The sequence below is a fragment of the Crassostrea angulata genome, chromosome 2 (assembly GCF_025612915.1).
Source record: "Crassostrea angulata isolate pt1a10 chromosome 2, ASM2561291v2, whole genome shotgun sequence".
NCBI classification, from domain to species: Eukaryota; Metazoa; Mollusca; class Bivalvia; order Ostreida; family Ostreidae; genus Magallana; species Magallana angulata.
Window position 1 is genome coordinate 22,476,919 of NC_069112.1, and position 72,089 is coordinate 22,549,007.

Consider the following 72,089-nt stretch of genomic DNA (forward strand, 5'->3'; position numbering starts at 1 on the left):
TGAGCAAATTTCGACGCTGCCATTTTGTTCTGCTCCAGACAAAACAACGTGACGTCAATATTCTAAGGGCAACTACTCTAATTTTAAAAAATTTCAAAGGGCAACAACTCCAAATACTTTAAGAACTTACAGCATGCAGTTTATGTATAAAATACTATGAAATGTCGAAATGAGTAAGCGAAGCGTCGACCAATGACGGCCATATTGCCTAATATTATTTCTCACAGAACAAATAAAGAGATATATGAGGCAATCACGTGCTATGTTTAAACCAATGAAAATGTGACATTTCAGTCCAAGGGAAAACAAATAAATATATCGGGTTGATCGATCTCATAGATGGCGCGGCAAAACCAAGTCGTCTATGAGATTGATCAACCCGATGTTTTTCTGTAGTCAGTAAGTAACAAACCTATTAAGTGTTTGTTTTCCCGATCGCGAGTACTATCAAGAGAAAAAGCGATGATCTACACTGACCCATGTACAAGTTGCCTAACAGTTCGTCCAATTTGACTCTTTTAAACTCTTCAAAAAATCATCTATTTCAACTTGCAAATACTCTTAGAAAAAATTTTCGCTTCACTAATCTATACTTACAATATTTTGTTGCTATTCAGTTGTTAACGTATTCTCCCTTTCTTCTGCAGAAATTTGAGGTTTTCCGGCAATTTTGTTCTGCTTTACACAGAACAATGTGACGTCAACTTTCAAGAGCAACTACTCTAATTGAAAAAAAAGAAATTCAATGAGTAACTACTCTGAATATTTAAGGAACTTACGGCAATCGGTGTCAGTGATAAATAGTATAAAATGTCGAATCGACTAGGCAAAGGGTAGGCCAATGACGGCCATATTTCCGTATTAATTTCACTGAACACACATAATGAGGCAGTCACGTGGTATGTTTAAACTAATGAAAGTGTAAGCTTTCAGCTCGAGGGAAAACAATGAGGTATGATACTCTGAATATTGTTAGATATTATTTCGTAACAGACGTTATGATAACATCCATGACTTTATCTGATTTTGAAGTCAATGAAATGAGAATTTAAACAATTGATTGCTGTCAATGTTGGCAAATGCAACATGGTACATTTTTCACGATAACTGTATATATGTAAGCTTAAAATGTTGTTTTACATTTTATTAAGATGTTCTTGAAAGTGGTGAACTGTACTTTTTGTATAAAATTGTTGGGACATATATTGAGTTTTTGGTTGGATGGCTACATTTCAGATTTTTTTACTCGCTGTGGACACCTCCAAAACATCGAAATTGGATATCCAGAACAACCGGAATTGTTCATCGTACTTTGTAGGAGCAACCACAGCAGCAATATGAATATCTTGCTTGCATTTAACCATTAATTAGGCTTTTAAGAAAATGTCCTACACATCATGTCCAAATTGTTCACATTGGGTACCCGTTGTTGGAACTTGGTAAATTTCGACCGGGGTAAGCTGGCCAGTCGGGGAATCTTGCAGCACTTCTTTGCGCCAAGAGGCAAGTGCTTTTTTTGTCTTTTACCCCAGTCCTACCGTCAAGGCCCTGGGCTAACTCTGCTTTAATACCGTTGGGTTTGCTGATTTAAAAAAAAAAATTTGTGTTAATACATTAGAAAGAGAAAACCATGCTTTTGCTTGATAAATCAAACGAAAAAATGAGTTTATTCCAGGGGTATTCAGTTATACAAATTCAATAAAATCGTTTCTTTTTTAAGGCGAAGATACATGGTTCATAATTCCCAGCTTCTTCGCATATTAATTACTACCCAAATCACCCAACGCTGTGCTTTTAAAATATATTCTTTGATATGATATGAAGTTTGATAAAAGTAGGTAGCTAAACATCTAATATGACAAATGACACATTTAGATAAGAAAAGAGATTTTTGTACTCGTTTGCAATACCTTACAATTGAATACCGACACTAAATTCTTATATCACCAAGCACAGGCAGATACATGTACTATAGTGTCTTTGTTATCAGCAGAGTGTCAAACACACTTAACTCTGAACACTTACCTTGTCTCATATTAGCTAGAATAAATACAGGCACCGATAAAAAAAATGCGACATGAGATAAGATATTGGACCGGTTCAGTCAAAGTCAGATGATACATAACACAGGTAACAATAAAAAGGGACATTTTGACCAACAAAATGTAAGTAAATTTTTAACAAATAATCTTTTCCGTCATATATTTGATGACAATCAATGAAATTATAAACGCCATGTTGTAATTAAAAGGTTGAATTGAGTTTTAAAATGACTGAATCAAACTTAATAATTGATTGAACTAAGACTTGGTAGATACTGTACATATTTATAATCATTTACATTCTATATATTCATTTATGTTCATGACGTGAAATATAAATATAACTAACTTATTATTAAATTTTGAAAACAAAATACATGCAATCAATTTTAAAGGTTATTCTGTCTTGTTTTCACATGAACTTTTTGGAGCACCGTCAATAAACTGACAATCAATTTTATGTTCATTTCTATTATTAATATGTGAAACACTCCATAAAAGTAATCGATGAACAAGGAATCAAGTACCATTAGTCTGTCGGTAAGAACAAGTTGAGAAAAAGAACAGTTCTAAAAAAAAACGTCTTTACAATATCTTAAAAACAATATTCATATTTCGTTTTAAAATTATTCCTTACAGCAAACTACAGATTATTACAAAAGCCAGGAAGGCAAATTGAAAAGGAGAAATTTAGATTTTAGATTTTAATATCTGAATTTACAGATCAACTCATAGATCTGAAAACCTGTACACGTATCCTAGCGACATCATACTGGCCTAATGATGGCAAATATAAACTAGTAAACTAACTGTTCCCGAACAATTAGAGGTCTTTCCACCCTATTTGTTTTCTGTTTACGGTGAGATACAAAATACCGAATAACTTGCTAGATTGCTTAATAGGGTAAACAATTTGGTCAGCAAGGCATTCAATTCGGAATTATGTCATGTGATTACCGTACTGAGGTATGGAAACAATAAAGAAAGCTATATCTAGTAAACATTTACACTTTCAAGATCTACTTTACACCATATTTTATCCAACATTGGTACTCTAGTTTGAACTAACTAACAGTTTCAGCTTAAAAAAAATATTAACACTGTGCTACATGTTGCACTAAAAATTGAGAAATCTGCAAAACCATTAGTGATTTTAAAGGATTTTCTTTTTTAAATTTCAAGTCATTGCTTTAAGAATTCCACGTTGTTTCATGTTTCCACTTATTCTTAACAAAACTCATGAGCTCGCCAGGTAAATATTATTTACAAAAGATTATATTTAGAAAACCTAAAAATAGAAGCGAATGTTCTAGAGGCTAGCTGTCTTTTTTTCACAATATGAACAGGTTGAATGTAAAAGCAATTTACACTTAAGTAACTACATGACATTGATGTGATAACCAGCTAACAAAATTGTATAGCTTATTGCGCAATCTAGCAAACTATTGAAAACTCTGCTATAAATCTGTATTTCAAATTATGTGAATTTTCATTAATTACCATATTTTAGAATGACCTTGACCTTTGACCCTTATGTCGTTTAGTTTGTCCAAGGTAAACGCTCCCGTCAAAAGTGGTCTGAAGTCTCTCTGATCGATAGTTAAATAGTTGGAAGTGATTTTATTGAAATTACAATAAATCTTTCAAGGGCAATATCTTCTAAAGTCCTTAATTCCTAATGGTATACATAGATTAAAGAATCCTCTAAATGTACTGAAGACATTGGTTAAGCTTCAAGTTTTTATCTCGTGATTTCAGAGGAGTAGTGATAACAAGCATTTTTTACAATAGGGACAATGACTGTAACTATTTCAAGTAGAAACCAAGGGGCAATATTTTAAAATGTCTGAAGATGTCCTACAAGATCCACGAAAAAAGTTTTTGTACCACCCAGAACAAAAGATTTATGAAAACTCTTTAATTAAGAGATTTCCAAATGACCTTGACCTTTGAGCATTATGTCATTTTGTTCGGCCACGTTAGACAATTCCATCTTAAGTAGTCCAAAATAAAAAAGTTGGAAGTGATTTTCAGGAAATTCAAATACTCTCAGGGGCAATGACTGCTAGAAAAGGGGTATCAAATCGTTTCGGTATGCATGGATCGAAGAACCATCTTAGTGTACTGAATGCATTGGTAAAATTTCTTAGTCTCTATCTCTTATGGTTTCAAAGGAGTAACGATAACAAGCATTTCCTACTCAAATTGCAATAACTTTGTATGTTCTGGGAGTTTTAGGCACAGGGTCATTTGGTACTTTTAATGACCAACTACATAAAGTTAAAATTGTTTTGATAACCCTAGTAACAAAAAAAATGTCCAAATGACAAAAAAATATCCTTGCCAATCAAGAACTTTGGGGGATATTCCTGATGTATTAAATAGATACATGAAAAAATTGTCCGCTAAAAAGTAGGAGGCATACGTTAATGTCCCTCTTATATGTTTACACCAAATATGATGATTTGTGTGAAAGGGAGGGGGGTCGACATATAAACATGATCAATTTGATTATCGTTTAAGAATATGCATATTGTAAATTATCATAATTATGAATTACATTTACAAGATCAGTTAATGTTATTATAAAAAAAATACTGATGTGAGATGAAAGTTGGTTCCAATACACTGTAACAGTAATTATATTTATGCATTGCGATGGTTTAAGACAATTCTTAAAGCATGTACATGAACAATAAGTGACTAATACATGTACGTTTGACGTTTGGAATTTAAAACTACGATGACCATGCATATATTTTCACATTAAAACTGCTATGTGAATTACATGATACTTTTTTTCATCAAGGTATCAGCAGGATAGGAAACTAGTATCACTTGTTACCAATCCTGCAGATAACTCGATTTGGTTGTAGTCTGTGAAGTTATGTGTTTGCAAATTGTGTGTGTGTGTGTGTGTGTGTGTGTGTGTGTGTGTGTGAGAGAGAGAGAGAGAGAGAGAGAGAGAGAGAGAGAGAGAGAGAGAGAGAGAGAGAGAGAGAGAGGGGGAGAGAGAGAGGAATGCCTGCCCATCCATTGCATGATTTATTGTAGAAAGACCAAAAAAATATATTTAGACCCCCCTAAATTCGACGCCCTTTCACCTACCTTATCAGTATAAACAAACCACATGTTCGGCTTATCAAATGACTAAGAAATGTTAGACCTGGGACAACCACTGAACAAACAAAATTTAAAAGACCTAAGGTTGACTGCATGTCTTTACACCTTTTGAATAAGTTAAGTTTGTCATTTATCTAATCGGAGGCGACACATCATTTTGACTTAATCTACCACGATACCATATATGACATTGTTAGTTGTGCCTAAGTTATTTTTTTCATTTTTAATGGCACTCAAACTGTTTTACAGAGGAATGAAAAATATCAAGATCTACAGCTTATCGCATTTGGGGATTTAACAAAGAAAAAAGATCATCTAAGATATGAGACATACCCGAGTCATTGAAATTTTTTCTCGTTACCGATTGAAGAGCTGTACTAAATTATTCGAAAATTTGACAGCTACTACTCGCTTTCTCAGGGAGACATTTTTCATAATAGTTTTGACCTTCACAAGTTACCCGTAGCAAATAGTTATCTGATTGATGAATAGGTATGATACGAGAGGCATTTTCAATGTGTCTTTGCCATTTAATATTCCCGCCAAAACTGTTAAACTAAATCGACCACATTATCTATAAAATCATACCGAACAGCTGTATTTCTCTTGGTATATTGGAATTCACCATATTGTATATTATGACAGTATATAATGTCTGGGTGATCTAATGTTGATTTATGGTTTTAAGGTACACCTGGTGGAGGGGCAGAGAATAGTTAAAACCATGAGTAAAACCATTTATCAAGTGCGAAGTTAGCCTGATCATTTTCATAACCAAGTAAACATTTACCCATACTTTTGGATTGACCGAAGAGGATAGTTGATAAGATGATTGTTGAGGGCTTTGCGATGGTATATGCATATGTTTTCGTTAGTTTTTGCTTATGAAATCTACAATTAGCTATTGCATATGAATCTGGGCATGATTGACATATGTGGGCAAACGGGCAGGAGTAATGAGTGTGTTGTTAAAAACATAGCATGAAGTCGCATTGATTCTTTAGTTTTTCAACTGGCTTTTCTCAAGGTAATTCAAGACACTCTTTTAACATACACAAATTCTCAGCATATATCCTCCACGACTTATCCTATTATATATTATTCAATTTCCTGATAAAATAGCAGCTTGTTTAAGATATAGCCAATCTGCGTATGCCTCAACTTAGAAAAAAAGTTTCTATCAGAATATCAACCTTAAATTCTAACCGCTCTTGTAATAAGAAGAAAGCTTAGACCTTTGTAGATGTATTTTAATTCATTCGTCAGTTACAGATACATAAAAGCATATGATGGCTGACTTAGATACATTGTACAACTGATCTGCTCATTCCATTCCTCAACTTAGAAAAAGGTTTAAAAAAAATTGAAATTCTGACCACTCTTGCTATAACATTTATAACCTAGAACTTCTTACCAATCCTGTAGTATACTGAAAGAAGATTATGGTACACACACTGTACCTTTTGAATTGAAATTTCTAAAATAAAGTTTCTTAATTAGATATATTTAAATTCAATTCTTTATTTTTATGAAACCAGACAATTTATGATGTTATCGTGCATAGAAATTACTTAAATTATACTTGTGACAAGAAATCGTATTTTTATTATTTTTCATTTCCTTTGACAATCTAAGATTTAAATTACTGGCCTTGAGTTATAGTACTGTATTATACACGGCACATTTTATGTTCCTCATGTGTTCGGCATAAGGTGCTGGGTAACACCCATCTGACTCTACCCTTAAGTGAACTCCATCGCGACTAAGATGGATGTATGCCAAATTACTGCTAAACATTTTTTGTTTTCCAAATGGAGCATGCGTCACACTCCTTGCCAAGAGTCCAAATGTTTGTTAATATAAATAACCTCGTCATTATAACCAAATGGTGATTTTCCGAGGGTCCTGGTCCATCAGCTGACCAAGGATCCAGGATTAATGCTACATGTACGTATTAAATAGTTCGCATATGAAACAATAAGCTGGGCGAGTCGTCGCATTGTTACCCTCTATCTCCAGGCCCCGAGGCCATAACACTTGGATGAGCTCACTTTTGATCTCAGTCTTACTTTTCTACAAGGGATATATAGTAGAAAAGTGAGACTTAGATCAAAAGTGAGCTCGTCTAAGTTTTATGGCCCCGGGGCCAGAACACAAAAAGTAGAAGCAAGCGACAACGCGCACATCCGAAAAGAAACATTAGTACGTATATAGCAGCCATTAAATCCCTATGTAATGAAAATGGAAAATCAGATTGGGGATCAATATTTCGGGGCATAATTTTTCCAAAGAGAATTGCTAACCAGAGATAAGGTTTGATATATCGAAGCCACAAATCTTTGAACACCTTCTTCAAAAGAAAAACAAAGTCAAAGGGGGTTTAATATGTAGCAGCCATAATATCTTAAGGTAGAATACACACACCTGGAAAAAGTCACTCAAATTAACAGGAATTTTTGTTATAATGAAAGATATTAATATTGATTAACTGTACAAATGTCAAATAAACGAAAAATTTGTAGTTAGGGGATGCAAAATGAATATCTAAAATAACTATTCGAGTAAGTAACAACAAAAGCCCCTGCGGGATTTGAACTCGGGATGTACGCATGTCCGACACTTTATCCACTAAGCTATGGAGTAAGTTACATGTTTTAGTCCATAAAATCCTTCTAATAAAACGAAATGTCGTTTCAAACAGTGGTCAGCCATTTTGTGATGATGTGTTATTCCACCTAAAACCAAATATGCAATTGCAAAATAAAATAGAATTGGGGTGCATTAGGGGATTAGTCATTTTGCGGCCATAATAATTTAAACTATCCCACGGGGTTTTATCATTTCTTAGACATAATATTTTGAACACACTCATATTGGGAATTGACAAAAACAATTCGTTCAGTATAACGTAGCTATTCAACAATATCTGCTATAATGAAGTAAAAATCTAAATGAAGTTCAGTTTTTCGCAGCCATGCTATTTTAAACTCCGCCGCGATTTACTGAACCCGGATTAAGATTATCTCATATTATTTGAACCCCGGGTCCAAATTTTCGTGGTATCAATATATTATAGAACAATATTTCAAGATTTCTGTCAATTGTTATAAACTGCGGAATGACAGAAAAAGAAAGAGTGTAAATAGGCTACTTACAATATTTATAGTATAATATGTTTTACGGTGCTACCGTTGTGGCGAGCGCAGGTAGCAAGTATTACACAAACCTTGCATCATGGTCATGTTATTTAGTTATCAACTATAAAAAGAATGAGGGAGAAACAGACAGACTGACAGGCAAAGACAAACATACTGAGGGAGAAAGAAATAAAGACAGACAGACAGAATAGAGAGAGAAAAGAAAATTATAAGATTTTTTTAAGTTTTAAAAAATTTCTGACAAATTCAAAGATTTGCTTCCACCTTAAACCGTTCTTTACATTTGGAGAGAATTGATCAGTCTGCCAAAACGTAATTTGTGTTTTTTTTGGTGAAATCTACTAACGACAAATACGGTAATATTTTGTTGGTACCTTGTTGTATCCGAATTTTATTTTTTTTCTTCCTGGTTCATAATATGTTTTTATTTGTTATTTTTGCATTCTAATTACAAACGTTGTATCCTTGCCCCTGTCCCTGTTTGTAGGTGTGCAATTCTTTTGGTTTTTTTTATCTAGTTCAAAATGACCGTTTTTTATCTTCCCAATTTATATTTACTGAACATGCATGCAAAATTAGCTTTAAATTGGATCTATATGACAACTAAACGCTCGTTGCGAACAACAACAGATCCTCCGTTTGAATACACATTAAATAGGGTATCAGGACAGTTTCTTTCATTTATCAACACCTTCTCAAATTCCAGTAAGCCTCTCTAAGGATTTCAACAGACATGTCTTAAGATTAGGAAAGAGCGCTGTTACTGTGATTTTTGATAACATTTAAACAAAACTTATTAAAATTCATTATTCCAGAAACATTTTGAATCGAAATACAATTTTAAAAAAAAGTCGGCACTTGGGGGTTAAACCCAGGTCGCCTGGACAATAAAAGTCTACCACTCCAACGTGGATCAATTTTAGAACAAAAATACATATTATATAACTTATAGCAATAACAATAAGGTTGGAAACGGAGGACATTAATAATAAATATCTCACCGGAAGTAGAACATGTTTGCGTCAATAAAATTGTATAGTTAACATAGATACGATTATATACTGATATATTCATTCAATGTAAAAAAGATAAAATAAGGGAACAATTTTTGGAGCGCTTTCAGTGGCGACAAGAAGTCGCGACAAATCAAACAAAAAATTGTAAACACAGATACATACATAGGGCTATCATCCAACTAGTTTAGTTGTTCAAGTCGTCATCGTTATTGAAATCTCGTAGAGTCAATGTTTTTTGTCCATGGACGGGAAACGGACAGTGTACGGAAGTGCTCAGTGAAAACAGAGACATAAATAACAGAGATTGGCAGCTGATCGAAATCTTGTGAAATCCCGCGGTCCATATTGTAAAGTGTTACAAGTTTAAATCATTATATCTTTCTAATAAACAGCTATATCGAAATATAAACAGCTAAAGCCTATTACCAAATCATTCAAAATATCATATTTTCATGAGTTTATGTCATATAAACAATATTAAAAGAGGAGTTTTAGGATACAGTTTGATTGCTACCCGTCTTCCGAGATTTCGCCGATGTTTTTTAGCAAGCCAATATATTTTCTATATATAAATCTTATTTTTCTATTTTTTGTTCCAAAAATAAGTAGTATCTATGCACACTTTTCATTAAAACAATATACTTTTGATTTAAGATTATTATATCAGTTCACTAAAATGTAAATCTCAAAGTAAGGTCGGTCCCGTTTCATTTTTCAACAACAACAAAACACGCTAATGGCAGAGTAGCCAATCTCTGTTATTTATGTCGCTGGTGAAAATAAAAGTCACTATTTCTTAAACACTGGATAACTGCACTTGTTTATCAATTTTACTAATATTATCAGACAAAAACAGCTAAACATTTGAAACGACTTGATCTGTTTAAAACTTTCCAGTAAAAAGAGGAAGTAACGGTTAACAACATGAAAGCAGTTAAATGCATTTTCTATCAAATGTATATCATCACTGTAAGTTTGGTGTCTTAATCACTTGTACTTTCTAAGATCTCGTGGGTAAAACATTTGTTTGAATAAGGCTATCTGAGATATTTGAGATATCTCACCAGAAGTAGAATATCTTTGTTCATTTAAGATCGGATATATGACATGTGTAATGATTTATACTTCTATTTCATTTCTATATGAAAATAAACTGAATGCGTAAAAAAATATTTTTGTAAGTGCTTTCCGGTTATGACCGGAAGTTATGACGAACAAAACAAAAAAGTTTAAAGATATCTACAACTATTGGTCTATAACCCTACAAATCCTGAATGTTCAAGTCTTGACCATTATTGAGATCTTGACGTCACAAGCTTTTTGTCTGGGGACAGGAAACGGATAACAGGAAACGAAGTTTGAAAAAAAAAACTGAAAATAAAACTTTGAGCAATAATCATTTTATATCATCCCTGCAAATTTCAAGAAAATCTATGTAGCCATCTCTGGGAAATCTTTCGGAAAAATAGAGAGGTGAGGGAGGTTTAAAAATTCTTAGCCAATTTTCATTCCCGGGCGAACTCCACAGGCGTAAAACAACATACTAGTGCACAACGTCAAACTATAGTCTACCTCTCCTGAAAATTTCGTATTCATATTACTGACAGTTTCTGAGATCAGCTCTGCACAAAATAGGTCGTACAAAAAAGTGACGATTTCAAAATTCAATAAACGTCTAGAATTATGACCTCTGGCAATCATCTGTGAAAAAATGGTCGAAATCGGCCGAATAGTTTCTGTTAAATCGCGTGCACAAAATGTGTGGAAGAAAATAACAAGTGGAAACAGTACGAAAACAATAAGGTCTTCCGTTGGAAACGGAAGACCTTAATAAAGTATGTCTCCTGTTAGTATATATTTAATCTCTTTATCAGAACAAAAAAAAAATAAAATAAAAACGTCATCTGAGGCAGGTATCGCAGTCTATTCTAAATTGCTAGTACACACATTACCAATGTTTGATCAACCTCTAGTTTATTGCGGGAAATATAGCGCAAGAGCACTGTTTGTGACGTCATCCATGACCTTTTTTGTGCGTGTTTACGTATCTCAACTTAATACGAAGGCATGGAATAATGTAACAAATCTCTTGGCTCTCGCCAAAGCGTGTGCAGTACTCGGAAAGTCTTCAAACCTCGAGACACCATAAATTACGAGTTAAATGTCGGTCATTTTTGGCATAGCACAACGTGTGAAAACATAAGAGAGCATTATGCTACGTAGACAAAAAATTTGTTTGATGAATCTATAGAATAGCTTGTTCTTTTTCCCATGCCACTATTACCTTAACTAAAGACACTTCCCTCCCGATTTGTCAGGATTAAAGCACCGCAATTGATATCATAACCATTATATAGTACACTCGAGTGTTGCCAATTTGAAGGAGGTCTTGGAAATACATGTATTCACCCAATAGAAATGTCAATAATATCAATTTAAATGTATATATGATACTTGTTCATATATAGTCATTGTTGTTGAAAGAACAGATTGGTACATGTTTTTTTAGAGTCCTTCTTAAGGAATTGCATCACATCCGGGGGCAGTAACAGGTACACGAATCTGACAAAACCTAAATATAAATTTATTTTAAAATGAATTTGTTTTTAATTAGTTATGTCTTGTGCCAAGTTTGGTTGAAATTATCCCATTATTTCTAGAGAAAAGATCAACAATGTTAAAAGTTTAAAGTGATGGACAAACGCCTGACAAAAATGTAAAACACAACAAAATACTGTTCATTAGATATAAAACTATTCCTTATAGATTTACACCGCATAGTTAACAAAGCAGTGGGGAGCGTAATTGTGCGCAAACAGCGAAGTTTGCTGCGTGCTTCATATGAACACAACTGTGACATGCCAAATAGATCACCAAAAAAAACCAATAAAGACTATCACTCCAATTGTATTGATACGGAATAAATCAATTTAACATGGCAATTGATTGAGCAAACAGTTTATTTTTGATATTTATCTTAGAAACCATCTCATGAAATACAGAACACAAATGATGAGACCAGAAGAAAATGAAACGACCAATTTTTCGGAGGCACAGAGTGCTAGCCCGGACGTCGTGGGCATTCAGAATAAAAATGTAAGTCTAAAGCAATATTTAGCTGAAAACATGCCTTATTATTAATTTGGAGGGGGGATACAAAAAAGTAGTTCTTCGTTGCAATAAATGTTCAGCAATAATGTCTTTTGTTATTCAGAATCACTCTAAGATAAATCATATTATCTTTGCTGGTTACATTTAAGCAAAATGCAATTTAAACAAAATCGGTGATTACTAGTATATTTGTTAAGTAGTGTTCAGTATTTGGTGCATCTTACTTTTTTATACGTTAATGAGGTTAATGCTTAAACATGATGACTATGCGTTATAATAAACTTTTTTACAGAGTGTGTCAAAATTGAAGAATCAGTACATGCACATGTGTTTAATATGACCATATTTACTAGTATAAGCCCACTCTTTAATGGGAATTGACAAAAGGAAAAGGCTATTATTAAGTATATCGCAGCCATATGTTTAACATCCTCTCTATTAACGAAATAAAACTTTAGATGTTTTTCAGTTCGAGGGTTCAATGTTTCGCAGCGGTAATAATTTAGACTCCACTGCAAACTATGAAAGAGGTTTGCTCCTAAGCTTTTCTGTATCACATATTACTTTACATATTTCGTTTACTTATACATGCATTTTACAATGCCAAATAAACTTTTGAGATGTGACCTAAACTTTTTATACTTTTAAATGAAATATTAAATGTATGTCTATTTTTATGCAAACTTTTGGCAAGATTACATTACTATTTTTTTTTTCGCGTTATAATTTGATTAGTCAAACAAATTACAACATCTGTTGTTGTGTTCATAATGTATTGGCAATTGAGGCCACCAAATAAAGCAATTTTTTTTTTTTTTAATTTTGAGTTTGATATTACTTTTATAGTCACTGCATGTGTTCAATCTTATACTGTATTAAATTTATAATTAAATAATAGTTCAAACTCTAAATTGTTTATTGATTTCCTTAAATAATCAATTTCCAAGCCAAATTTGAACAACAATTTCAGGAAAATTATCATTTCTGTTTAAGACTGTATCTTTCCAAACAAATGGCATGTGACATGAGTCACAAATTAAACAAATGAACATTTTAGGTCCCAATTTTTATATCCAAGTGGTTTTCGAATGATTGACATTACTTGTATTTCAGGTGCCAACATACTTAAACCCAGGTTTAGAATATCGCATAATATTGTGAAGCCATGTCCAATATTTCGCAATATCAAACTAGTATAGGAGATCTTATCGATTTTCAGATTTTTTTTAATATCATTAACCGCGAAAAGAAAAATTAAATAGTATGAATTTCAATTTCAACAAAGGACTAATTCCATTTTTGTTTACCTTGACAAAAAGACACTTCCCTCCCGATTCGCCAGTATTACTGCATCGTAATTAATATCATAACAATTTTTTACTACAGTCAATTTTTACCAACTTGGCAGAGGTCGGATATATTATAGAAATGACCATGATTTAAGTTATACAAGATATCCCGCGCACACACGGGAATAAAAACTTTACAAATTAATAAGGTACAATTTCTAATACATTAAACCAATGTAAAAACTTTTGTTGATATTTTTAGATATTGTGTCCGAATTTTACTTAACCTATTCCTCAAAATTGAAATAAAAACAACAGCATTGCTGCATTTAAAGGTGCGGGCAAATATGAAAACTCCAAACTTAATTGATAATTCATACTTGTACATGGCCTTTTTTATTTGTTGCAACTGACTGAAAAAAGAATATTGCAAACGTAAGAATGGTTATTTGATGCGTGGTATCTGTAAATTTTTGTCCTTAAATTGGTCAATATTTGCTATGATTTTATCACTGTCCCAAATATAAATTTGAGATAAATGACTCTTAAAATAAAAAAAAATTGAGGAAGCCCCCCCCCCCTCTTCTTCGTTAACTTTACCCTTATTGCATACATTCATACATCATTTAATCATATCTTCATTGTTTACAAATTAATGTATTTTGTTTAATATCATTGTATAAAGATGTATGAAATTAAACAAAAAACCGCTAGGATATGTATTTTATTTTGCATATTTTACATTACGTTCGTGGGCACCTCGTTCTGGAATGTTATTTATACGTCACTTGTTCTTAAGCGTGTTCACCACCTTAATTACGTTTTTGCTTTTTAAGTGCGAGTTTTTCGAAAATCAAAATAGGTTTTTAATTAATTTACTTATATTAATTATCAGGCATTTCTATAGCTTACGGACATCATATAACACATGTTGGATTACCAAACGTGTAATCATTTACTCTGGCAAAGGCATTTTTTTAGTTTATTGGCAAATTGTCATTGTTGTTACAAAAACATATTACTTTATATCGTGATTTTATTTTGCTTGCAAAATAGAGTTCTTCTGAAGGAAGAGCAACACCACTTCAGGAAGTAGAGACGGAAACTAACAGGTACACAAATCAGCCTAACATCTAACTATAAATTTATTATATTCTGGATTTGATTTTTTTCTTTTGTGTCTTTTCAAGTCAAAAAAATATATATATTCGTTTTAATGCATATAACATTTTTATATCTTATAACATGTATATGTCTAATTCTAACAGATATTCAAACGCCGAAGAGAAAAAAAGCCCAACTCAAACTGCAATAGCTATTTACCAAGAAATCGAAAGGTTGCTCGAAAGCGATAAATGCAACGATGGTCTCAGAACTGAGCTGGAGTTATCTTTTCCAGAATACCGTTCAACATTTATCAAATGGCGAAGGGATTTGGAAAAAACTGATCATGGAATAGTAATTGCAGGTTAAAAGATTATGCATTTACTAACATTTGTAAACAAAAATTCATTAACCAAAATTTAATCATATAAACGATTTTAAATGTTGAGCATATATGCGTCTTAATAACAGTTTTTGTTTATATCAAAGGGGTATAGCAATTTGATATATAAAGATTTAATTATGAAACATGAAAGAGTTGGATCAAAACATTAAGCAAAGTTTATCATAGAGCAAATATCAAACAAACGGTGTCAACACACAGTTGAAAGTTAATTTGATTGGCATAATGTTGACAGTCCAAGTTTTCTCTGCTCCTGTTAAGTATCTTTTCTTTGGACTTTTGAATTTGTTCACTGTTTGACATGTGTCTTAAATTGCCTTAAATCAGTAATCATATGTTTCGTCCTGGCAGTTTTCCATTTAAAATCATAGCGCAATATAATTATGTGCAGAGTTTACAATCTTCTTCGTTGCAGCTAACTGTGCAGGCTTTCGCTATTATCAGAATATTCTGATGGTTTTATGGTTTTTTCTATCCATGAACAGATTATGTGTGTGTGTGTGTGGGGGGGGGGGTGTCAGAAAAATATGTGTAACTCATACTAGTTGTGTTAGCGGGGGAAGGGAGATCTGGGGTCCGAGGTTGTTTTTTTTTTGTAATTTTACTTTTAATAAAATTAAGTTTTTATGAGGGAAGGAGTGCAAATCGGTGCACACGATGTTGTCGGCAAACAGAAGCAAATCTATTGCTGGAATTAAATTTTGTTGGTTATAATCATATGGACCATACTGTTTAAGACGTTAAATGTTAACATTATTGATTAACCTTAAATTCACATGCAAACAGATCACCCTAAACTGTACATTTGTATCCTTGGGTGGGATCTCATTCTTTACGAAAGTTATTGTTTTAATAAATTACCAGAAATTTGATGTGGCCCTCATTACTAATAAAACGGACACAGAATAGTGCTATATAAGGGCAAACACTTGCTCCGTATATTAATGTATAATGACATCAGCCAGTTTGTTTTATGATTGAATGATAATTACACTTACAAAGATTATCATGCCCCCTTCGAAGAAGGGAGGGCACATTGCTTTGCTGTCTGTCTGTCGTTCGGTCGAAATTTGGTATACATGTTTATCATAATAATATCTAGGTCACATTAGATTTTGGTTACTATCGAGCAATTTTCGACAGAGTTATGCCCCTTGGACATAGATTCCAACTTTTTGCAGTTTTTGTTCATTTTCTTCGCAGAGGATGTACATATTATAATGCAATTTTGAATACACTTTTATTATAATAGTATCTAGATCAAATTTTATTTTGGACACGATCGACGATTTTTCGACAGAGTTATACCCCTTGGAGGTAAAAATTCAAATTATTTGCAGTTTCCGTTCATTTTCTTCGCAGATGTTTCCAAGTGAGGGTGCCATAAGTGTATTTAAAACATCTCTTGTTTTTTTTTTCAGAATCGAATTTTATTTCATTATCACATATTACTTCTTTGTTTATGAAAATCAAAACAAATCAATAAAATGTCAAATAAAAAAAGGTAATAAAATGGGTTGAGTTGGATGTAACAAAACGTTTATGTAAGGTTATCTGCATATGAAACTCATGTCAATAATCTGATTTATCAATTCCTTTTCACAAACGGTAAATATTTGGAATCTTAAAGAACCTCGTTCTGCAATGTGGTTATATTAAGATCTTATACAGAAATGTAACAATAAAGCAAATTGACAAAACAAGTTAAAATAAAAATACAAAGAAAAGCATGGTCAGTGTTTATCCCCTGGAGTTAGGGCACATTTAATTTGACATTTTGCACTAAAATGCAGTTTTATTGACAGTATTTACAACTAAGCATAAAAATAAAATTCTTTAATATTCATAATTTGTTTTAAAAACACGGTGTTGATATTTTTTCTACAAAACGTTTTTTTTCGAAATTATTATTCCCAACAGAACTTACCTGCGAATTATTTTTGAATATTTTATCTTGCGTTGAAATCTTAATAATTATATTCTTATCTTTTTTTAAGATACTGAACATATGCGCAGTGAACTTGAAACGTGCCGAGTGAGATATGTAGAACCATTTGTTTTGTTAATTTTGGTATATACTGAATCCATTTTTTACTTAATTACTTTCTTAACATATTCTTTAAAATTAATGCATAAATAAACTGAAATGGATGATATATACATGCACGTGACCTTAGTTATTTTGGATGCTGCTGTCTGAGAAAAAAAAAACATATATTGTTATCTTATTTCAAACCAGTGAGTGGGTATTTAGTGCGTTGTATCTCTGTTCTTATAGTCAAATTTCACTGTAATTTTTATCAGTGTTCCACTTTCGAATTTCAGATCAGAAAACTTGAAAAATAATTGGGATCCCTACACTAATTCAGTTTCTCCGTTTTTATGCATACATATCATTTATTAGTCCACTTCCGGTGATCACCGGAGGGGACTATAGCTTTCCTTTGTGTCCGTCTGTCCGTCTGTCTGTCTTTCTGTCCGTCCGTCTGTCTGTCCCTCTTCATTTTTCCACACTTGTTTTCTTTATGCGTTTGAGGAATGATAGGAAATTTGCTGAACAACTTCAAAATGTCAAACTACAGATCAAGTTTACACTTTTGTAGTGTCTGGTTGACGTATTTTCGACAAAATTAATTTTCTATATTCCAATGTTCAGGTTCGTAATCGGGTTCGGTATGTATTGAATAAACGAGAAAAGTAATAAAATTGTGCATTTCTTGGACCGTTCCGGATCTTTTATTGTTTCTAACAAACAAATAAGTTCCGTAAAATAGTGTCAAGCATTGTGTTGTTAATTTAATCGACGGGGTTTTTGTATTATTACAATCGGGTTCGTTATCGGATTGGTCTATTGAAATGATATTCTGCATAACAGTGCATTGTTTTCACTTTTCACAAATTTCTATAAACCGGTAGGGGACGTGTATTGCTTATGCAATACTCTCAGAATGCTTGTTAATATAAAAGGCGTTAATTGTTTACTATTCAATGTATAAGGGTTATATTCTCTGTAATGTTACAAATAATTTGCCTACTTCACAGAACATCACGCATGCAATTTTATTTTATTTATTTAACGTACGTTAAAACTTGTTGGATAGATGAAGAACTATATTAAATTGAACTTTTCCTGATTAATTGTTTGTATCGGTATTATAAAACAGTTAAAGTAAAGGCTTTCCCTCGAGAAATAGACTTGCTCTTGAGGAACTGGAATCTTGCTGACTTCCTCAATGGTATACCTTAATTGTTTAGTATTCAGGTGTGCATAGTTATTTGTATTCAGTGTAGATAAAAAAAAATACAACGGTTCAAATTAATCGCGCTCATTAGAAACACAAAATATACACCTGTCTTTTGAAATCCACTAAACAGACTATAAATGAAAATTATACCAAGTCTTACAATATCAAGATGTATTTCAAACAGAAATTATTTTCAGGAGAAACGAGTTCTGGAAAATCAACATTGATCAACAAGATCCTGGGTATAAAACTGTTTCAAGGAAAGGTTCTTGAATCAACCTCAACTATTTGTAAAATACGGAACTCTAACCAAATTAGAATGTTTACAACTGACAAGACAGGACACACTGAGCTGAAATATTTTTCAAACAAAGGAAGACTTGAGTACAAAGAAGGCATAAAAGAATTAAGGGAGTACTTAAAGAAACGCACGAGTGTGTCACCAGATGATTCAGTTGACATTCAAATTGTAGATATACGACTTCCTGCTCCGTTCCTAAAGGTAAATCGAACAATGCATCTAAGTGTGTGTTTCGTTCCTTCAATTCAATTTAGCTATGTCAAGCAATCGAATTAAAATTACATTACGATACGCTATACAATATCTAACAACATACCGTACGGGGTCATCTCAGAGTGTCCTTTGTCGAAAATACAATAGCCGATAAGAGATAACCAATGACCTTACGTATTGACCAATAATAAAGAATTTGTTCTGTGCATATGTCTACTGTGTTTAAAAATGGCTGCGCCGATTTAAAAAGTTACGAATTCGCTTGATATAAAATCAAAGCCACAAGAGCTCGAAATATTGCAGAGTTTTCTTGATGGGAAAGATTGCATGGCCGTTTACCGACTGGCTTCGGAAAATTGTAACCTTATCAACTGTTTCCGTTAAAACAGAGGGGAGAGGACGCATGGGAATTCTTCTTGTGTGTCGTCCCCTTGTTTCCTATATGAAAGATCATGTCGTAAGGGCAATCGCAATTTAAGGTAAAACGTCAGCATATAAAGTTATATAAGATTAAAAATACGACACCAACCGAGATATCCCTTTACCATGTCTATTACTTCATCACAAATATATCCTCGCTGTAGCTGGTGCTTGAACTCCCCTCTCGTTATCATTATACAACATAATTTGAATGTTAATACACTTTAATATGTTTAAATTGAAGTAATTGGCAGATGTTAATGCATACAGTTTGGATATTGCAACATATCTCTGTACATGGTTTTCGCCAAAACAGACTTCTTTGTTCCAGAAAGAGTAACCTGTGTAATGTTAAAAGTATTATGTTAGCATAGTGGAATTTTCAAATTCTATATATGCATGTAAAACTAATAACTTGACACCAGCAAGGATATTAAGACACTGTGCCAACTGCATAACTTATCATAGAAATTATAGACACTTTTGTGAAAATGAAATTAATTTCAACAAAAATCAAAGTACTAAGAGTACTCAAAGACGGGGTCTTGAAAGTTTGAATTTGTAATTATCCTGGATTTCCTCGAATATGCTTCCAACATTTAAGAGTTTGAATTAGTTGATACAATCTATGTTAATTCTTTTTTTTGCAATTGACTGATACTTTGTCTAAATTTTACCCAATCCCGGCCTTCAAAATTGTTGAAAATTGACACAACGGAATACTATGTAAAATAAGACCCCAAGGAAAATTTTAAAAAATTACTACTAACCGGGAATATCAAACAACTATATCAAAGTAGATAACTTTAATCATTAGATTTATTCAATTTTGTGATCCAATGGAAAATCCACAAGTCGGACGGTATCCGTAATAAAAGTTTTATGAAAACCCAGAAAACTCTAAAATTGCTGAATTAACAAACAAAAGGAACATTTGTTTACCGATAACAAACACAATCACCTGAAAAATATTTTTTTTACAATAAGATTCCAAGAACTTCGACAATAAAAAGATTTGTAATGGTCGCCATTTTGATTTTTAAGACCGACTTATCTGACACGATTTTCTTCATTTGCGATTCATGCAAAATTAATAGGTAAAAATAAATCCGTTCGCCACTTGCTACATTTCTATGTAAACTCATGCATCACCTACACGAATTACGATACAACCGTTCCTTTCAATAAAAATCATACTCCTAAAATCAGAGACAAATGAAACAGAGATTGTCAACTCCGCCATTAGCGGGTAGATGTCACGGGACCAACCTTATTTGAGAACTACAAGTGCAACAGTAATCTTGTATAAGTCATTAAATTTGAACCTGATAGTGAACATGAACCTGTAAATATTTTAAGCATGAAATATTAACAAAAAATCTTTATTACTTTTTAAATTACTTTTTAAAAACTTACTGACTTTTCACAAAGTAATGGTAATGCATTACTTTACTCATGTAATGGTAATGTAATGCATTACTTCAAGAAAATTTAGTTATGGTAAGTTAATGCCCTAATTCATAAAGTAATGGTCATGTAATGCATTATTTAACAATGTAATTCACCCAAGCCTGATTCCAACTAAGCCGGAAAACATAAACATTAACATTTAACTTGGATCTTCAATCGATAAGATTGTACATATTATATGATGTATAAGTCTTCCAAAATGTATAATATATTATAGATTTTGCTTATAATGCATTGTGTGGAATTTAAATTCAGTTTAATCAACTAAAGAGCCAACGAACGAGAAGGCAAATTCAGACTTGTTTTGATTTTCTTTGTACAGAATTCCTTTCGAGACGAACAGCAGTCATACTGCAAGTAGACTGGAAGCCAATGAAACACCTATTTAATTTGTAAAAACAAATTGCCGATTTTAAACTCGGCTTGCGCATGAATTTTGGTAGAATTAAGATAAAAGATTGTCAAAATAAAACTCACAACTTTTCAAAAATGGCACATGGCGTTTGGGAACTTTAATTTCGATTTCACCATCAACCTCTTCTATTAATTAATGAGCTCGTACAAAAACTTAATTGTCAACGGTGCTGTGCTGAGACTTCGGCTGACAGTAAACCAATAGACGGGGTAACGTGACCTCGTCTAAAAATCTACAATCGACAACAAAACGCGCTATTGGCGGAGTTGCAAATTACTGTTATTTATGTCTCTGAAAGAACATGGACGATTTAATAGATAGCACCAATCATTTTTTTTACTATTGCGAGCGCAGCGAGCTTTAAAAACTAGACCACGCGGCAAAACGGACAAGCTTAATCTACAGATTCATCAAGAATTTTTTTGTACACGTCCAATAATGCTCTGTAATGAGTCCTCCCATTGTGCTAGGTCAAACATGGCTAATTTTTAACTCGTAATGTTAGGCCCTGGGGTTTAAAAACACATTCTAAGAACTGCAAAAGCTTTCATTAGACCCAAGACATAATTTTTACATGCTGTTATTCCTTCTTGTTTAGAAAAGATACGTAAACAAATGATTATGGATTTCCACGATCTCGCGCTATTTTCCCCGCGAAAGATTTAGAGGTGGATCAAACATCTGTGAAGTTTGTACTAGCTATCCCAGTATAAACTGCGATAATAGCCTTAGATGTTTTTTTTATCTTGGTTTGATAGAGATTATACGTATACAAGAAAGAGCCATACTTTACTGTCATATCGATCAAATTTTAAACTAATTGTGCATGCATGTACAGAAAATACACGTATAAGTAGAGAGAAGATAAAAAATAAAAAGGTCATTTTTAACTTAAGAGAAAAATAAAACCGTTAAACAAATTATACAGACATTGCATATCGTCAAATCATTAATTGGAAGATAAAAGAAGTTACACATGTACAAACAGGGAATTATGTAGCACTTCTGACATAAGCCTGCGGTTTGGAGAACCTTCCCCTCAATTAACACACACACTTTCTTTTAACTTTTTAACAATTTCAACTTTTTGTCATCGTGTTTGTAAATAATAATTGTTCCCTCTTTGTCGACCGACTTATAAATGCTAAATAAAGCAAAGCTGACGATCACAGAAATATTACTAATGGTTAAATTTAACGGGAGTACTTGGAATCGACGTTGTTTTCTTTCGGAACTAAATTTGAAAATTCAACGTTCCGACACCTTATAGACATATCGATTGTAAGAAGCAATTAACGATTTTGCCAAGGTAGATTTCATTGGTTAATCGAAAGGTCACTCCGAGATTACTCCGTACGTTGTTGTATAGCGTAATACTATACTAGTATTCTAGTAAAGACTAGCTGATTTTTGTTCTTCTTGTCTCTTGCAGTTTTACCTGTTCTTAATTAAAAGCTCAAGGAAACTGATTACAAATGAACAATATGTATAAGTTTTCTTTGTGTATGATAAATATGTGGAGTGATAATTGTTTTTTCAGAAATGAACATTTGACAATTACAAACACATATATGATGATTTGTTTAAGAACCATAACGTTTAAATGCTAGCAAATACAATTTATGTTTAAAATGCTCATTGTATCAACAACTTTTAAAAGAAAACTATAAGTTTACGTACTAATTTAGACTATATATTAAACTGTTACACTTTCTACTAAATTCCCATGGCCAACAGTTTTACTCTACGATCAAAATATTACTAAAATCCTTTATTTATTATATATTTTATCATTTTTCTTTTCTGATTAAATAATATTCTACATCACAGTTATAGTTATAAAATTTATTCATGGATTTATATTCTTATTAGAGTTTTACAATTAATTCTTTTCAGGTTCATGTGCATCATGTCATTTAAATCATAAATTTGGATATATATATATATATATATATATATATATATATATATATATATATATATATATATATATATATATATATATATATATATATATATATATATATATATATAATATTCATTTATTATATTTTTCATTTAATATTTTTTCGTTTGATGAGATATTGACGCTTCTGATTGGTCGAAAAAAATCGAAAACAATATCTCAAACGAAATTTTTGACTTTGAATAATTTATTTTAAAATCGGACTGATATTTTTCTTTTTTTTAATTCCCGACTGAAATCGAGAAACAATTTAAATATGTAAGTTCTTGCAGTCTTGTTATAACAATAACCATTGTTTCATTCTAGATTCTTAATGTTTCTTCGCACATCCTGAAAGAACCATGTGTTTTGTGGGCCACACGCTTCATATAATACTCTAAATTAAGTGTTGAAGATTTGATTCTAAGTGTAAACCAAAATAGAATATGTCCATTATGCTGTACATCACACTTAATAGATTTGATACATGCTTAAATTTAACTTTTTCAATCAGCTTTTTTAGTCTTTATATTTTGTTAAACCTATTGAAATAAGTGTGCATGTTTAATAGCAGGGCAACACAATTCTTGTTGACACACCTGGAATTGGGGGATCAGGGAAGGTTACTCAAAAACTTATAGAATATCTTCCAAACGCGTTGGCTTTCATCTTTGTGATAGACGTATCGAGTGCTGGTGGTATGCAGAAAGACAGGGTAAATATAATTTTTTTTCAGTTTGTAAACACATAACTTATAAACATGCAACTTTTGAAAAAAAAAAATTACATCAGATCTTCTCAAGATTTCTCCTCCAACAAACATTATGTTCGTAGCCCAGAAAGCGCCTATTTTTACAAATTTGATAGATATTGTCGTAAACAAATAATATGCTTCTGTCAAAACCAGCTGAGTTGACAACTGAAACAGACGTCATTAACCTGTTATCCAATCAGATGTATTTATATTTAACATAAATTTGGCATATGAAGTGTGTGGAAGGCTTCTGCAGTTATAATGCTGTAACACACTCAGGGCACTGGAAGGTAAATATGACAAGATTAATTATGACGTCACAAACATTGAACGTAGAAAAATTGAACGTCACAAGCGAAAATCAAACTTCGCGATGTTGGCAGTTATTTCATTATTTCTTGAAAGATATAGTGTTATATTTACATCCACCAAGTATTATTCCTTCTATTTCTTACGGAAACTTATAGTTAATTCATAGCTCTATTGAAAGAGCCAGACTGAATGACAGTGACACTAAACAGAAAAAAAGAATTAAGTTCTCAATCACAATTTTTATAAATATTCTAGTACGAATTTTACCTATCAATTTTCAAATCCTTAACAATTTTTAGTCAATTTAGCAAAAAAAAACCTGAATGATTATAACACTAAATCATTAATATTATTAAACTAAGAATATTAACCGTACTCTGCCGGCATTAAATTTATATGAGGTATATGATTATAATTTTGAGATATGGTGTCTTTTATCCATTTTAAGCATTTTTCAATAGTTTTGTTGAGTGTGTTATTCGATTATCTAAATGAAAAAAGTAAAACAAAAAACCAACAGAAAATATGCAAAATTATGTTGACTAACAAATAGAATCTTAACTTTGAATATCACAAAACTACCAAATATATTTTAGTGAAAAACAAAATTTGAAATTTTTAGTCCGAATCTCCACTATTTTTCTATAAGTCTGACTTTCTTTGAGCCTAATTCCAAAATTAAGTAAACATATAGAATGGTTGTCAAAAATAATTAATTGCCTTGCACTAGGGTCCGTTCGTCCTAAAGAGGAAGGTGTTTTATTGGCCAAAATGGCCAAATGGTTAGTGTTTTGGCCGCTTAGTGCTAGGATTTTTGGTTTCAAATTTTGCGAGTGCAAAAAGGTTACATGGTTACCCAGGGTGTTAATCTGGGTCCAATTCAGGGGGGGGGGTATTTAACTCTCACCCGGTATTCGGGATTTTCATAACCTGGAGTTATCGTTCGTAACACGAGTTATCTCTCCATTAGAGCAGGTATAGCGCTATGTAACCAGTATAAACAAATGGTTGAAACAAACGTTTTTTGTCTTGTTTAATCGGTTATTGGTGTAAATTGTCAATATAGAAAGACGACTGTACAATTAAAAGATGCTGTTTTACTAAAATACTAAAAAAAAGTAGAGATATGACGACCGCGCCTAATCGTACCATATCCAGGCACATACCATGGTTTTTGAACGTGTATTGGGGGGGGGGGCTCATAAAAAAAACTACTTAACAAACCAGAAAATTTAAAAAAAGAAAAAGAAAATTACAACCTCTCAAATCGTGAAAATCCTAATCCGTTGGGGGGGGGGGGGGGGGGGGTATAATGTACTTTACTGTACAGCAGACCTAGCTTAAATCATGAATCATTTCATTTTTTTCACAGATTCACTATTTATTCATTTGCTACGAAAAAGATAAGGGGGGGGGTAACTTTTTTATTCACTTTTTTATATGTAAATTAATGAAAATATCTTTTGCAAGAAGAGGGGAGGGTAGCCCCCCATGTACATTTTATTATACAGAGAAGTAGACATGCAAAGCAATCCTAAAGACATGGATGGTTTTGTCTGTCCACCTCTCAAAAGAGAATATCCAATCTATCAGGAGGTCGAAGTACAAAGACAGGCATTATACCTATGTATGTATGTATCTGCACTGAACATTGGCGGACCTTACTATACTTACTATTGATGGATTTCATTTAGATTAATGAATGACTAATTTCAATTTCGTCATCATGGAAATTTAAGAGATAATGGATAAAAACATCTGCAACCTAGCTTTTGCGCAATTTTTCGCATAGACCGCTTGCAATCACGTTTTCATTTAAAGTTGCGTTACGATTTTGATTGACAACATTCACGTCTATATTTATATATATAGTTCATTCCATCCTTAATTTTTCATGAGAAGTTTATTCCTAAAATGGTGTTTTCTATAGATGGTACATGAATAAAGAGCAGTTCAATTATATAAAGGGCATTGATATAAATGATAAAAGTAATAAAAGTACTAATAGTAATCCAAACAAACTACAAAAAATTGTTTAAGCTGTCTCCTTAAAGACTTAAAAGAAAAGGGATCTCTTATTTTAAACCAAAGACAAATTCAAATTTCGATGCTCTATTTAAAAGCACTGAGCTCTATTTTCAATGCTGTCATTCCTCTTAACCCTGTAATACCGGTGTCTATTTTATACAAAAAATCTGTTTTGTTGAGAAATTCAAATGATTGTCATCGATTAAACATCCTGCATGACAGGTACACTACAGCTGCCTGAATTGATGACTGTCGGTGCCTGGTAAGATACCAATACCCACTGCGTGTACCTACATATTTTTTTTTTCCTGAGAGCATGGCATTTCGAACGAATGCATCTCAACAGGCTAGCGCAAACATCGTATTTTGAAAGAGTGTGCGGGGGGTTAGAAGAGCAGACCGACCAACCCAAAATCAAGACGAAAAACAATTAATAAACTAAAAAAATCACTTCACACATTTTCAAAATCCCAGTCAGTGAAAATAGCGGGGCGGGGGGTATCCCGTATATATATATGTATCTTTGAATTTATTCAGAATTATTCCCTTAGGTCTATATTGTTTTTGCGTTGTCCTCAGAAGAAAAAAAAAATAGGGGCTGTTCGTTAAGAATATATATTTCTATATTTGATTTCTAAAGAAGAAAATTGATTTTCAACTCCTGCCTCTCTTATATTTATAACATCTATTATTTCTGTGTAACAGGTGGGTTCATTTTATCAGAGAAACCACAATACCACCATCCATCCGAGTAATTGTCACCCCTAAAAAAGAATCGCAAATGTCTTTCACTCGCAATGTTTGCCGAATAAGCAAAACTATGTATATATACATTATATATTGTAATCAAACGCATTCTTTGCATTCATTTTAATTTTTTTAGATAACTTTTGATGTTTTCTGTTTGGTTATTTAAATTCATCAAATGTTTTTGCTGTAAGAAAAGTCGTTATTAATTGACGTCGTATATGTAAACTCCCGCACTGCTTACTCATTTTCGAATAACCGGAAGTAATGCATACCTGCTATGAGGGGAAGATAACTCTTTCAGTAACGATAACTCTAGTTTATGGGAAGACCGAATAAGCACGATAAATGTTGACTTGAATAGGCATTGACCTTATGGGTCTTCCTATGAGAAAAAAGTTAAGTTTAACTTAACAATCAAACAAACCAAACAAAACTGATGCATGATTTGAAATAATAATAGTAACTAGACTCTTGATGCTATAGCAACAAAAAGGTCATCCGTTTCTCATGTATTTACCTGTAAAAAAACCCATCTATCTTGTTAACAGAAAATGGATATCATTTATACTGTAAAGAAATTCCTAAGAAATAAAACCAAAAAGACAAAATGTCAATTTTTCGTGCTTTCTGTGACGACTGGAAGTTACGCCGGATCATACAGAACACAGTAAACATATCTTTATACATTGTTTTGTCTTTCCTTAAAGTGTCGATGTTCAAATTTATATTAGTTAAAATATCTCGTTGAGAAAAGGGTTTTGTTTAGGGACAGGAAGCGAACGAAAAGAAGTGATTAAAAAAATGAAAATACACATTTTAGTACATTTACCTACGATACGTTACCGTTCATCACATTGAGTAACAATTTTAAAAAAAATGAAAGTTAAAAAAAAAACCTCTTATTGCTTGAACGCTTCGATTGGGAACCGGAAGTAACGTACAACGAAATGAAACCCATTAAACACATCTTCAATCAAATGTCCATTATCCATACAATATTTGTGTCTTGATCTCTCACAGTTTCTGAGATCTTGTGGGTACTTTGTTTTTAAAAAAGAAGGCTACCTGATATATTTAAGATGTCTCACCGGAAGTAGAACTGTGAATTTGTTTTTTAACAATGTGTAGATGACTTTTTGTATTTGTATAGGTAAAATGTTACTTCCTTGCTAAATAATAAACATATATAAAAAATCAAAATTGGGTGTACTTCCTGTCGTTACCGTTTTTGAGATCTTGTCAAAATAAGGTTTTTAGCTCACCTGAGCCAAAGGCTCAAGTGAGCTTTTCTGATCACAATTTGTCTGTCGTTGTAGTCGTTGTCGTCGTCGTTGTAAACTTTTCACATTTTCATCTTCTCAAGAACCACTAGGCAGATTTCAACAAAATTTAGCACAAAGTACCACTAGGTGAAGGGGATTCAAGTTTGTTCAAATGAAGGGCCACGCCCTCTTTAAAGGGGAGATAATTTAAAATTATTGAAAAATTTGTTGATATTTTTCAAAATTCTTCTCAAAAACTATTTGGCCTGAAAAGCTTAAACTTGTGTGGAGGCATCTTCAGGTACTGTAAATTCAAGTTTGTTCAAATCATGGCCCCGGGGGGTAGGGAGGGACCACAAGAGGGGGATAAAGTTTTACATAGGAATATATAGAGAAAATCTTTAAAAATCTTATTCTCAAAAACTATCAGGCCAGAAAAGCTCAAATTAAAATGGGAGCATCCTCAGATAGTTTAGATTCAAGTTTGTTCAAATCATGGTCCCTGGGGGTAGGGTGGGGCCACAATGGTGGGATCAAGTTTTACATAGGAATATATAGAGAAAAAATTTAAAAATCTTCTTCTTAAAAACTATTAGGCCAGAAAAGCTCAAATTGAAATGGAAGCATCCTTAGGAAGTGTAGATTCAAGTTATTTAAATCATGGTCCCTGTCGGTAGCGTGGGGCAACAATAGTGGGATCAAGTTTTACATAGGAATATATATAGAGAAAATCTTTAAAAATATTATTCTCAAAAACTATTAGGCCAGGAAAGCTCAAATTGAAATGGAAGCATCCTCAGGTAGTGTAGATTCAGGTTTGCTCAAATCAGGGTCCCTGGGGGTAGGGTGGGTCCACAATGGTGGGATCAAGTTTTACATAGGAATATATAGAGAAAATCTTTATAAAAAATTCTTGAAAAACACTTTTAGGCTAGGAAAGCTCACATTTGAGCAGGAGCATCCTCAGGTAGTGTACATTCAAGTTTGTTCAAATCATGGTCCCCGGGGGTAGGGTGGGGCCACAATTGGAGGATCAAGTTTTACATAGGAATATATAGATAAAATCTTTAAAAATCTTCTTCTAAAAAACTATTAGGCAAGGAAAGCTCAAATTAAAATGGGAGCATCCACAGGTAGTGTAGATTAAAATTTGTTCAAATCATTGACCCCGGGGGTAGGGTGGGGCCGCAATTGGGGGATATATTTTTATACAGGAATATATAGAGAAAATCTTTAAAAAAATTCTTTTAAAAAGTATTTGGCCAAGAAAGCTCAAATTGGCGTGTAACCATCCTCAGATAATGTAGATTCAAGTTTGTTCAAATCATGGTGCCTCGGGGTAGGGCGGGGCCACAATGGGGGATAAATTTTTATATATAGAGATAATCTTTAAAAATCTTCTTCTCAAAACTATTAGGCCAGGAAAGCCCAGATTTGAGTGGAAGCATCCCCAGATCGTATAGATTCAAGTTTGTTTAAATAATAGTCCAGGGGTAGGGTAAGGCCACAATGGGGGGGGGGGGTTTACATAGAAATATATATAGAGAAAATCTTTAAACATCCTCTTTTTAAAGACTATTTGGCCAGAAAAGCTTTAACTTGTGTTGAGGCATCCTCGGGTAGTGTAAATTCAAGTTTGCAAAATCAGTCCCTGTGGGTAGGGCGTGGCCGTGATGGCAGTTTGAATTTTTACATAGGAATATATAGAGAACATCTTTTAAAAATATTCTGTGAAAGTTTTAGGTTCAAAACTCAGTACTTAGTGTGAAAGCACAGGTTATGCAGATTTAAGTTTGATAAAACCATGATTTCCTAGAGAAAAGTGGGGCCACGGAATGGGGGAGGGTATATAGGAATAGATAAAAATCTTGTTACAGGTATAACAACAAAAGGGGCTTGGTATTTACCAAAAAAACATGAGGTGGATAAAATTTGGCAGATTTTCAATTTTTTAAAGAAAGATCTACTGTACTTAGTTGTCAGGATATTTTGGTACTGTAATGCTAATTTTATTAGAATTAAGGCAATTGTTGCTCAGGTGAGCGATGTGGCCCCTGGACCTCTTGTTTGTCTCAGGACAGAAAACGGGCAAACGGAAGTGCTCAATGAAAATTAAATTTGTTATTTCTTGTTGACTTGCCTATCTTACATTATTATTTATCGAAGTAGCTAAAACTATCAAATGAAAACAGTTAAACGGATAAACAGCTTGATTTGTTTGTACTCTTCCGATCTGGACCGGAGGTGACGGTCGACAAAATGAAACTGTTTAAATTTATCTTCAATCAAATGTTTATAATCAGTGGAAGTTTCGTGTCTTGATCACTTCAATTTCTGAGATCTTGCGGGTACAAAATATGTTTTAAAAAAGATTCCTGAGATAATAAAGATATCTCACCGGAAGTAGAATTGTTTTGTTTATTAAAAATTGCATATATAAGTAAATGACTTTTGTAAGGATTTATGCTAATATCTTTATTCTACGGAAAATAAATTAAATACGTAGAAACAAAAAAATTGAAGTCCTTCCGGTGACGACCGGAAGTTACGCCAAACAAACCAAAATAGTTTAAACACATCTACAACTATAGGTCTATAATTCTACAAAGTTTTGATGTTTAGGTCATTACCGTTTTTGACATCTAGAGGTGACAAGCTTTTTCAACGCAGAACAGGAAACGGACGACAGGAAGTAAATTTTGAGAAAATGAAAAAAAAAAACGCCTAGAGATATTATCATTTTCTACAAGTTCTGAAAATTTGAAGTAAATCTATACAGCCATCTCTGAGAAATCTTGTGGACAAAAAATGGGGAAAAAATAATTATAACTAGACTCTTTTTGCTATAGCAACAAAAAGGTCTTCCGTTTATCATATATTAATCTGTTTTGAAAAGTCATTCCTTTTGTAAAAATAAAATGAATATTATATACATGTATTATGTAAAGAAATTTTCCAGTTATTATTTCAAAGTACAACAAAACAAAAATAATACAAAAAGTCAGTTTTTGAGTACTTTCTGTGACGACCGGAAGGTATGCTGGATCAAACAGAACATAGTAAAAATATATCCATACATTCTTCTGGCTTTCCTCAAAATTTGGATAATCAAAGTTTTGTTTCTTATGAGATCTCGTAGAGAAAAGGTTTTGTTTCGGGACCGGAAATGGACAAACGGAAATGATTGAAGAAATTTAATGTAGATATTTTTGTACAAGTACTTACGAAACGTTACTTTTCATCACACTGAATAAAATGTTTAAAAATATGAACTTTTAAACAACTTTTGCTTGAATGCTTTGAGTGGAAACCGGATGTTACGGACAACCAAACGAAAACCCGTTAAATACATGTTTAATAAAATGTCTGTCATCCATATAAGTTTTGTATCTTGATCTCTTTCAGTTTTTGAGATCTCGCGGGCACAATTTTTTTTAAAAAAAGAAAGCTACCTGAAAAGTTTGAGATGTCTCACCCAAAGTAGAATTTTTTTGTTTATTAAACCACGAGTAGATGACCTTTTGTATTTATATTGCTTAAAGGTAAACATCATGCTAAATAATAAAAAAAAAATTTAAGAACACAAATTTTGGTGAATTTTCTATGACAACCGGACGCCGGAAAAAACAAAATAGTGTATTCACATGTACAAACAAAGGTCTATCATCCCACAAAGTTTGGTTATTAAAGTCCTTACTGTTCTTGGTATCTCGTTGAAATAAAGTGTTTTTGTCTCGCGACAGGGAACGGACCAACGGAAGTGCTGAATGAAAATTATATTTAGCATTTCTTGTTTACTTGCCTATCTTACATAATTATTTATCGAAGTAAATAAAACTTTCAAACAAAAACAGTTAAAGTAATCAACAGCTTGATTTGTTTGAACTCTTCCGGTGTAGACCGGAAGTGACGGAAGACAAAATGAAACTGTTTAAACACATATACAATCAAATGTCTATAATCAGTGGAAGTTTCGTGTCTTGATCACTTACAGTTTCTGAGATCTTGCGGGTACAAAATATGATTTAAAAAAGCTTCATGAGATAATCGAGATATCTCACCGGAAGTAATTTTTTGTGGCTATTTAACATTGCACAGATGACATATGTAAAGATTTAAACTAATGTCTTTATTTTACGGAAAAAAATTAAATGCGTAAAAATATATTTTTTGAAGTTCTTTCGGTGATGATCGGATGCTATGCCAACCAAAACAAAAAGGGTAAACTCATGTACATACATAGATTTCTCATCACATAAAGTTTGATTCTTAAAGTCGTTACCCTTTTGAGATCTCGAGGAGACAAAGTATTTTATCCCGGGACAGGAAACGGATAAACGGAAGTGCTCAATGAAAGTTAGTACTTGTTAACCATTAGAAACAGGACTTCATGCCTATCAATTTTTTAAAAAGTTGTCAAAGAAAAACAGTTAAAGTTATAAATAACATGATTTGTTTGTGGTGTGGACCGGAAGTGAAGTTGGACAAAAGAAAAGCAGTTTAGCACATCTTCATTCAAATTTATCACTAATACTTTTTGAGATCTCGTGGGAACAAAATTTGCTTTAAAAAAGCTACCTAAGATAATTGAGATATCTCACCGGAAGTAGAATGTTTTTGTTAATTTAAAATCGCATAGATGACACACGCAATAATTTATGCGATCATATTCATTCTATGTAATATAAATAAAAAAAACGTGTTTAAAATAATTTTTGAAGAGCTGCCGGTGACGACCGGAAGTTGCGATGAAAAAAAACAAAATAGTTTAAACACATCTACAAAAATAAGTCGATCATCCCACAAAGTTTGGATGTTAAAGTCTTAATCGTTTCTGAGATTTCGATGCCGGAAACGGACGACCGGAAATGAATTTTGAAAAAATTAAAAAAACAAAAAACAAAACAGCATCGATATATTATCATTTTCTATCATCCCTGAAAATTTCAATAAAATCTATTCAGCCATCTCTGAGATATTCTGCCGACAAAAAAGGAAAAAAAACTAGACTCTTGTTGCTCTAGCAACAAAAGGGCCTTCCGTTTCTCATATATTAATCTGTTACAAATACGCATTTCTCTTGTATAAAGAAAATTAATGTTATATTTTCTGTATAGAAATTTTCCAGTAATTTTTTGTACGTAAAACAAAACAAATACAAAAAGTCAATTTTTAGCGCAAACGCAAGTGCTAATACATTAGCGTAAATGAATTTTAGCCCACGCGTCTTTTGAAAAAAAATTATTTGTTTAAATTTTCTTGTTGGATCCATACCCGTATTACTAGCTAGTATATTTTGTGGTCACTCAAGCACGCAATTACAATGGCATTGAATTATAACTCACGTACACAGGTAAACATATAGTCACTCTTCCCAAGGTGTGGTCATTGCATGGACGTGTCATAACGTCGATCTTAAACTTCATTAAAAAAACGAAAACATGACGAGTTTCTACCTGATCCAGAAAAAGAAAACAGTGAAGGATAAGCAGAATTATGTGAATTTTGTAATGATTCTTTAGTATATTCTCCCGAAATAAGAGCCGAAATTGGAAAATATGCAGTAGAGAACGGAGTCATGAATGCTTCCAGACATTTTACCTCGGAACTTGGTTCACCCGTGCGTGAAAGTACTATCCGTAATCTGAAGACAGCGTATATGAAAAGCAGAGACAAACGTTTTATAGTTTTATCATTGTGCATTTTTATCCAAAAAGGCACTTTTAAACTTCTACAATTTGTAAAGAACAGTAATAAATAATTGTGCAATGTTCGTTTTTGAAGTGAATAAACTGGTAGTAATCGTGTACTGTCAGAGTGAACGCTTGATCACATTTTCACCTCGAGGCGCTAAAGAGAGTTGACACGGGGAGAAACCCAACTATGAATGTGGTAATGATAGGTACTAACAAGCCATTCAATTAAATTATTTAGTCCATGTTTATTTGGCGAATCCATACTGTTTACCTGTGTGAGTGTGTAATACACCGCATGGCCGAAATTACGTAAGCGCGCATTCCAGTGTAATGATATAATAAATAGACCGTTGTGATTATTTGAAGCCTGAAAAAAGTGAATAGCTATTAGGAACCTTTGGCGCACTACAAATTTTAGCGCGCAGAGGCGCTTGCGCCAATGACGCTAAAATGTAAAGTGCGCCACGTTTTCTCGTTTTACAGTATAAAACACACTGTATAGTTAACATAGATAAGATTTTACACTGATATATTCATTCTATGTAAAAAAGATTAAACAAGGGGAAAAAGCTGTTTTCAGTGACGACAAGAAGTCACAACGAATCAAACAAAATAATGTAAACACAGATACATACAAAGGGCTATTATCTCACAAGAGTTTGTTGTTCAAGTCGACATCGTTACTGAGATTTCGTAGAGTCAATGTTTTTGTCTGAGGACTGAAAACGGACAAACGGAAGTGCTCAGTGAAAACAAAAGTCAGTATTACTTAACACTGGATAACTGTACGGTATTGCTCATCAATTTTACAAAAATTATCAAAGAAAAACAGTTAAACATTTGAAACATTCTGTTTTAAACTTCCCAGTGATAACTGCAAGTGACGATTGACAGAATGAAAGCAGTTAAACGCACTTTCTATCAAATGCCTGTCATCACTGTATGTTTTGTGTTTTAATTACTTGCACTTTCTAAGATTTCGTGGGTAAAACATTTGTTTAAATTAGGCTATCTGAGATATTTGAGATTTCTCACTAAAAATAGAATGTTTCTGTTTATTTATCATCGGATATAAAACATATGTAATGATTTATACTTATATTTTAATTCTATGTGAAAATAAATTGAATGCGAAAAAAAATATTTTTTGATGTGCTACCGGTGATGACCGGAAGTTATGACGAACAAACAAAATACTTTAATGACATTTACAACTATAAGTCTATAGTCTTACAAAGCTTGAATGCTCAAGTCCTTATCATTTTTCAATCTTGACGTCACAAGGTTTTTGTGGCGGGACAGGAAACAAACAACAGGAAATTTAAAACATGAACAAAACAAACACACGAAATATCATTTTCTATCATCCCTGCAAATTTCAAGAAAATCTATGTAAAAATCTCTGAGAAATCTTTCGAAAAAAGGAGGCATTTTTAAAATTCCTAACAAATTCGCGCCCGGGCAAACTCCAAGCAATGGGTCCACTGGTGTAAAACACGTAATAATACATAACTTCTTACTATAGTCTACCTCTCCTGAGAATTTTGTATTAATATCACTGATATTTCTGAGATTTGCTACGCACAAAATAGATCGTAGAAAATAGAAAATCGGCCGTAACTTGGTACAGGTAGCGACTGTTTCAAAATTTAAAAAAAGGCTCAAATTATGAACTCTGGTAATCACCTGTGGAAAGTCAAAATCGGCCGAATAGTTTCTGAGAATCGCGTGCAAAAAAATTGTAGAAAAAAAAGAAATAAAAAGAAACAGAAGCCCTAATGATTCGATTTTAAACATGATTTTTAACTCGTTACATCATCAGAGCATGTTTTGGAAAATAAACTTAGAGATGGAATTTTATAAAATAAAAAATGAATTTTTGTTTCAGCTTCCCCAGCTATTACAAACAGTTACAGACTTACAAAAGCAATCAGAGATGCCGTGTTTCAATCCAGAAAACGTTGTTTTCATAACAAACAAATGGGATTTAGTTCAAAAGCAAATTGAAAGCAGTGACGAGGATGACAGTGAAAATAAAAGAGAAGAGGAAATTGGTATATGGGAAAATCTCAAGAAGGATATCAAACAGATGTGGCCATTAGTAAGAGAGGAAAACATCTTTAAAATGAACTTAAAAGATGTAATTATATATATTATATTTATCGAAATAGTTTTTGATTATCCATTAGGATTATATCTTATTTATATTTTTGTGTTAAAAAACTAATATTACTTAACGATTCTACAATGTCCCAACCAGAAACTATTTACAAAATTCCGTTAATACTTAAGTAAAGTTCTTAAGTAAAAACTAGTATTCCATTAAAGGAATGATCGGCAATAATGATATATTGATAGCTAGAAGAAATCAACATGATCAGTTTGATGTAAAATAATTATAAAAGTACTGTATTTTTTATCTTCGCTAGCCAAGGGTTTTCAGTCCACTTTGCTCCCAATAAGAGGAGCATAGTGGGCCGAAACCCCTTGGCTAGCGAAGATATGTATTTTTACAAAATATAGAATATTTTGAATATGTACACCATATTTTCATCATTATAAACCGTCAACAAATTTAATTTAGAAATAAATTTGGGGAAATCCGTTCGTAAACTCCTTGTCTAGTTTCATATTTTTAACGTAATTATTTTAATAATGTTAATATATCTTTAGAATACTGAGTAGGGCTCTTCAAAGAGCATTAACACGTATACAAAGAAAGAGTTGTATTAAAATAATTTAATGCGACTGGAAAAACATTGAATGCCATCATGACTTGCTTTTGAGGTCGCATTTTAACGTAACCTTATTTATAAATCAAGCTGTCTTCCTAGCTACTATTATGCAACATCAATAGATCGAGGTCAGTTCATGGAGCATTTTCTTATGATTGAGGTCAGTTCTTCGAGGTCAACTGCATTACTGTATGAATCTTCCGATCGACATTCTTACGCGTGAGACAAAATGTGCATACTTGAATTAACAGGTCGAACTGTATTTTATGTATGTTCGCATCTCTTAAGGTAAATGAATTGAAATAAAACTGAGTAAAATGTTATATAAATACTTAACCAAACTTCAAGTTTTTATAAGAACTACCTATGCAAGTGGAATGCGTGCGCACGTGGAAGCATTTGCCGGATGCCTCATATGGACACAATAGTGATCGGCCGAAGCCGATCACAAAAAAAGAATATAACTAAATAGGGATAAGAAATAACATTTATAAGTTTAAACAAAAGAAACATATACTGCTATTAATATACATTTTATTCAAACTTAGATATAAAGTATTTTTTTGCATTAAAGGTTTCTTCACAAAGGCGAAACCATTCTACGAGGTCATTTGAAATCTTTAAAAAGATACTGGCGTCATTGGTGAAAAAAGCTGAAGGCCTAAGAGTGATAGAACATTTAAGGTTTGTAAAAAAAGAAAAATTTGCTGACAGTATACTTCCTTAAATAGGACGCGACCTATCTTCCATTTTAAAAAATAATTTTTTTAACTTATTAATTATAATTTATAATTATTTATTATTTATTAAGATATGAAGATATCCACTAATTTCAACTCGCTATTTCATAATTATAATCAATTTTCTGTGTAAATTTCTTTTTTTGATTAAAGTTCGTCCGTTTCTGAACAGAAGACATCGCTATTATTCTAAAAGAAATATTATTTTTTCTTCTATTTTTTTCCATTCTAGACGCTAACGTTCTTCCTTTATATCTCGCTTGTTTGTTAACTGACTCTTTTGACTTTTTTCTAATAAAATTCCGCGCGATGTTGTCGTTTTATGATTTACTAGATGAAAATCCCCATCTGTTTTTGAAATATTTCTTTTTTAGTAAAATTTAACGACCCTTTTAGTCGGATGTATTTCGTTTGAACGATGCCTGGCAGAGTATAAAAATTGGCTTGTTCTGAATTAGATTCATTGAAAAGGTGCAAAATATTAATTACTAAATCTACTAAATGCAACCCAAAGAAGTAGAATAGGTAATGAAGTGCGTGTATAGGTGGCAGGGTACATTTTTTTTTATACAATTCATTGTAGCCAAAGGATGCATGTCTTCGGAACTCTGTAACTAGAATTTCCTCAGTTCCCATTCAGCACAAATACCTTAAATTTGATCACTCTTTATAAGGCCAATCACCAATTTCTGAAGAAAAGTATTAGTCAAAAACCTGTAAAATTCTCTACATACTGGTTTTTATGAGATTTTGACCCTTTCATATTTTGCTAATTTTTCATGATTTTTCAGCTTTTTAGACCTCCCCCAGCTAATTCCCTGCAGAGGGTTGACCTTCCGTACCGCGTGCATGTTGCACTATCACATGTCAGAAATTTACCGGTGTATAGTTTACAATGTTCCATCCACCTACTTTTCGTGTTATTTTACCTCCCGTCTGTAACTTGCAATTTCACGGTGTAAAGTCAGCACAACAGTCATAGCCGCAGGTTTCACATTTTACTTCTGATTCTCATGTACCTAACATAAGGGGCCTACATATTGCATATCAATTTCAACAACAGACATCCCTCTAACTAATGATAATCATTAAAAATCATTTCATGATACAGCAACTCTCAATTTTACAAAAATATTGACGGGTACTTTATTCGAAACTGTCCCTTTCTACCTTTAACATACACTAACATTCTCTGAAAAGTCATCTTGTCTTAAAATTAAAAGGCTTATGCTATTCTGAGAAAAAGTACACCACATTTTGACAATTTCATTGAGGTGTAAGAAAAATATGGCCATTTAAGTGAACCCACCATTTCCACTTTCCTCTATTTAACACAGATTCATAGGGCTCTCCATAAATAAAGCATCTTTACCTAATCTTTTAGAGGTCAACTGTTGTTCAACCTCCTTAAATAAGAAACTTTATTCAATACTAAATACATTTGCTTGATATTATCATGATAAAAGCATCACATCACTTAGAAATCCCTCTACATGTATACCCTCCCCCTATCTTTTGATTTTCACAAGAAGGATTAGTTTGAACACTTTAACCTAATATTATGAAACTTTTGGCAGTTTCCTTGAGTCATTTCTTACACATATTTGAAAACAACCATCACTGATATTTAAAATTGATCTTTTTTTGGTAAATAGATGATTTGTAGCATTTTTATTCACAAAAAGTCATGTCGCCCTATATGTGATTTCTTGTTTTTATGAAAAACTAAGCCTATAATCATATTTAGTGGATATCTTACATATTCTGGTTTCTAGTCTCCTTTTAACTTTGCTAAATTAGTAAGACCTACAAGTGTGATGTGTGCGTTTAATTAAAATGAAATTCAAACACACCCGGGTACCTGGGGACGGATGAGAATTCCATGAGAAAAGTTCAAATTTTACATGTTTTTCTACATTTTTGATGCATATATACAATAAAAGGGTAAAAATATGTTGTTTTTTATTCATTTCAAGAGTATTTATCATAGCAGATGTTATTTCAAGGTCAAATGTACATTTACATATCCTACATGTAATGGTAATGGAGTCCATTGGAAAGAGGGGGTGGCTTTTTCAATTCTATAAATACATCTAAAATACCATTTTTTGATAGGAAGGAGCAAAGACCTGAGTTTTTTGACATATTGTATACTTCCTCTCTATTCTCACACATCTGTATTAAAAACTGACTTATAATTATGTTTACCAGGAAGTCCTCTTCTGAAATTTTAATTCTCATGTCCCCTGGAGTATGGGTTTTGACTCTAGGGTAGGGTCAAAATGGATGTATTGGTGTTAATGCATATAATGTAAAAAATTATCTTTTCTCCCACACGAAAACCGAATTCATGATTGTGTAGACCAGATCTTTAAGTTTTTTGCCAAAATTATAGGTTTCATAGCGCCGGCGCGAAGCAAGCTCTAACGGCAAGGCGTGTGTGAATAGATAATTCGGACTAGTTGCACATTCATTTGCCGGTTTCTTTGGCGTCAGTAAATCGGACAAGTAATGCATTGTTTTAATCGTCCCAGTTGTTTCCTGTAATCATGGCAATTTTTACCACTTCACACTCTCCCGAGAATCAGCAAGACAGTGAAAACTCTTTAGCAGTTCAATTGTTTCTTTGTTTTCACTTCCATTTATTTCATGCTCCCAATCTCAAGGTAGGGGGGGGGGGTGGTGTAGCTGGGGGGGGGGGGGGCAAATCAATTTTTCTTATATTTTGATAAACAGCGTAAATTAAAAAAAAAAAATATGTTTTTTTAAGTGGAGGGGGCAACTCCATTATAAGTCACTTTTCTATGATGTGCAAATTGAAAAAAATTAACATGGGGGTGGGGGATCTATGATAAGTCAGTTTTTGTATGTAAGTTTAAGATAAAATGTCTACTGCCAAAAAAGGGGATGGAGAGGAGAAAGAGTGCAATGGACATTTACATTGAAATCTTTAATATTCAACAACATTGTATCTGAGATTGAACTATTGATTTGTTTTACTTATAACAAATCTTATAAACTATGAATAAAGTAGTTTTACTGAGACAATAAGAATGTTTTATTTTTTTGCAATCATTTTTTTTACGTTGTTAATTTTATTTTTATTGATTTATCATGATTCATTGTTTGATCACATGCTGCACTCGCCCCAACGGTCGCACCGTAAAACATATTATTTCAATTTATAAATGTTGAGTTTGATATGAAAAAAAGTTTATACAAAAAGATTCGTAATAAATTAAATATATGCCGATAAAAAATTGTTATTTACAGATTCTTGCAGAACATATTAAAAGCTATATTGAAGGGGATAAACATTACAATAAACAATGTCGAGAAAAGTAAAGAAAAACAGGACAAAAAGAACGAAAGAATAAAAAAGGACATTGAATTGTTAAGAAATGAATGCATTGAGGTATATCGTTATTTATGTGTTTTCAACCATAATTGTAATAAGTTTAACAGCTTGACGTTGTTTAGTTCAATTTATGAAACTTTTAAAGCTCATACTTTATTTGTTTTATTGATAAATTTGAGATTTATTGATCTTATATAGGAGTATATGCAATAAATAACACTATGCCAATTATATGGCACGTTTTTCATTATTAAGGGATCTTATAAGGAGTTACATGATTAAATATGTCAATTTGAAATTGTAGGTAGATCAAAAATACAAAACAATGGTTGAGGAGGATATTGATGCCATTGTAAAGGAATGTGAAACATACATGTCGACAGATGAAGGGAAATGCAAAATATTAAATCCGGCTGGCCGAGTACCTATTAATAAAATTAATTGGAATAAAGCAGATTTTAAAGCTAAAATTAAGTCTAGGATTGATCTGTATGTTAAAGATTTTTTAAAATCCGATGCAGTTTTAAACAGATATAAAAACATTGGAAAAAAATTACAAATATTTCACGATAAAATAATAACCAAAATTAAAGATTTAGAAGGTGAGCCCGAAAACATCAACCCCCTTAACGAGAAAGACACCGAATCAAAGACATATTTAATACAGATTGGATTCCTTTCGTCTGCTGCTTGGCTTACAGCACTTGCTTTAGGGGTTAATACACCTGCTGCTTTTTTTGGTGGTTTTTTGTTTGTCATGTTGTCATATTTTCGTTGGAATTCAAAATCACCTAAAGAAATAGATGATGAATACAAAAAATGCAAAAGTAAAGTTTCAACGGCAATTCGCAATGATCTTGAGAAACGGTTTGCTTCACCAATTCAGGAAATGGTACACAAGGTAACAGATGATCTTCTTCTAAAAATAGACAAATTAGAAGAAAACAACAAATCAGTACAAACAGAACTTGAGCAAATTGTAGCCAATTGTAATTTGTTAAGCCAACTTGATTTGGAAATACGTGCTCTAGAGGCAACAGTTACATCTTTACAAAAAGAAATTGGAAATGTAAAACGTTAAGGACAAAAAACATCTACTGGTTTGCACCGAATTTCTCCTATTTTAGTGTTAGTTGTAGTAATAACATTCAACTGACGTTATCTTGATAAATACAAACTAAAATGTAAAATTTCAATGTTTTTTGCAATTTGATACATTAGCGTCACAATTATGTTTCTAGTATGCACTTATACAATGTACATTTGGTTTGATTTTATCAATTGAGTCATGGTTAAAATGTTTATCAATAATTTTATATCATTGAATTGTAAATTTGAGCAGTAGTTTATTATATAGATTTTTTTTATAATAACGATTTTATTGAATTAAGAAAAAACGTAAGTTTTTTTTTTTTTTTTGGGGGGGGGGGCAAGTTGTATCCTTGGCTGAATGATAATGGGTTGGTGTATTAATGTGATTGCCAAGCAAATATTTGCTATTCTTATCTGTTTAAGGTAGTGTTACATCATTTTGACATGTCCATGTCCATGAACCTTGCAATGTTTTGTCAATTTTTGCTTTCTCATATCGTGCATTTTTAAATAAATGGTTCTTGTTTGTGTACATGTTTCTTGGGTTTACGGACAAAGATCATATGTTTACTAGATTGATAAAACTATTCAAAGAGCCTATCCAAGGTAACTGGACAATGAGGTAACGACTATTTTGATAATGCAACCCATGTTGAATTAAATGATAAAACCAATTACACTGAATTAAGTATTATTATAATGTCTGTAATGTAGATGATAACTAACTCATTTTAAATATTATTACATAAATATTATATGAGGGTATTCTTCCAGCAATTTTATTGTACCTGATTTTTTAAGCAATTTGCTGACTATTTTTAAGGTATAAACACAGTTAGTGATATGTCGTAATTATAACAGGTATGCGGGTGCCCTATAGTTATCAGGTTGTCTGTCCACCATCCATCCATCTGCTGTGCTCGCCCCAACGGTCGCACCGTAAAACATATTCATTAACTTTTCCTCAGGCGAATTTGTGTCAGCACGGGATTCACGGATATTCATTTTTAGGAGACTGATAGGTAAAATGCTCATACATTAATATAAACTAATCAAATCAAATGTCGTCAAATGTAAACAAAGATCAAGCATAATGATTTTGCGTTGGTTCTGATAGTGCAGTAAATATGTACAATTATATAACATTAAATGTAAGAATCATTGGACACGTCGTAGAATATATCTTTATTTTGAGTCAAATTATGTTAAATCTTGACCACCCCCCCCCTCCAGTTGTTATCGATAAAATTTGACGCCCGGGTATAAATACCTTCCGACGCCCAAGGTAATTAAACGATAAACGATTATTGAATACTAAATCCTACATATATGTAAAAATCGTACATATACGTCCCGTGATATGTATGGAAGTGGACGTGTTTTTACCGGAGCACGACCTATGAGGAATTTCATATCATATATAGCGTAGTTTAGTTATAGGTTGCGGTAAATGTGATACACCATTGATACGTGAGTATTATACTCTGTTCCTATGAATTTGAGTTCACCGTCGCTATCAAAACCACCGAAGAAAAAGAAACAAAGGACAAAATCGTCAACTCAGGGCAAGATGGCGACTACACAACAAGGAGCCTGCACAAATTCGGTATATCCCAATGATAACCTGTCCTAGTCCGTACAGCCCATACAGCAAGTAGGTTACCTCACCTATCACCAATTACAGCCAATGCAATATATGCCCATGCACCGATGCAAACTCATATGCAGCACCAACCCCAGAATGTTTAGTCAAACACTCCCCAGGTTACCCCCCCCCCCCCCCCCCCCAATGGGTTAGTGATATAGTTTCCCAGCTGAAAAACATGAACCAGAAATTAGACACTATTGAATCCTCACTCTCAAGCATGAAAAGAGAAATAAGGGGTTTAAGTAACCGTGTAGTGGAAGTCGAAAAAAGCCAGGAAAAAGTAGGAATCATTAGAGGATAACGAAAAAAATACTTCCAAAGCTCGTACTGAGCTTTAGGATCTGAAAATGGCTCTAGACCAGTCCCTTCAAGAAAATGCACGTATAACGGAAAGTGTCCTAGATATGCAATGCATGTCAATGCGGGACAACTTATTGTTCTTTGGTATCGAAGAGGCCCAATCAGGAGAACAGGAAAATTGTGAAGACATTATTACGTCCTTGTGTGCTTCAAAATTAGAAATCAGATCTGAAATCCTAATTGAAAGGGCTCACAGGATTGGGTCAAAAAAGAATAATAAACCACGTCTAATCGTTGTAAAAATTAATAAATTTCCACACCGGGAAATGGTCCGCAAATGTTCTTACAAGCTTAAAGACACGCATATATCCATTGGGGAACAGTTCCCTAAAGAAATCCAAGAACTTAGGAAAAAATTGCTGCCAATTTATAAAAGGGCCAAGGAAAAAAATCGAAAGGCTGTCTTAGCGAGGGACAAATTATTCATCGACGGAAAACTTTACTCCGATGATGGTCCTGTCTAGATGAAGTCAACGCCAACCCAACCGAAGGCATCGGGAGGAAGAGGTCAAAAACACGGAAAAGGGAAATAGAGGGGTCAGGAGAACCAAACTGGACTGCGCATAATATCATGGAACATACATGGAGGTCTCGAAAACAAATGGAGTGAGAGAAATTTCAAATCATGTTTGTGTACATACGACATTATCTGTTTTTTTGAATGTTTGATTGGAAAGGATTTCAACATCAGTGACCAAAATTTTCAATCATTTTTGTTTCCAAGGAAATCAGGAAAATCACAGGGCGGGGGAACAGTAGTGCTTATAAGAAATATTTATACTCCGTTTATATCATTTGTGGAGTCTTTACATGATACTATTGTTTGGCTTAAGATAGATAAGAGTTTTTGTAATCATACAAAAGATATTTATATTGCATTTACTTATTTTCCACCTAGTAATTCAACTTTCTTAAAAGAAAAGGATATAGATTTGTTTATGGAATTAGAAAATCAGTTAAGTTACTACATGTCTATTGGTGATATTTTTTATTGGCGATTTTAATAGCAAAACAAAAACTTAACCTGCCTATATTGTGAATGATCAGGTGCACGAGTCTGTACTGGACAACAACTTACAATATAGCTCCGACAATCAGCTGACTTGAAAGGGTCAACCCAGATCTAGGTCACAATGAGTACGGACAGCGTCTATTGTCATTGTGTAAATCTACGGGCGTGCACATTGTTAACGGTCGGCACAGTGGAAGGCATTCCAATGACTACACTTTCAACGGCGCTCGCAGACTCAGCACAATTGATTATCTATTACCTACACATGATGTTTGATTTTATTAGTAAACTCATTGTCTGCAATTTTACCACTTTCTCAGATCACGCACCGCTACATACTGAATTTAAATATACTATACTGCTAGACACTTGTGATACGTCTAGCTACTATAGAACTCGAAATGTTTTCAGATGGGATTCTTCTAATGTTGATTCATGTAACAATTTATTTAACTCTATAGAGGGCACATGTAACTTTGTGGATTTCGAAAAAGTTACTTCTTCCCATTATGACTTAGATGAATGTATGTTAAAAATTACAGACATGTTGAGTAAAGATATTGGCAATTTTTTTATGTAAGTTCTAAAAATAGTAACCAGTCCAAACCAGCTAATTCAAGGTCAATGTATTCTACTTATCTGTCTACGAACGATAAACCCTGGTTTAATGAAAACCTAAAGGCTTTATATAGAGATTATATTACAGCGTTACGTACATTCAATGTTTGCAGAAATGCTCAACATCACTTGAATTTAGTTAGTAAGAAACGTACATACAAGAAACTAGAAGCAAAGCTAAAGAGGTCGTATAAACAAGTTGAAGGTAACAGGTTAAACATTTTGAAGAAAAATAACCCTAGGCAATTTTTTGCCGAATTCAGAAAAAAGCCAAAATCAGTGGGAAAAGTTCCGATCGAAATTGTTTTTGATCATTTTAGAAAAATTACCAATGTAGATGGAAGTTCTGATACCAATTGTGAACAAGCAACTGATGAGTGTGTTTTTATGAATTAGATAAGGAAATCGATGTAGATCAAATTAGAAAAGCTATTAGTAATTTGAAGCGGGGAAAAACCCATGGGATTCTGAACGAATATTTTATTAATTTTCAGCAGCATATGTTGCCTTTGTTATACAGTCTATTCAATTGTATACTAGATACTGGATTTTTTCCTAAAAGTTGGTCTTTTTCCATGATTGTACCTGTTTATAAAAAGGGTGATTGTACTAATCCTGACAATTATAGAGGTGTAAGTCTGGTTAGCAATATGGCTAAATTGTTTACATCTATATTGAACAACAGACTGTTAGATTGGTCGAAAACAAACGATTTAATTACGGATGCCCAGTTTGGATTCAAACCAAACTGTGGTACACGAGATCCAATATCTCCTTTCCATTCTATTATAACAAATACCTTGTGCAAACGGAAACGATTGTATTGTGCATTTATCGATTTCAAGAAAGCTTTCGACTCAATTGATAGATCTAAATTATGATTAAAGTTATCTAAAGTGGGCATCCAGGGTAAATTGTTAAATGTTATTAAAGCTTTATATAATGATGTTAAATCTTGTGATGTCGTGAATGGGCGCTTAAGCGATTATTTTTGTAACAATGTTGGTCTTATGCAAGGTGAAGTGTTATCAATCTATAATTATGTAAATGATTTTGAAATGAATTTTTTTAAAATCTGGATGCATACCGCACGAATTATTATCATTAAATCTGTTTTTACTAATGTATGCAGATGACATTGTACTTTTCTTTGAATCTGTTGAAGGTCTACAACTACTTTTAAATGAATTGTCACACTATTGCAAAACTTTGAACTTGTGTATAAATGTTAAAAAATCAAAAATTGTACTTTTTAGAAATAAGGGCAAAATTAGGTGTAATGAAAAATGGTGTATTGGTAATGACGTATTAGAAATCGTGGAACAATTTACTTATTTGGGAATAATATTCCAGTACAAACTATATTTACAAAAGCTGAAAAGCAATTATCATTATCAATTATGCTTCAGAAATTTGGGGCTCTCATAAAGGTAACAATGTTGAAAAACTGCGCCTTGGTTTTTGTTAGCAAACCCTGGGTGTGAAAAGGTCTTTATTTAATGCTGCTGTGTATGCAGAGTTAGATAGAATACCTCTTATTACAAAAAGGTTTTGTTCAATATTAAAGTTTTGGAAGGATGTGTTATGTAGTAATAATTGTATTATACAAAAGTGTTACGAAGAAATGTACATTAACTGCGAATTACATGGACAAAAAAATTGGGCTTCTGATGTAAAGAAAATGTTAAATGAAATTGGGTTCAATGAAGTTTGGAATAAACAAACAATTGATTCACTAACTCTAAAAGCCATAAATCAACGAATCGCAGAGCGGCTAAACAAGATATTTTTGGTAAAATAGAAAATTCGCAGAAATGTCATTTTTATAAATATTTAGTGGATGGATTTTATCTTCAATATGACCATTTTTATAAATATTTAGTGGATGGATTTTATCTTCAATATTACCTTAGAAAGTCAATTCCTGTAAAATTTCAACAGCGTATATCAAAATTAAGACTGTCCTCTCACCGTTTAGCTATCGAAACTGGAAGGTACAATAATACACACAGAGCCCAAAGGAACTGCTTTGCATGTAAACATATTGTTGAAGATGAATTCCATTTTATTTTAGTGTGTCTAGTATATATTGAATGCCGTCAAAAATACATTAAAACGTATTTTATGAGAAACCATCGATGTTCAAGCTGTTGCAATTGTTTAATAACGAAAATTTTAAAGATATGTGTAACTTCGGCAAATACATTTACTATAGTATGAGATTAAGATACGATATATGTAATTAAGGTTAGATGTTGTTCTTTTTTTTATTGTTTTCGCCTTTACTTATGTCAATTTTTCATATTTATGTATGTACAATGTAATAGGGTCTCCTGTAAAATACCCACTTCTGTACTTTAATATGTTTAATTTGTAAAATCTGATGAGCTGCAAAGCTTAAAGAAATAAAGAATGGATGAATGAATGAATACTAAATCATATCTGATGAGTGTAAAAAAAGGTAATGAGATTTTAAAATATCCTAGTTAATAAAAAAACACCATTTATTAATAATTTTTCCATAATCAGTAAATGGCCCTTTTTGATGTCGTTCAAATATCTAATTACATCGAGAGAAATTAATGAGCGCCGTGGCGAATATGGTAGCGCATTTGCCTACAGACCCAAGGGTCGTGGGTTCGGATCTCACGGCCGGCAATGATTTTTCTCCAAATTTTCTTTCTGTAAAATGCCACAAAAAATAAGATAATACCAATCCAGTAACAGTTACTTCTCGGCTCGATACAAATTTGACAATATAAAATCAAGCATGCATTGATATATTTAGTATACACAGCGTTTCGATGATATGTATTCACGTGTGTTGAAATTTGGACAGTGAATACAAAGAACATGTATACACAGGGCTTGGTCTTGTTCAGTTTATTATGAAAACGTGGGAATATATTTTACGATACAAATGTGCAATGGGCCTCATCCTTTGACTTAGATTGTGATGCCTTTTTGTCGGTCTTAGATTCAAGCAGTTATTATTGATGGTGTGGAAATCACTCCAAATATTCTCATGATTAAGCTTTAAAATCATTCCAAAGACCGCATGATTTGTTCTTCATGACTATGTATTTCAAGCACTGGTTTATTTTGTATAAAGGTTAGCCATTATATATACTTGCCAAATTAATTGCAATGGGAAATTCGAGTTTAAACAAAATTCCAGCTCTTGCACGCGTGAGATAAGTTCTATACAATGAGAAGAGTGGGAAAGAAATAGATAAGAGATACTTACCGGTTTACATGCTTTGAATTAATTTAAAAACAAAATCATTATTGTTGGAGGCTGCTACAGTATATTTAAACGCACTGATTTTGTCACATTCTTCTGATGTACTATAGCCATGGTATCTATTTTTATTATCCAAAATAGCTCCTGGACATTATCACAAAATTTATACTCTTACAATAAAACATTTTACGGAAAAGAAAAAATCATCACGACTTTTCATCAAGTACCCCCCCCCCCCATTTTCCACACTTTAGTACTGCATTTAATAATGTTGTAACCCCCTTCCCCCCACTAAATTCATCAAGTTTATCGTTAGATTAATAATCTATATTATAATACGGTGTTTAGGATGTTAAATAACTAATAGGATTGTTGAGTTCATTAAACGGCATTATACTTATAAGTTCACGACAGATCGACTGCTCTAATCGAAATATCTGTGTCCCGATTTGTCTGTAACTATTTCGACATCCGGTTTTCAACTCCATCACTTGGTACTTGGTTTGGTAGGGCTAGTGTTGCTAAGTTTGTGTTTCTTCTGTCCATTTTCAAAGGTAATTTTATTGACTGCAAATCAGTTTCATTTTAAATTTAGACGTCTATATATTCTTTAATAACTTCCAAGTGAAAAGATAGATAATGGAAAAAAAAACATTTATTCTTGGACCGAATTTCTCGAAATAGTGAGACCATAGATTTAAGACTGTTTTGATATGCTTTGATATTTAACATAAGTTTAAACATTATATGTAAACTTTTTGTTGCATAAACCGTAAATTTATTCCTTAATTATTGGATCATATAACGTTGGTACATACAATAATACTATAACTTGTTTTTTTTTTATACAGTTCAGTGTTGATAAATATTTACAACCTGTCAGATTTCAAAGACTTTTACAATAAACAGGACAATACTTATTTTGAATTAGTTATAATTTTTTAAACATAATTTACATATTTCATTACATATTTTTAGGCACATTAAAGGATGATAGAGCATACCTCTGAATCTGACACTTGTCATTTGAAAATAAAGGTATTTTTGGAAAACAATACAAACACCTGTGAATTATAATTCAATGCAAGAGAAAATCTAGAGTCATTAAACTTATGCAAACATGAATAAATCAGTTTCGAGTAACTTATCATTGAATTGGTTTATTTAACATCACCTCATACTGTCTTACTGTGAGTACTGTTTTTTAATAGATTGGTAAAATATTATAATAGTAATTTTATATTATGAACAAATGGGATAAAATACCCCATGCATATGTGGGATAATAAATCCCATGACATCTATTTTATGGTATTAAAAACCCTAAACTGTTATTTAAGAAACAAATGGGTTTTTAAACCCCACATTATTTTCATGGGGTTTTCTGCCCCATGGGTTTATTGCAAAACCCCATGAGGTTTGCATGGGGTTTTCTGTTGGGTATTTTTTCCAAGCTAAAATCCCATGGGGTTGGAACTTTTAAGTTCAAATATCTAAAAAAAATTATCTAAAAATGTTTCAATTTTTTCCCCATAAATGTATTTAGAATAAAAAAACCCACCATTTGGTACTAAACTTTGGTCGATATTGTGAATGGAAAAGGGTGCGCAACGCCAGAAAAATGTCCATTCCGAAGTTGTCCGTCCCACTGTTACTAATAGTTTTACAACAAATGATTACCTGATTAATTTACATTTTTTTCTATTTGATTTGGTATAACAATTTAAAATATACAACATTTGACGATTTTTAGCCAGAAAAGTAAGAGCTTTTACAGAGGTTTTCGTGTAACCTACAGGTATATGTATATGCAATGCACAATGACACAAAGGACGAGAACAAATAGAGTAAAGGTGTGTCCACCTTAACAGATATCAAACTGTTTTATATTTTCCTATTTTCGGGAAGTAACGTACTTTACATCATTTGATGCACCACAGTTCAGGAAATAAAAAGAATCTATAGTTTACATGTATGTTGAGGATCTCTACCGTTTTCAATGTATTTTTTGTTTGTTTGGGAGGGGGTAAGAACAAAGGTGACTTAATAAGGGTAACACGTAGTAAAACTATTTCCTATGGGGCGATAATAAGAATATAAATGTAAAGAGTTTCTTTTTATGTGCTACCAATGAACAAATCTTACTTACTGCTCTATACAAATTGAAAATAATAAATAACAATGACAACCAAATGTTTTTAACAATGCTAGCAGTTTCTTATTATGCACATATTCTGTCGTCATAATTATCTAAAATTGTGGTTCTTTTAAGCATAACCAGAACTGGTTATCAATTCTGAATGTCTTACTCGCAAACTCTCGCTTTATGACGTATTGATTTTGTGTACTTATTTTTAGATATTAATGATGGCTAAAACCTCTTAATCATTCTCTTATTATCAATAGCAGTAACTAGCGAAAAAACAAATTTCACTGAAGACTATCCCTCCGCTTATTTCAAGGAACAATATTTGAGGAAAAATACATTTAAGATCCTTAAAAAGATAGAGAAATGTGATAAATCATTGAACTCGCTCAAAATGTCATGCAAATTGAATGGTTGATAGAGATTAATGAAAAAGACATGATTACTGTCTACAGAATTCCGGGTAAGCGGGTGAGCGATTTTAATGAAATTAAAGACAAAAACCGCAGCGAAAGCCAGTGTTATTCAAAAGAGATGATCTAACAAAGAGAACACAAGGAAACAGACTGCCAGAGGATGTCACCAAACCCAAATCCTTCTTATAAATTAGCTGAGGGGACTTCCACAAGTAACAAACGGTTAGATTTTCAATTGAAATGTATCCGGTGCGGTAAATAGACAGGTGATAAGGTTATACTCGTTCGATTATGCGGAGGAAAAAATTCGAAATACCAACAAATGAACAGAACCTTCAGTTATCTGTAACTCGTGCTAACAAAATGTAACAAAGATATTTACATGACAATATGCTAGCTTCTTATACTACTGTTTGACTTCTTATTCCGATTTAGTTGTTTTCTTAGAATAGCCCCCAAAGACCAACATAGACATTAAGCATGGTCCTAAGACACGCGTGCTAATTGACAATGCGAAATTATTCGTTATGTGGATGGGTTAGACAAAATTCATATTACTGTGAATTGAAAAAAAAAACAGACATGGATTGTTTCATTATTTCATATTATTTATTAACATTTTTCAAGTGCGTTAAGCGTCTTGATGTTTAAACATATTTTTGTAATTTCATAAGGCACTTCATTTTTTTTAAGTGCGTTGTATTTGTCCCAAATTTAACCTACTAGTATTTTAACATGTAGCCTAAGCCAATGGATAGCATATGAACAATATATAAAACCAAATTTCTAAATTACCCCTTCATAACCCCCCCCCCCCCAAAAAAAAATAAAAAATAAAAAATTTCAAACTGTTAGAGTACCGATCAGACACAAACTAACACCAGAGTAAAACCAAACTAAACCCCGGGATCACTTTTTGGGTTTACTTGGGGTTTACTCTGGGTTTACTTTTTGAAAATTTGGGTCCACTCGGGGTTTACTTTGGGTTTACTCGGGGTTAACTTTGGCTTTCAGGGGTGTACTTCAGTCTGGGTTTACTCTGGGTCCACTCTAGTAAACCCAGAGTAAACCCAGGGTTTAGTTGGGGTTTACTTTCTGTTAGGTTGGGTCTGATCGGTATTGTCTTTCAAACATCAAAGCTAAATGTTGTGAATTAAAAAAAAACCTGCCTTTATATTTTGAAAGAAAAGTTGTGGGCACAAATCTGGAGTATATACAAGAAAAATTAACTTTAAAATTTATCTCCTGAAAAGCTGTTTAAAACATGTATTCATTTGATTCAATTTTTTAGATTTTATTTACTTACAATCCACATACATTTTACAACTGATGATTTGAATAAGAATGTTTAATTCTATGCAGTTTCTTTTCAAAAATATATGTGATATTCAACTAGTTTATATGAATACCTACTATCTGCAGAAATATCCACCAAATATTTGACACAAACAATTGATGTTGTTCCACATTACAACTACTTACAGTTGCCATGCGTTTCAACTTTTTTTCTAGATGGTGTAAAAACAAACAAATAATGAAAACAATAACATAACTCAACAACTGATACTGCTATATTCACTTAAGTTGATGCAAGTTGTTGAACGCTGTATGCTATTGCATAATATTTACATTTTCCAGTGTCTTGTCTGTGATTACACTACGAAATAATTTTGTACTATTCAGTATAATAAATTCAAACGACATATTGTTGGAGTTCAGGCGGAGTTTGCATACTGAAAATTCTAATTTTAATCGAACAACTGCTAATGATTATATAAATATAATTTATTGGATTTGATCACGTTCCGACCAAAATTATTAACTTATTAACTCATTAACCTTAATTATCTAAAAGTTACAGTTCAGTTGTAGTTTCTATCAAAAGATCTATATATTATCGAACACACTTTCTAAAATTATGAAAGACTGTTACATGTACATACATTGTTCATCCAATAATGCCCTGGTTTAGGCGCTCTTTTAGCACACATTGCACAAATCACAAGAACAGCTAAAATCTTTATCTGAAAAAAAAATGTTGATTTAATGATTTAAAAGTGAAACACCCTGCTGTTTATAATTGAAGAAAAAGACTGTCCGTCACATTTTAACCTTACAGCTAAAACCCGTTATGTTTCCCGTTTCCTGTCATTTTTCTACGCATGTTCCTACGTCGATAGGTCCTGATCCGTTTCGTTTAACAACAACTCTTTATCGAATAGGCAGAATTGGACCTCGTTCTCTGGTTGGTCTCATTAAAGTTTGCATTATACAATAAGAAAATGTGTTCCATGAATAATTATATTTTTGAATTTAATAATGCTGATCCGGTGTCAAATATATACTTAAACGGACTAGTAAGTAATTAACTTACTGCATTCTTCTTTAGTCCGGGTAAACTCATCAGTCTACATAATTATAAACAAGTCTTATAACTAAACCCAACCCGTTCATGGGAACATCCATACTGCTGTATAAACGTTTTTTCTTGTTTGTGTTATACTCATTTTCTAATTGGTAAGTATAAGAGGTCAAATAGTTAACAAACATGATTCTCACTAGCTGGAACACTTGTAAATTCGTTCATGTTTTGCTTGTTAGGTTAAGGGATCGTCAGAAGCAAAACTCTTGGCTTGGAAAAAGGGGTGCATGTTTATAATTATAATATTATATATGTATAATACCGAGCGCAGCGAGAAGCGGGCGAAGCCCGCCTCGCGAAGCGAGGATTAATGGTAACACGTATATATAAGAAAATCAGTGAAAAATGAAAGTTGAATCAGGGGTACTAAGGGCTAAAAAAATTTCTTCCAGCCCTGGGCGCCGCCATATTGGCCGCCATTTTGTTTTTAAAAAGTTAGTTTGATCATTGATTGACTGGCACTTATCGATGTTTATTGCTCCTAAACTCGATTAAAAACTTTCCAATGTTTCAACAGAAGGTAATTTAAATTTTAAAAAATTAAAGTAAGGTTCAAACACAGTTTCACTTCCGGTTTGCCAGAGTATCTGCATAGGAGAGTTGATAAAAATCTCCCAAAAACAATAATGTGTTTTTCTTCTTCAAATTTTAAGGTATAGAAGGTTTAGAGTATCAATTAAGAATTTGAAATACTAAATGCTTCAGGACAGAAACTACCTTGCTATCATATTCATGCTCTTTTATGGAATATGCAAAAACAAATTACAAACAAAGAAATATTTTGTAAGTTAGTACTATACCCAATGATTCACAATATATGCTAAAATGTATGATATATAATCAATAACAACTTTTGAACAATGAACTTTTTTCATATGAAAAAAAAATCGTTCCTGCTTAAAAAACCCGAATGTTACATGTATGTAATACATGCATGATCTCAATCCCGCATAGTTTTTGTTCTTTTTCTTTTGCAGAATGTAAGACTCGATTGTAGAGAGTGATCAAATATATTTCTTAGCGTTTCAAAAAGTTATGGAGATGGAATATTTATATAAAAGAGACGCTACAGCTCATTTTGCTCAATTTTGCCAAAATTACCGTTGATTTAATCATTTCAGGCGGTCCAAAAAGTAAATATTGATAGCTCAGCCTTTTGATCAACAGCTTAGCGCATCAAATGTAAATATTGCATCGTGACTTTCTGCAAGGGATGAAAATATTACGAATTTATACAGATTTTACTTGTGGTGTAAACCACATTTTAGAGGTATAAATTTAGAATTTTGGAAACTATTTAACACGCAATTGCGAGCTTTCTTTTCTGTAAAAAGATTCAGTCTTTCAGTATATGCACGCCTTCTATTCTTTTATCTAACTATGTTTAAAAATGGATATATCAAAGATGAAGAGAATTCACTGTAATATCTCTTTAAACCTCAATTAAAAACAATATACCGCGGTAGATCTTGTAATACCCCGTACCTCACTTTTAAAAGAAACTATGTACATTATGTCAAATGTTTTTACACTTTTTTCACGCGAAATTCTCTTATCAATTTATCAAAAACACACTGACTTCCCAACTTACTTTGAAATCGACAGCGCTGGCAATACAATGCAGGATTAATCTTCACAGGATTAATAACTTCACAGCACGTGGCCTGGGTACTCTATATATGCACACACTGAATGTGTCTGTGTGTGTGTGGGAGGTGCGTTAAAGGGTGTAATCTGGATGTTTAATTTATTTGTTTCACTATCCTTATAGTAGTATGCATGCCAAGTAAAACTAAACTAAAATGTGCCATGCTATGATCACGGTTGTCTGTACTTAACTGGGGGAATACTCAAGTTCACATAGCAGTGGTTCAACTTGTTGAATGATCATTTTATTGGATCGAGTGTAGCTATACATAAAAAGATATATCTCCGCAGGAGATTAATTGATAATGCACAAGTAATATACAATACATACTAAAAACCATGCCGTGTTTATCCATTGAATCTCATAATTATTCAATATTGCGGTCAACACAAGGAATCCTCATTGTTTGACGTCACGGACAGAAAGCTGTATAAAAATTACAATAATAATATTGAAATATGAATCCCAAACAAATATTGCAATTTTTGCCGCTAGGTGGTGTCCGTCAAATCCACTATCGACGTCACATATGAGCTGATCGGTAGCAATAGAGGAGGCTCATAGAGCATCCGTCTAAAAATTAGGAACAATTTAAAAAGATCGCCTTTTGTGTAAGCAAACCAATATTAATATGTAGGATAAATAAGTATTTTTTTATGTGCAGAAATCCCCCATTTTTTTTAAATATCACAATAATCCTAAAATCGATTTGTAAGCTCTTTGTTATATATTAAAAAGATATATAAGTGAAGCAATTGGTAATGATAAACGATTATTAGAATATCAACATCATATACTTACTTTGGATGGACATTGCATCGTGTTTATTGATACTATTGAGAGACAAATTGCATTATCCGTGTCTGGTTTTTTTCTGTTCGATACACTGTAGTACATTTCTCTAACATTTCTCTAACCCCTCCAGTTGGCGCAAATTTTTTTACATGACACAGGCCGTAGTCCTGGATTAGTTTTTACCTGACTTGTTTGATATATCAGATTTCCTTGAGATTTCCATTTGAGTAACACATCAGTTGTGTATCTTGAGTGTTTAATTTAGACCAATGTAGTTAGATTTATGCAACAACAGTTTAAATAACAAAGATATTTAATCATATACAGCGTAAATTTTTTTGATATGGTTCTTCAAATACAACCGACGAAATTTTTGTCATGACAAAAAAATCCGGAATTTCTCTGAATTAAATTGATTATTTGGTTGGTTGGTTACATTCCAGATGCTTTTACTCGCTGTGGACACCTCCAAAACATCGAAATATGATATCCAGCACAACCGGAATTGTTTATCGTAGTTTGTAGGAGCACCCAGCAGCAATATGAATATCTTGCATGCATTTAACCATTTAGTAAGCTTTTGAGAAAACTTCTTACGCATGATGTACAAATTCAATCACAAAGGGTACCCATTGTTGGAACGTGGTAAATCTCGACCGGGGGAAGCTGGCCATTCGGGGAATCATGATGCGCTTCTTTGGACCAAGAGGCAAGTGTTTTTCTTGTCTTCTACCCCAGTCCTACCGTCAAGGCACTAAGTTAACTCTGCTTTATCACCGTTGACTGCGCTGATTTAACATTATTTTTGTTTAATTACAATGGAAAGTGAAAACCATGTTTTGACTTGATAAATCAAACGAAAAAAGTTTATTGTAGGGATATTTAGTTATATTTGAAAAAATGAAATCGTTTCTATTTTAAGGCGAAGATACATGGTTCATAATTCCTAGCCTCTTTGCATATCAATTACTACCCAGTTAACCAAACGGTGTGTTTTTAAAATATTTTCTTTGATATGATAGGAAGTTTAATAGTTTTTAATCATTCGAAGTCGGTAGCTAAACATCTAATATCACAAATGACACATTAAGATAAGAAAAGAGATGTTTGTGCTCGTTTGCAACCCCTTACAATTGAATACCAAAACTAAATTCTTATATCATCAAGCAAAGGCAGACACTATAGTGTCTTTGTTGTCAACACAGTGTCAAATACACTTAACTTTGAACGCTTACATCGTCTAATATTAGCTAAAATAAATACAGGCAGCGATAAAAAATGTAAAATGAAATGAGATATTGGACCGGTTCAGTTAACGTCAGATAATTCATAACACATGTTACAATAAGAGAGAACATTTTGATCGAAAAAATGTAAGTAATACAAGTAAAGTTTTAACAAGTAATCTTTTAAGCATTGTATATTTGATGATAATCAATGAAATTATAAATAAAATTATAAAAGGCCATGTTGTAATTAAATTGTTAAATCAAGTTATAAAATGGTTGAATCAAACTTAAAAATTGATTGATCTAACACTTGATATATCCACATTTATAAGTACTTTCTTTATATTCATTAATGTTCACGGCGTGAAATATAATGTAACATATTTATCATTAAACTTTGAAAACAAAATGCATGCGATCAGTTTTAAATGTTATTCTGTCTTGTTTTCACATGAACTTTTTTTTAGCACCGTTAATAAATTGACAATCGATTTAATGTTCATTTATATTATTCTATGTGAAACACTTCATAAGAGAAAACATTTACAAAGGAATCAAGTAACATATCTGATGTCTTAATTAAATACTTAAAAATTTGTCCGCTTAAAAGTAGGAGGCATACAATAATGCCCCTTCTTATATGTTTATATGTATATGTTTACACCAAATATGATGATTGTTTTGGGAGGGGTGGGGTCTACATATAAACATGATCGATTTGATTATTGTCTAAGAATATGCATCTTGTAAATTATTATAATTATGTATTCCATGCAACATCATTAATGTTATAAAAAAGATACTGGCGTGAGATGGTGTTGGTTCCAATACACTGTAACTGTAATTAATTATAGCCATTGCGATGGTTTTAAACATTTCTCAAAGCATGTATATCAAAATTAAGTGGCTCGTACATGTACGTCTGACTATTGGAATTTAAAACCACGATGACCATGCATATATTTTTACATGAAAACGGCTATTATATGTGAATACCATGATACTTTTTTATCAAGGTATCTGCAGGATAGGTAACAAGTATCACTTGATACAAATCCTGCAGATACTTCGATTTGGTTGTCGCATCGTTATCCCTAATCTTCAGAACATAAAAGTAGAGACAAGCGATTTTATTTTGATTCCCTATCTAATGGAAATGGAAAATCAGATTGGGGATCAATATTTCGTAGCAAATTTATTTCTAAGAGAATTGCTTATTATTTTTAGAAATTTTTCCAGACTATCTACACCTAAGTTATGATAAAAAACTTAGCTTGACTGAAAATTCATTGTTTGTCTCACGCTTTATGTACATTTCAGAAATATAAGACGAATTAACAAAATTTTGTTATCCGCCATTTTAAATCGCCACTTTGACCTAATTAACCACATTTGTGGAAAGCCAGCATAATTTGTAATACTCAGCATACATTGGATATGATGAAATACTTTTTTGGATCAATCCATTGGTGTTTGTCATTATTTTTTCCCATTGAAAAGACTTTACGAGAAAAATTTGAAGATTGGCTGTCCGTCATTTTGATTCGCCATTTTGACCTACTTACTGCCATTTTCATGAAGACATAAAAGGGGTTATCCGGAAGCATACTGATATTTTAGAAAATTCTCTAAAAAATAGAGTATTGTACTTTGAGGTCTATTATTGTTGAATACCGTGCCTATTATTAGTAACATATACATGCAACACAAATTGCCTACACATTTTTGGTGTAGACATCCCCCTTAATTATGGTAAAAATCCATGCTGGAGCAAATAATAATTATTTGCTGTTAAAACGTATTTCTATAGCTCTTTTTAGAAATTAGGACTAGATTTACACCGCATAGTCAGCAAAGTAGTGAAGAGCGTAATTGTGCGCAAAAAGCGAAGTTTGGTGCGTGCTACATATGGACACAACTGAGACATAAGAAATAGATCATAAAAAACGATAAAGACTATAATTCTAACTGTATTGATACAGATCTAATCAATTTAACAAAGCATTTGATTAAGCAAACAGTTTATTTTTGATATGCATCTTAGAAACCATCACACGAAATACAGAACACAAATGATGAGATGAGACCAGAAGAAAAAGAAACGAACATTTTTTTCGGAAGCACAGGTTTTTAAGCCTGACGTCATGGGCATTCAGAATGAAAATGTAAGTCTAAAGCAATATTTTGCTGATAACATCCCATATTATTATAATCATTTTAATATTATTATTTTATTTTTATTTATTTTTTTTTTGGGGGGGGGGGGGTACAGAAAAAGTAGTTTTTCGTTCTGTAAGTATTGCAATGAATGTTCAGCAATAATGTCTTTTGTAATTTAGAACCACTCCAAGATAAATCATATTATCTTTGCTGGTTATATTTAGGCAAAATGCAATTTAAACAAAATCGGTGAATACTAGACAGTGTTTTGGTAAAGTAGTGTTCAGTATTTGGTGCATTTTACTTTTTTATACGTTAATTAGGTTTATGCTTCAACATGATGACTATGCGTTATAATAAACTTTTTGACAGAGCGTGTCAAAATTGAAGCATCGGTACATGCACATTTGTTTAATATGACCAAATTTATAAGTGTGAGCCAACTCTTTAATGGAAATTGACAAAAAGAATAGGTTATTAATAGGGTTATCGCAGCCATATGTTGAACACCCTCTCTATTAACACAATAAAACTTTAGATATATTTCAGTTCAAGGGTTAACAGTTTCGCAGCCGTAATATTTTTGACTCCACTGCTAACTATAAAAGAGGTTCGCGCCTAAAGCTTTGGGTAGCAATTTTGGGTCACCTCTAGTCTAACGAATTACTTTTAGTCGTTTATATATACATGCATTTTACAATGTCAGATAAACTTTTGAGATATGACCACAACTGTTTATACTTTAAAATGGAATATTAAATGTATGTCTATTTGTATTCAAACATTTGGAAAGATGACATTACTAATTGTTTTATATCTGCATTATAATTTGATTCCTCAAAAAAATATAACATCTGTTGTTGTGTTCATTATGAACTGGCAATTGAAGCCACCAATAAAGCAAGAGTTTTTTTTTTTAATTTTGAGTTTGATATTACGTTTATAGTCACTGCATGTGCTCAACTTCATACTGTATTTAAATTTTAATTAAATAGGACATCTTATCGATTTTCAGATTTTTATCGAATATCATTAACCGCGAAAAGAAAAATAAAATAGTACGAATTTCAATTTCAGCAAAGGACTAATTACAATATTTACTTTACCTTAACCAAAAGACACTTCCCTCCCGATTCGTCAGTAATAATGCATCGTAATTGATAGCATAACCATTTTCTACCACAGTCGAGTTTTACCAACTTGGCAGAGGTCGGAGATCCTATAGAAATGACCATGATTTCAAGTTATACAAGATGGTATCCCGCGCAAACACGGGAATTAAAAATTTACTCATTAATAAGATACAATGTCTAATTCGTTGAGCCAATGTATATAATGTTGTCGATATTTATAGATATTGTGTCGAATTTTACATATAGCTATTCCTCAAAATTGAAATAAAAACAAAAGCATGTCTGCATTTACAGGAGCGGGAAAATTTGAAAACTCCAAAATTAATTGATAGCTTATACATGTACGTAGCCTTTATTTTATTTGTTTCAACTGACTGAAAAAAAAATGAAACGAAAGAATGGGTATTTAATGCGTGGTATCTGTAAATTTTTGTCCTTCAATTGGTCAATATTTGCTATGATTTTATGAATGTCCCAAATATAAATTTGAGATAAATGAATCTTGCAAAAAAAAAAAAAAAAAAACAAATACGGGAGCCCCCGCCTCCTTCTTAGTTAACTTCACCCTTATTGCACACTTTCATACATCATTTTATCATATCATAGTATAAAGATGTGTGCAATAAAAAAAATCGCTAGGATATGCATTTTAATTTGCATAATTTAAATCCAAAGAATCTGCTTGGTCGCTAAATCGCAATACACCTTCCGCCATGAAGTTTATTAGCAAACGTATTCGTGGTCACCTCGTTCTGGAGTGTTATTAATACACCACTGGTTCTTAAGCGTGTTCACCACCTTAATTTCATTTTTGCTTTTTCGGGCTGGTTTAACGAAAATGGAAATTGTTTTTTTTTATTTCAATAATATTACTTATCATGCATATTTTAATTATAGCTTACAGACATCATATAACACATGTTGAATTACCAAATGTGTAATCAGTTACTTTGGTGCAGGCATTTTTTAAGTTTATAGGCAAAATGTCTTAATTTTCTAAGTATATATGAAACTTGTTTATATGTAATAATTGTTGTTACAAAAAATATATTGCTTTATATCTTAATTTTATTAAAAATGCAAATTAGGGTCCTTCTGAAAGAATAGCAGCACCACTTCAGGAAGCAGAGACAGAAACCAACAGGTACACAGATCAGTCTAACAACTAACTATAAATTTATTATATCTTGACTTTGTTTTTTTTTATTTGTGTGTCTTTTCAAGTCAACAAATATATTTCCTGTGAAAACATATTTGTTTCAATGCATATAAAATTGTTATATCTATAGAACATGTATATGTCTAGTTCTAACAGATATTCAAACGCCGAAGAGAAAAAAAGCCCAACTCAAACTGCCATAGCTATTTACCAAGAAATCGAAAGGTTGCTCGAAAGCGATAAGTGCAACGATGGTCTCAGAACTGAGCTGGAGTTATCCTTTCCAGAATACCGTTCAACGTTTATCAAATGGCGAAAGGATTTGGAAAAAACTGATTATGGAATAGTAATTGCAGGTTAAAACATTAAGCATTTACCAACATTTGTAAACAAAAATTCATTAACCAAAATTTAATCGTATGAACGATGTTACATGTTGAGCATATGTGCGTCTTAATAAAGTTTTTTTTTTATATCACAGGGGTATAAGCAAACTGATATATAAAGATTGAATCATGAAACATGTAAAACACAGTAAAATTTATCTTAAATCAAATATCATACAAACGATGTCACCACACAAGTCAAAGTTAATTTGAATGACATAATGTTGAAATTAAACGTCCATGTTTTCTCTGCTCCTGTTCAGTATTTTTCATTTGGACTTTTGATTTTGATCACTGTTTAAAATTTGTCTTAAACCGTCTTAAACCAGTTACTATATGTTCTGTCCTGGCAGTTTTGCATTTAAAATCATAGCGCAATATAGTTATGTCAATTATTTTGCACAGTTTACAATCTTCTCCGTTGCAACTAATTGTGCAGGCTTTCGTTATTATCAGAATATTCTGATTTGTTTTTATCCAAGAGGAGACTGTATGTGTGTGTGTGTGGGGGGGGGGGGGGGGGGGGTCAGAGTAATATATGTAAGTCATACTAGTTGTGTTTGCAGGGGAATCTGGGGTCCAAGGTGTATTTTTAGTAATTATACTTTTAATAAAATGAAGTTGTCATGGGGGAAGGAGTGTAAATCGGTGCACACGATGATGTCGGCACACAGAAGAAAATCTATAGCCGGAATTTAATTTTGATTATAATTATACAGACCATACTGTCTAAGACATGAAATGTTTACATTATTGATTAACCTTAAGTTCATATGCAAACAGCTCAACCCTGAATTGTACATGTGTATAATTGGGTAATTGGGTCGGATCTCATCCTTTATGAAAGTTATAGTTTTAATAAATTACTAGAAAATTGATGTGGCCTTCATTACGTATACAAAATAGTGATATAAAACGGCAAACACTTGGTGCGGGTATAAATGTATAATGACATCAGCCAGTTTGTTTTATGATTGAATGATAATTACACTTTCAAAGATTATCATGCCTTCGAAGAAGGGAGGGGATATTGCTTTGCTGTCTGTCTGTCGGTCGGTTGAAATTTCGTTTACATGTTTATCATAATAATATCTGGGTTAAGTTAGGTTTTGGGTACTATCGAGCAATTTTCGACAGAGTTATGCCCCTTGGAAATAGAAAGATTCCAATTATTTGCAGTTTTCGTTTCTTTTCTTCGCAGAAGATGTACATATTGAAATGCAATTTAGTATACAGGTTAACCATAATAATATCTAGGTCAATTGTAATTTTGGACACGATCGACCAATTTTCGACAGAGTTATGCCCATCGGACGTAGAGAAATACAATAATTTTAATTTTCCGTTCATTTTCTTCGCAGAGGATGCACATATTGAAATGAAATTTGGTATACAGGTTTATCATAATAGTATCAACGTCAAGTTGTTAGATTTTGGGTACGATTGAGAAATGTTCGAGTTATGAGATTTATAAGAGGTTTGCCCCTTGGAGGTAAAAAAAAAATCAAATTATTTGCAGTTTCCATTCATTTTCTTCGCAGATGTTTCCAAGGGTGGGGCCATAAGTGTATTAAAACATCTTTTTTTTTAATCGAATTTTTTTTCATTATTACCTTACTTGTTTGTTTATGAAAATCAAAACAAATCAATGAAATGTTAAATTCAAAAGAGAAAAAGGTAATACAATAGGTTGAGTTAATTGTAACAAAACTTTTATGTAAGGTTATCTGCATATCAAACTTTTGTCAATAATCTGATTTATCAATTACTTTTCGCAAACCGTAAATATTTGAAATCTTAGAGAACCTCATTCTCCAATGTGGTAATATTAAAATCTTATACAAAAATGTAACAATAAAACAAATTGATAAAACAAGTTTAAAGAGAAAATACAAAGAAAAGCGTCGTCAGCGTATATCCTCTGGCGTTATAATAAAAAAAATGTTTAATGTTCATATTTTAAAAAGAACAGTGTTGATATTGTTTCTTCAAAACGTTTTGGTCGAAATTAATATTCCCAACAGAACTTACCTGTGAATTATTTTTTAATATATAGAAATCTTTATAATTATATTTATATACTTTTTAAGATAATGATCATGTGCGCAATGAACTTGAAAAGTGCCGAGTAAGATCCTCTAATTTTCAGATATTCTCATTTTGTATTTACAAAATTCTATTGCAAATTTGGCAAGGAATATACTTACGATTGAGATATTTATTATGTTATTTTTTGTTCAATTTAAGTTTTATATTTTGAATCATGTATTTTACTTTTTCTAAAGCGTGTTTTTCTCTAATTCATATTAGACTAGATTATATACCGCACCAGCGCGGGAATTAACACTTTATGAATTAAAGTGATACAATTCTTAATATGAAGAACCATATATTTTGTTCATTTTGGTATATACTGAGTCCATTTTTTTTACTTAATTACTTTCTTAACATATTTTTTAAAATTATAAAAAAAAAACTGTCTGGCTGGGTTTTTAGAGGAGCGGGCTGGGATGAAAAGTATAAACTGAAATGGATGATATATACATACACGTGACTTTAATTTTTTTGGTTGCTGTTGTCAGAGGAAAAAATAGCATTTATTTTTATCTTATTTCAAACCAGTGAGTGGGTATTTAGTGCTTCGTATCCCTGTTCTAATAATCAAATTTCACTGTTATTTTTATCAATGTTCCACATTCGAATATCAGATAAGAAATGTTGAAAAAAAATTGGGACCCCCACACCAATTCAGTTTCCCCGTTTTTTATGCATATATATCATTTATTAATATAGAAGGCGTAAAAATCAATATGTTCATTGTTTACAAATCAATGTTTAAGGATTATCTTTGTTGTCATGTTACAATTGTATGAATTTAAACCGTATTATTATGCGTTTAGTTATTTATAAAAAATATATGAGTAATATTTCTATGATTCCCTGACAACAGCCGTATACAGAATGATCCCCTTCAAAACAGACTGATTCCCTGTGAAAAGGTACGTCAGTTCAATGAACTGATACACCCCTATTCGGAACATTTAGTAATTTCTTTCAACCAAAGGACAGTTCCGAAATATTCCGAATAAAATAATGTATATTCATAACCATATTATTTAATTCTAGTCAAAAAGTCTTTTTTGATTGGCTTTACGTTTACATTTCTTTTTTTCGTATAGAATAATTTGCCTACTTCACAGAACATCGCGCGTGCAATTTGATTTTATTTATTTAACGTACGTTTAAACTTATTAAATGAAAAATTATATTTAATTGATTTTTGGGAGCTGATTTTAATCAACTCTCCTATGCAGTCACTCTGGCAAACTGAAAGTGAAACAGTGTTTGGACCTAAGCACAAATCATCTCCGCTGACAAGTCTTAGTTCTTTAATATAATCGAAAAATTTGACGTAACTTTTGCTGAAGCATTGTTTTTCAAGGAAACTTATCTATAAACACTTAGAAAATAGTAAGATGTTATATAATACGAACAATTTAGATATTTATGTAGTCTCGTGTATTCCTACGCCAGAGTTTAATATAGTCTCGTTCAACCAGACGCTCGGCTGTCTCCGTAAATCTCCGACAAACAGAGAGGCTCCCTTGCTTGTCGGAGTTTAACGGAGACAGCCGAGCGTCTGGTTAAACGAGACTGGAGTTCAATATCAATAGTGCTTAGATCCATACAATTTTTAGAATGGTTTCAATTACTAATACAAAGTTTGAAATTTTCTTGGAATATTACACAACATGATTCATATGGGGTTTCTCTAAATTCTTGTCTGAAAAGTCTAATTAAAATTCATATTATAAAAAAGTGCGTAATTTAAATACAGACTAGAAACTAATTGCCTCGCAAGATAAGTTGATTTTAAAATAGATGATAATCAATAAAATCAACTCCCGTCAGTACTTGAGTACTTTGATTTCTGATTGATAGTTTGAATCGGTATAATAAAATAGTTAAAATAAAGGTTTTGCATCGGGAAAATAGTCTTGCTTTCGGGGACTGGAATCTTGCTGACTCCCTCAGTGGTATACTTTAATTGGATAGTGTTCAGGTGTGCATCGTTATTTGTATACAGTGTATTTATTATCAAATAAAAAAATAATTTACAGTGGTTCAAATAAATCGCGCTCATTAGAAACACAAATTATACACCTGCTTTTTGAAATCTACTAAACATACTATACATAAAAATTATTCCAAGTCTTACAGTATCAAAATGTAACTCACACAGAAATCATTTTCAGGAGAAACGAGTTCTGGAAAATCAACATTGATCAACAAGATCCTGGGTATAAAACTGTTTCAAGGAAGGCTTTTTGAATCAACGTCAACTATTTGTAAAATACGCAACTCTAACCACATTAAAATGTTTACAACTGACAAGACAGGACACATGACAGCTAAATATTTTTTAAACAAAGGCAGACTTCAGCACAAAGACGGCATAAAAGAATTAACGGACTACTTAACGAAACGCACGAGTGTGTCAACAGATGATTCGGTTGACATTCAAAGTGTAGATATACAACTTCCTGCTCCGTTCCTTAAGGTAAATCAAACAATGAAAAAAGAAATTAAATGCATCGAAGAGTATGTTTTATACATTCAATTCAATTTAGCTAGGTCAAGCAGTCTAATAAAATTTAAACTTGTAAATCTGTTTCTCTACGCTACGCTATAAAAGATCAAACAACAACCCATACAGGGTCATCTTAGAGCGACCTTTGTCGAACATACATGAGATAACCAATGACGTCACTTAACGACCAATAATGAAGAGTTTATTATATGCATATAGCGAATGTGTTTAAAAATGGCTGCGCTGATATAAAATTAAAGCCACAACAGCTGGAAATATTGCAGGGTCTTCTTGATGGGAAAGATTGCATGGCCGTTTTATCGACTTGTTTTTGAAAATCGCAACCATATCAGCTGTTTCCGTTAATACAGAGGGAGAGAGGCCGCAAAGAAATTCAGTGTTGCCCCCGTGTTTCCTTAATGAAAGATCAGCAGGCATGTTCATGAAGATATCTTAAAACTATGGCGTGTCCCAAATACATCTTAGGATACGTCTTAGTCTTAGGTCTGTTTCTCGAAGCTCTCTTAAATTTAGGAACCGTCATAATTTTGTCCTAATTTTAGGACATCACTTACCTTGTCATAAGACAATCCTAAGACTGTTAAATCACTTAGGGGATATTGGGACTGTTGTGAAGCGTTTTCTTAAGACCGGTAGAATAAAGGATTTTTTTCTAGATTTCCAGCATTTCCGACAAACCTCAAATTCCTAATCCGGAAAAGGGAGAAGGGGGGGGGGGCATAGTAATCTATTATATCATTTAACAATTAACATTTTATGTTAAGATAGACCACAAACTTTTACCTTCTTCCCTTTGCTACATGCCTCACTGGAATCTTATTATTTAAAGCATTTTTTTTGGCAAATACTGTGTTTGTTTTGCAAATGAAACTTATTGCTTATTTTTGAAAATCAGATTGCAGTCTTTGTTTTTGGTTAGGTTTATGAAAGTCATGCGTGATCATTCTTTATTTTTATCACTACACTCAGAAATAAAATTTTTTCATTTCTAAAATTCAAAATCGTGAATTATTTGTATTTATGTATTTGCGAGATATATTGCAACTTATTTTGTATCTAATCTAATATGTTCGTGTAGTCTATATTTTGCAGACTAAAGGGAAATTGGTTTGTTTGTACGTGTGTGTGTTTTCTACATGTAACATTAAATTCTAAGCGCGTGTTTATGTGTTACATGTACTTGGATGTTAAAGATTACCATCATAGGTACACTCAAATAATGCAAACGTGTTGCTTAAATAATTGGTTGCTTGACATGTAAGAAAATTCTGTCTGGATACATATTTTCCTTAAAGAAATAGCAGTCATTTGGAGGGGGGGGGGAGTGGTGTAACGTTTTCTATTGTTTTTTTTAACGGAAGTCTTATTGGACACTAATATATATTTAAGTATTGGTATTTTTTACTTTAAAAGTACAGGTTTGTTTAGGCATACTGTGGCAACTATCGACAAGTACAACGTTCTCTGGCAAAATATTTAATATTATTGCCCTACAAAAATTAATCAGATTCGATCTGTATGAATAAATGTGAAAAATAAGAATAATTGTAGAAGGATAGGATCATCTTAAGATGTTCCTAATTACTTTCGAGCTTCATCTTAAGATGTGTCCTAAGTTGATCTAAGAATGTTCAAATCTACAATGCATTTAGACTAGTGCTTCTGTTTGAAGGAATATTTATCATGTGGGGTTCTTACATGTAATTGTGCCAACTCCTACTGGAAATTTGGACTTAAAAGGCTGTGTCCATAAAACTCGAAGTTTAAGTGGTCTGAGGTATATGATTGTATCAATTATGTTTTAGATTTTTATTTAACTTCACATTAAAAGTATATCACAAGGAATGGGCACATTACCTCCATATTATTAAAAGAAACCATGCACTGAAAATTATTTGTATATTTATAACCATAGTTGTCCGATCCAAGGTATGTGTCCGGTGCACGGTTAACTCACCATTGATCCCTTTATTTTGCTGTCTTGAGTGGAAAACTATATATCAAGCGAAAGTTTGGATTATGAATATTTAATTTTAAAACTGGTCAGCTATTATTTTTTACTTCCCACCTGAAATCGGGAAACAATATAAAATATGTGGGTTTTTTTGTATTAAAGCAGTCTTGTTATAGTAATAACCATTGTTTCGTTCTTATATATTCTAAATGTTTGTTCTCATTCTGAAAGAAACACGAGTCTCGTGGGCCACATGCTTCATACATGTATAATACTCTAAATTAATTGTTGACGATTTGAAGTCATTCTGAGTTATAACCAAATTATACTGTAAATCACACTTAATAGATTTGATTCTTGCCAAAATCAAAATTATTAAATCAGCTTTTTGTTTACTGTTTAGATTTTCTTAATCCAATTAAAATATGTGTGCATGTTCAATAACAGGGGAACACAACTCTAGTGGACACACCTGGATTTGGAGGATCAGGGAAGAATACTCAAAAACTTATAGAATATCTTCCAAACGCGTTGGCTTTCATCTTTGTGATAGACGTATCGAGTGCTGGTGGTATGCAGAAAGACAGGGTTAACATATTTTTTTTTAAGTTTTGAATCATTTAATTTATGAACATGCAACTTTTGAAACAAATGAACATCAGGTTTTCTCAAGATTTTTCATTCTGGTGCACTAGGGTCCGTTCGTTTTGAACAGGAAGGTGTTTTAATTGCCTACATTGCCAAATGTATTGCTTTTGCTGTTTAGTGCTATGACTTTTTGGTTCCAAATGTTGCGAGTTCAAATAGGTTACATGTTTAACCAAGCAGTTAATCTGCAACGGACTGGTGTCCCATCCAGGGGGAGTATTTAACTCTCACTCGGTAAAAGCACGATACCTGTAACTTGAATAAGCACTAACCCTATGTGTCTTCATATGAGAAAAAGTAAAATTAAACTTAACTATCAAACAAAATGAGCAAAATTAAATGGATGCATGGTTTGAATTATTCATGGTAATGATTCTATTTAAAATGTGACTATTAGCTCTTTACTTTATCAAAACATGTTTTGGAAAATAAACTGAGAGATGGAATTTAATACCATAAAAATGTATTTCTGTTTCAGCTTCCACAGCTATTACAAACAGTTACAAACTTACGAAAGCAATCAGAGATGCCGTGTTTCAATCCAGAAAACGTTGTTTTCATAACAAACAAGTGGGATTTAGTTAAAAAACAAATTGATAGCAGTGCCGAGGATGACAGTGAAAATGAAAGAGAAGAGGAAATTGGTATATGGGAAAATCTAAAGAAGGATATCAAACAGATATGGCCATTCGTTAAGGAGGAAAACATCTTTAAAATGAACTTAAAAGATGTATTTATATAAATCATATTTATCGAAATAGTTTTTGATTATCCAAGAGGTTTATAACTTATTTTTTTTGTGTTCAAAAACTAATATTACTTTACGATTCTACGATGTCTCAACGTGAAACGATTTACAACATTCCGTTAAGACTTTGCAAAAGTAAAAAATAAAAAAAAAATAAAACTAAATAGTGATAAAAAATAAGATTTATAAGTTTAATCAAATGAAACATTAACTACTATTAATATACATTTTATTCAAATTAGGTTTAACGTTTTGTTTTGTTTTTTTGCATTTAAGATTTCTTCACAAAGTCGAAACAATTCTACAACGTCCGTTGAAAAATTTAAAAAGATACTGGCGTCATTGGTGAACAAATCTGAAGGCCTAAGAGCGATGGAACATTTAAGGTTTGTGTAAAAAGTAAGCTTTGCTGACATTATCCTTCCTTCATCGTACGCGACCTATCCTCTATTATTTTTTCCATATCATTTTTTTTATCTCCCCAATGTGAAGGTCTCCATCAATTTGAATACGTTATTTCATAATATTTACATTTTCCAGTGTCTTTGCCTGTGATAACACTACGTATCGATTTTGAACTATATAACCCATAATGCAAATGACACCAAATTGAAGCGCCAGCGGGGTTTGCTCATTTATATCTAAGGTGGCAGGGGACAGTTTTTTGATACAATTCATTGTAGCCAAGGGATGCATGTCTTCGGAACTCTGTAACTAGAATTCCTCAGTTCCCCTTCAGCACAAATACCTTTAATTCACTCGTTATAAGGCCAATCACCAATTTCTGAAGAAAATTACTAATCAAAACCTTTACAATTCTCTACATACTGGTATTGATTTTGACCCTTTCATATTTTGCTAATTTTTCATGATTTTTCAGCTTGCTAGACCTCCCCCAGCTAATTCTCTGCAGAAGGTTGACCTTCTGTACCGCGTGCATGTTGCACTATAACATGTCAGAAACTTACCGGTGTATATTTTACAATGTCACATCCACCTAATTTTCGTGTTATTTTACCTCCCGTCTGTAACTTGCAATTTTACTGTGTAAAGTCAGCACAACAGTCATAGCCGCAGATTTCGCATCTTACTTCTGATTCTCATGTACCTAACATAAGGGGCCTACATATTGCATATCAATTTCAACAAGAGACACCCCTCTAACTAATGCTAATCATTAAAAATAATTTCATGAATTTTAGCAACACCCATAAGCCTTCAAGTACAGCAACTCTCAATTTTACAAAAATATTGATGGGTACTTTATTCGAAACTGTCCCTTGCTACCTAATTGTTTAATCGTACGATGGCAAAAAATATATAAATATAAATAATAAGGAATCATTCTTTGAATATTATGAGGTGATAATTTCGATCGGGGCGTGATCAAATCGTTCATGGATTTGATCACGCCCCGACCGAAATTATCACCTCATAATAAAAGAGTGATTCCTTATTCCTTATTTATTTTCAGTTGTCTGTGTTATTTTTTTTTAATTTGTTCTCTTTCTGAACAGAACACATTGCTATATTCTAAAAGAAATATATTTGTTTTTCTTTTTTTCCTTCTAGAAGCTTTTTTCTGTTATATCTCGCTTGTTTGTTCATCGAATTTTTCTGGTCTGATAACATTCCGTGCGATGTTGTCGTTTTATATTTCACTTGATGAAAACCCCATCTGCGTTTGAAATATTTCTAATTTTGTAAAATTTAAAGACCCTTTTTGTCGCATGTATTCCGTTTTAATGATAACTGACAGAGTTTAAAAA

At 32.4% G+C, this 72,089-nt stretch overlaps 1 protein-coding gene across 2 annotated transcripts; it reads left to right on the forward strand.

Moving 5' to 3' along the window:
- Positions 1-2,104: 2,104 nt before the first annotated feature.
- LOC128170905 (uncharacterized) lies at positions 2,105-42,285 on the forward strand. 2 transcript variants are annotated; one of them, XM_052836658.1, is made up of 10 exons: positions 2,105-2,165; positions 12,321-12,435; positions 14,796-14,851; positions 15,008-15,207; positions 18,689-18,993; positions 23,827-23,970; positions 35,946-36,197; positions 37,367-37,476; positions 40,806-40,947; positions 41,195-42,285. In XM_052836658.1, exons 2-10 carry the CDS (start codon positions 12,331-12,333, stop codon positions 41,969-41,971), a joined length of 2,091 nt encoding a protein of 696 aa, XP_052692618.1. In that variant the 5' UTR covers positions 2,105-2,165; positions 12,321-12,330; the 3' UTR covers positions 41,972-42,285. The 2 variants fall into 2 exon arrangements, with proteins under 2 accessions (XP_052692618.1, XP_052692619.1); XM_052836659.1 differs by having other exon boundaries at positions 35,946-36,158.
- Positions 42,286-72,089: the final 29,804 nt, after the last annotated feature.

What these genes read in the sequence shown, in the direction of transcription:
- LOC128170905 (XM_052836658.1), top strand. Translation starts at nt 12,331, where the DNA reads ATGAAATACAGAACACAAATGATGAGACCAGAAGAAAATGAAACGACC. An exon ending in GTAGAGACGGAAACTAACAG is followed by an intron (nt 14,852 to 15,007) that starts GTACACAAATCA and finishes TAATTCTAACAG; the next exon opens with ATATTCAAACGCCGAAGAGA. An exon ending in TCATGGAATAGTAATTGCAG is followed by an intron (nt 15,208 to 18,688) that starts GTTAAAAGATTA and finishes AATTATTTTCAG; the next exon opens with GAGAAACGAGTTCTGGAAAA.